General features: G+C 36.9%; 3 protein-coding genes across 3 annotated transcripts; 1 reads left to right on the top strand and 2 right to left on the bottom strand.

Moving 5' to 3' along the window:
• Nucleotides 1–9,333: 9,333 nt before the first annotated feature.
• Nucleotides 9,334–16,901, bottom strand: LOC115982010. Its single transcript, XM_031104480.1, has 4 exons — nucleotides 15,314–16,901; nucleotides 13,812–14,383; nucleotides 13,491–13,710; nucleotides 9,334–10,863 (listed from the first exon to the last, which is right to left on the bottom strand). Exons 1-4 carry the CDS (start codon nucleotides 16,568–16,570, stop codon nucleotides 9,514–9,516), a joined length of 3,399 nt encoding a protein of 1,132 aa, XP_030960340.1. The 5' UTR covers nucleotides 16,571–16,901; the 3' UTR covers nucleotides 9,334–9,513.
• Nucleotides 16,902–28,375: 11,474 nt separating this feature from the next.
• Nucleotides 28,376–44,174, top strand: LOC115980991. The gene is made up of 20 exons (XM_031103180.1): nucleotides 28,376–28,514; nucleotides 28,776–28,932; nucleotides 30,685–30,796; nucleotides 30,920–31,683; nucleotides 31,780–31,870; nucleotides 32,042–32,440; nucleotides 32,689–33,540; nucleotides 33,649–33,741; nucleotides 33,833–34,034; nucleotides 34,168–34,318; nucleotides 34,418–34,523; nucleotides 34,952–35,038; nucleotides 35,739–35,852; nucleotides 37,028–37,213; nucleotides 38,045–38,164; nucleotides 38,400–38,905; nucleotides 39,498–39,597; nucleotides 39,736–39,795; nucleotides 43,236–43,355; nucleotides 43,791–44,174. The coding sequence occupies exons 10-20, from the start codon at nucleotides 34,281–34,283 to the stop codon at nucleotides 43,848–43,850; spliced, it is 1,497 nt and encodes a 498-aa protein (XP_030959040.1). The 5' UTR covers nucleotides 28,376–28,514; nucleotides 28,776–28,932; nucleotides 30,685–30,796; nucleotides 30,920–31,683; nucleotides 31,780–31,870; nucleotides 32,042–32,440; nucleotides 32,689–33,540; nucleotides 33,649–33,741; nucleotides 33,833–34,034; nucleotides 34,168–34,280; the 3' UTR covers nucleotides 43,851–44,174.
• Nucleotides 44,175–46,971: 2,797 nt separating this feature from the next.
• On the bottom strand, nucleotides 46,972–48,432 carry LOC115980990. The gene has a single exon (XM_031103179.1). The coding sequence runs from the start codon at nucleotides 48,430–48,432 to the stop codon at nucleotides 46,972–46,974; it is 1,461 nt and encodes a 486-aa protein (XP_030959039.1).
• Nucleotides 48,433–67,142: the final 18,710 nt, after the last annotated feature.

The following is a 67,142-nucleotide window of genomic DNA, read 5'->3' as shown; positions in this document are numbered from 1 at the left end:
TCCCTCAGGGAGGCATTTTCCATCAGGGGCTCCCCATGAAGCATTGGGGCTAGAAGCCAAGCCTCGAGCGAGGATTAAGCATCGACCTCCTTACCCTAGCCTTGATGCCCAATATTTAGCTGCTTTTGAGCTCATGGGGCTTCGCTCTCCTCTTGAGACGTGCGAGACTTCCCCTCATCCATGGGCTCTTTGCCCCTAGAACTCATCTTCCTCTTTGAGTCAGTGGGCTCAGGTCGAGGAGGTAGAGTCGATTGGGGAGGAGCAGGAAGTTGGGATCGGGGAGATGGTGGCCGTGATCAGGCGGGGCAAAACCTAGTCTGAACAGGTTAAGGCTGTGGTGGAGGAGGGGGAGGCTTAGGTTGCGACTTCTCTAGTGCCTCCTTCCCTGGCTGGCCCTCAATCAGGTTGAACAGGCTTATCTGGGGCTTCCTCTTAAGACTCATCTCCGCCTGAGAAGATGTCCCCGCTGACAAGAGATCCGCCTCGGAAAGGTCGGGGTCACCAAAGTCACCAGCGGGATCCGCGGACAGGCTAGCCTAGTCAAACACACCGAATCCTTCTTCGGGCAAACCCGAATCACTCTCGGCTTCCGCTGCTTGGTGGGACGAAGAAAAGCCTGCCAACAAGATGCCCTCTAGAACAGGAGATCCTTCGGGAATCAGAAACCCGTGCACTACTACAATAATTTTCTGAAGCCGAGGATCGTTTGCTGTTATCACGTGCTTCAGGGTGGCGAATTACCTCTGGATAAGGTCGTACCCTAAGATCTTGTGAGCAGCTCTAACTTGGTTGTCAGCCTCGTTTACAAAAACCGCCGCCCTGAGAATAGTCTCCAAATCTTTCCTGTTGGTCAGATGGAAGTGCCGTTGAAAGGCGTGTGGATCTGCAAAGGAAGACATGTTCATATTAGTAACCGAACTGTGCAAATCATGATGGCAAAAAAGATCATCCCTCTCCTGCTCTCGACACCCCACTTGGCTCCCCGTCCACTGTTGGGCAAGGAAGGTCATCGTACCACTCCCCAGACACAATGAAAAAGTTCTTGTTTAACCCTTTACTGGACTCGGGGAGGCACTGAATAAGCCGAACCTTATTGTCCCTCGTCTTCATATAGTAGGATTTGCCCTTCAGGAGTTGAAAGTTGTAGCACCAGTTTACATCGTGGTGGGTTAATTGTAACCCCATTTTCTTCTTTAATACATCCACACAACCCAGGATCCTAAACACATTAATAGCGCACTAGGTGGGAGCTAATCGAAAGTGCCTAAGGTAATCTCTCATTACCGGCCCCATGGGGATTCTCACACCCCCTTCTATAAAGGCGAGAAAGGGAATCACCACCTCGCCCGCTTTTCTCCTAAAGTGTCATTCCCCTTCCCCACAGTACCTCAAACCTACATTGGGGGGTATCCTATAATCGGCAATGAATTTTTCCATCGCCTCTTCAGTCTCAACCAACTTTTTTAATTTACCCATCTCCAGAAACCGCTAAAGAGACTTAGGGGATGACAAAAGACGGAGAGGAACAAGAGAAAGATAAACTTAGAAGAGAGAAAACGCAAGTTGGAGAGAGAAGAAAACTTACAGAAATGAGGAAAAGCTCCTCGGACAGGCTTTTTATGCTGGAAAGAGACTTGAGTTTGGCTGGAAGTTTAACTGAACTCAGGATATATGCGCAAGAACTCTTAAGTGTAAAGGTAAAGAGACAAGTCCATTTAAATGGGTATTTATACCTCCCATTAAAAATAACTGTGCGGGTTTTACCACCCATAAAGGTAAGGAAATCTCCACCGTTAGATCACCATCGCACCATTGAACGTGAGGAGCACAGAGCCGCCAGCATTTAATGAAGACACGCTTCATATACCAAGGCACCAGGAACGTGTCTTGGGCAAACGAAGAGACTCTAGCATTGATGAAGGACAGGACTTGACAAGCCATGACAGAGGCCTGATGTCACCAAAACCCTCCTCTCTGTCTGAGGAGCCGGACAGCAAGATTTTGAGGGGCTATTGTGGGGCCAAAGAACTTAGCGACCCTGGCCCACTTTGTACTGGGCCCAAGGCCCGTGTCGAGGAAAGGAAAATTCCCGAGGATATATAATGAAAGTCCAAATGGCCTAGAGATGTTGCCGAGAATGATCTCGAAATCGGCATTCCAAAATCCAGAAGGACAGAACGGCACGCCATCAAAGGCAGCCTCCCAGAGTGCTCCCCGAAAAAAGGACGAGTACAGTAGGACACACACGGGGGTATGGTGTAGGAGCAGTTCAAGGAAAAACTGTCACCTCCACATTGAATGTGCCAAACTAACGTTCTGACCGCATTAATGAAGAAAAGACCCCTGGACAGTGCGGCCTTGGTTGCCGCAACTCACAGAGGGTTTGGGAAGGTGGCTAATAGGACGAGCACTCGAGTAATGACCTGCACAATCAACAAGTAGAGGGTCAAGATCAACTGGAAATAAGTATATAATGTGAGAGACCCTCCAAGAATGGGGAATCACAAAAAAAGAGCAGGAAGAGAGAAAAAGGAGAAAACTGTAGCAGTCTACATGGCCTTGAAAACTACTGTAACCTAATACTGAAAGTAGAAGAAGAAGAATACTAAGTTTCTCGGACGAAACGCCCGGGGACAACATCCCATACTTGAACCCATTTCCTTATTGGTCAGTTCGCACCTAACTGTGTCTAGTGATTGTGGTTCAGACTAAGACCTAGTTCCTAAACCCATTCTCTAAAAATTCATTGTATTGGGTCAGTTGGGCTTGAGACCTTTCGTCCAATAGAAGGAGTGCTCAAACCCACTCCCTACAACAACCAATAAAAAAAATCCACACCACTGCCACAATCAACAACAACCACCCACAGCAATGCCAAGTCAAACCAGGCTTCAACCCAACCAATCCCGACCACCAACACAAACCGACGAACACAAACATATTCTGATCTCAATCCTGACCCCAACCACAAACACAGACCCACGAACACAACCCAATCAACAACCTACCACCACCACCACCACCACAAACCCACATCAACAACCACCACCAACAACTTTGATTTATTAAAATAAATAAATAAATAAATAAAACCAACACTAGCAAGCTTAGGTTGTTAGCGGCTTGGCAGGCAGGGGCTGATGTGTGGAGAGGAGTTGGAGGAAGAAAGAAATAAAAAATGAAGGGGAGAATAGAAGGGCTGGGTTTGGTGAAGTAGAAAGAAAAAAATAGAGAAAAAATGGTTGGAGGAAAAAAAAAAAAAAAAAAAAGAGGAAGAAGAAGAAGAGGAGAAGTGCTGGGTTTGGGTTTGGGTTTGGTGAAGAAGAAAGAGAAAATAGAGAAAGAGAGAGAAAAGATTAATTTAATAAGAGAAGAGAAAGAAACCAATTAATATATATATATATATATATATTTGCCTTTAACATCTCTGGCTGTGCACTATAGCTGAGAAGCCAAATCTTTTGGCTATAGTTTCACCATTGTAGCCCCACTTTTGTGATTGGTGTTGCTAAAAATAGCAATATGATTTTTTTAGTACCACCAATACTAAAGCTCTTATACATGTTAAAATGTGATAGCCCAAAGGTAAAAAGTCAAGATATAGATAAATAAGATTAAAAAAAAAAATTTAAAAAAAAAAAACTAAAGATTAGATAAATGAGAAAGAAAAAAAGGATAAATCTAAACTGATAAGTAAGAATAAATGTCTTGCCTACTCACTTCTTTTATTCTTTCTTTGTTTCGTTATCTTTTAAGATAGAAAATTTATTTTTTTTGTAATAGGATAGATAGTAATTTTATATATACTAAAAGTTATAGATAGGTCCCACATGAACTTAGTTTTAACAAATTGAAACTAAGACTAACTTGGAAGTTTCCTTATTAGGTATGTTTTGAAACTAAAATTATATTCTTCTTGTTATAAATATTTAACTAACAATTAGCACCTGATCTAATAATTTGAGAAGTGTCTTGAACATATGAAATGTCAGTCCAACTAGTGGTTTCCAAATTACGTTACCTCTCAATGTGATAAGATTTTGACTTCAAAATTTCAATATTGGGTTGGATGCAAAAATTTCTTATTCATTATACAGTTGAATCCTCCATTACCAATGTACGTCAGAGAATTATCATACATTTTTTTTTTTTGGGTGATAAAGTAAGAATGATTATACATTTACTCAGTACAGTAGTAGATCATATAATGCAATTTCTCTAAATAAATGCACACATTCGTGAATAACTATAAAAATATCGTGATGCAGAGCATATAGGGTGAAAATAGCAACTAAGTTTTTTGAATATATTGACGTCTTTTCGTTCTTTGTGGTATTAATTTGATTTTAAGTTTCTTTTTTCTTTTTCTTTTTTTAAATTTGTATTTAGGTATCTAGTAAGGTGTGGAGTATGCGAGTTTTTGACTTTGAAACATGTGTCTAGGTAATTTCTCAAGCAACTTTATAAGTTGTCTTAGAAACTAGAAGGTATCTAGCATTTATTGTGTTTGTTACAAGTCAAGTCAGATTATATAGAATTTACATGATTCGTCAACTAATACTCGCATTGAGGGAAGAAAAGGCTAAAAAGTAATACAGGTTTTATCACATAAAAATTATAAATTAATGTGGCTATAAGAATTTGATTAAAAAGTTTCAAGTTTCAACTACTTATTTATTTGGATAAGTAATTTCACCACCTAATAAATGAATATTTAAATTATTTAATTATGATTAGTAACGCGTTAGATTGTAATATGATTAAATCTGTAGTACCTCTAGTGCTGCTCTTCAAGGAAATGGCAACCTCCTCCGATAAATCTGGTGATAGCTTAAGATTTCTCAGCAGCCCATTTTGTACATATTCTAATGCTCAACACAAAAGGGCCCATTTTGTACATATTCTGATGATCAGCACAAAAGTCAACCAACACAGACAACCCACCACCAACCCAAAAAAGTTCAACGTTTGGGTGCATTTGGGCTTGGGATTTGTGTTAATATGAATAGATCCAGCCCGAAAAGGAAAACCAGTAAAAATGAGACATTAAATTTAGTGCGATACTGGCCCACAATCAGGCCATCATGTCATCGACGACACGATAAAATAAGCATAATCAGTCTTCAGCTAAATAATTTTGAACCCCTCTTGAGGGCTATAATGTTGAACACATTGGCTGAAGTTTTACATATTAGAAAGTTAAAATGTCCTAAGCATAGTGGTGAATTGGTTGGTGGTATGACAAAAGTAACGTGGGTAGAATTTATTAATGATGCACTCCTTTGAAAAATAAAAATGAACGTCAAATTTTGATGTTTCAAAGCTAAAGTCTAAATTCTATAGAATTTTTAAAATTCCTTTCTTGTTAACCAATATAAAACAAAAATTTAGTATGGACAATTTAGAAGAAAAATAGGACAAGAAAATGGTAGTATGAAGTTAGGAGGCATGGATAAATAAGATTAAATAAAAGAGACAGAGAAGCGAATAAATCTAAGTTGGCAAGCAAAAATAAATGTCTTGCCTATTTGTTTATTTTGTTCTTCTTTGTTTCACTTTCTTTTGAGATGGAAAAGTTATATCTTCTTTGGTTTGATAGATAATAATCTTATATATAGTAGAAGTTATAGATGAATTTCACATGAATTTAGCTTTAACAAAACTGAAACTAAAACTAACTTGGAATCTTCCCTAAATGTGTTTTGAAACCAAAATTTGATTTTTCTTTATTGTTTTTTCTTTGTTTCACTTTCTTTTGAGATGAAAAAGTTATATCTTCTTTGGTTTGAAAGATAATAATCTTATATAGAGTAGAAGTTATAGATGAGTTTCACATGAATTTAGCTTTAACAAAACTGAAACTAAGGCTAACTTGGAAGCTTCCCTAAATGTGTTTTGAAACCAAAATTTGATTCTTCTTTATTGTTCTTTCTTTGTTTCACTTTCTTTTGAGATGAAAAAATTATATCTTCTTTGGTTTGATAGATAATAATCTTATATATAGTAGAAGTTATAGATGAGTTCCAAATAAATTTAACTTTAACAAAACTGAAACTAAAGTTAATTTGGAAGCTTCCCTAAATGTGTTTTGAAACCAAAATTTGATTCTTCTTTATGTAAGTATTGATAATTGCTACTACAATCGATATATAACTAACAATTATGAATTAACACTTGATCTAATAATTTGAGAAAGTGTCATGAATATATGAAAATGTTAGTCTAAACTGGTGGTTTCCAGTTTCCACATTACTCACCTTCCCACAAGACAAGATTTTGACTTCAAAATTTGAAGCACAATGAAATAAGCAAAATGAGTCTTCGACTAAATAATTTAGAACCCGTCTTGTGAGCTATATCATGTTCAACACATGGGATATCTGCACTCAAATTTAACCACTGAACCAAATCCTCCATCCACATTTGCGATCAAAACTTGAAAATGAAAGAAATAAAAGTTCTCATCCATTGTAAATATAAATACGTGATGATACAAAAACAAAATTTTATCCATCCATGAAAATAAAAGGAATATAAGTTTGACATTTTAAAAAGTTAAAACTTAAAATGCCCTTCGGCTGGTGGTATGACAAAAGTAACGTGGGTAGAATTTATAAATGATGCATTCCTTAAAAAATACTATTGAACTTCAAATTTGGATGTTTCAAAAGCTAAAGTCTTAGTTCTATAAAAATTTTAAATTACCTTTCTTGTGAACATAAACAATAGAAATCAATATTAGAAATTTCCAAAGTACAATTTTGGAGAAAATCTCACCTTAAAATTTATCATACACAAGAGATGAATAGAATTTCATGTGTGCAATCTAGTTAGAGATACATAACAAAATCTCAAATGAATGAGAAAACAACATTTTAGTATGGACAATTTAGAAAAAATAAAACTAGAAAAAGGAAATATTAGTATAAAGTCAAGACATGGATATATAAGATTAAAAAATACAAAAGATTAGATAAAAGAAAAAGAGAAGCAGATAAATCTAAGTTGGCAAGCAGAAATAAATATTTTGCCTAGTTGGTTTTTTTTTTTTTTTTTTGATGTAAAAGGTGTGCCTTTTTTTATACAATGGATAATAATCTTATATATAGTAGAAGTTATAGATGAGTTCCATATGAACTTAGCTTTAACAAAATTGAAATTGAGCCTTCCTTAGAAGCTTCCCTAGGCGTGTTTTGAAGCCAATACTGGCACATGCAAAATTTCAAAACAATTAATTTCTATTTACTATTAAGGGTAAACTTGAATATAGTATCTTAGATGTGATACATTAAATTCATTAATTACCTTGATATTCAAAAAGACTAGTGAGTTTTTAATGCCTAATCATCTTGATATTCAAAAAGACTAAGAGATCACCTTAATACTTAATGATGCTTGTTGGAAAGAAGTTTATTTCTTCCAAAAGTGGATTTTGCAAACCATGATCATCATGCCCCTCCCCTCACAATAAAAAAAGGAGGTATTGAGCAATACAACGTCTAATCCCTATTAAATATTCATTTTGTCCCATATCAATAATGAGATAGTTTCTTATAAAAAAAAAAATAATAATAATAATAAGATCGTTTACAAATGTTATATTTTCCTACTGATCACAAACGTTTTGTATCAAAACTATTATGGGCTAATCACGTACAAAATTTCATAACAATTGATTGCTATTTATTGTTAAATCTGTAAGTTATTCATTAAGTATATTTTAGAATACCAAAAAAACAAAAAAAACAAAAAACAAAACAAAAACAAAAACAAAAACATATGAGCACTCCATAAATTAGTGATTTTTTAATGCCCAACCACCTCGATATCCAGCAAGAATTATAGATCTTCTAAATATTTGGTTAATATTCAGCAGGAATGACAGGTCATCTAAATATTTGGTAAGCATGGCAAGAGTGATAGATCATCTTAATGACTTAGCCCACAGGATTTCTAGTGTGAAATTCGTCAAATAAAATTGCAGTGTCTCCTTTTACGGCTCTTTCCTGGCGTCATTGCGCTCATATAGGGCATAGATTTGCAGTATTTTTATTTTATACGTTTGTAGTTTGTATCAAATATTCAGTAAATGTGATTATCCACAATATACCATAACAATTTAAATTTCAAAGACAAACAAAGACTTTCATGTGCCTTGAAAAAGAACTAAAATCAAGTCAAAACTGTGTAACATTTTTGAGTAACAAAAACAGCAGCAAAATCATAATTTCAGATTCGCAAAATCTAAAACTAAAAATAACAAAAATCAGCAATGCACAACCTAGCCAGTCATATTGCTCATAAATTAACCAGTCAATTCACTCATAGGTCACAACAAAGCAGGTGAGTGGTTTGAGAGCTGTAAATGAGTCAAGTTTTGCCGGGTAGTGTCGTGTTTGAGCTTGGCTCATCAAAAAAAATTAAATGCTCAAACTTGGCTCGAGCTTGAGACATACCTAAAAATAATGTTTGAACTTAAGCTCATGAGAATGTCAAAAAGCCTGAGTTTGGCTTGGCTTGGTTTGATTAATTAGTCAAGCCAAGCTCAAGCTTAATGTCAAATTCAAACTCAAGCTCAAGTTAAGCTTTTTAGCTTAGGATCCAAAAAATTGCATTATCAAATGCTTACATCACCAAAAATCAAGTAAACAAAAAAAAAATATATATATATATATATATATACTCATTTTATCATGCTTCTAATTCCACCTGTGATTAGAAATTGTTCAAATTACAACTTTACATAATTAAATCCATCAATTCATCATTCATTCTCTATAGCTTGAGTATAATTGTTTAAAATACAAATTTTACATCTATATTTGTTATCCGGGCAACTATAATCTTCACAAATCTAAATAAATTAACATTCCAAAACATATATGAATAAAACAAGTTATAAATTAACATTCCAAAACATATGTGTGATGTCATAATAATGAGTTTATTTAGTAAATATATATCAAGCTATAAATGAGCCTAAGCTCGACATGTTTTGTATCGAGTCTTATTGTTCACGAACAATTTTTTTTTGCTTAAGCTCAGCTTGTTTATCAAACAATCCTAAAACTAAAGCTCAGGCTCGGCTTATTTATAAACAAATGAACATGAACGGGCTTTTTATTGAGCTGAGCCTAAGTTGTTCATGAACGGCTTGGTTTGTTTACAGCCCTAGTGGTTTCACACTAGTAATTGGTTCTGACTCGGTCATGCCAGAAGGAAGGAATTCAATGTACAGTGTACAACCCGCTATGCTCAATAAAAATGGTACACTAAAAGGCCAAACAACAAGAAACCAAGACCATTTATTTGTTTGGAAGGTTAGCTTATATCTTCAGCAGTCTGTATAAGGGCTAAACTAAGATAACTCAAATGAAAGTGCATAGTTCAGGAATTTTGGGAAGACAAAAGCCCAATTAATAAAAGGACCAGTAAAAGAAGTGCAAGACAAACCTGAACTGTAATTCTTCACTTGAAAATTGCCAATACATATTGTACAGAGTTTGTATTAGTCTAAATATACTTCAATCCAGAGATAAATTGTTGTCTAGAGATTAGAGTCTGGGCCAGGGAATAAATAATTCCTAAAAGTCCCAAAATCCTAATCTTAAGCACATCTGTAATTATAACAGATGGCAGATTAAGGGGCAACGTGATCAATGCCATCCAATCTGACTGCTTCTTATAACTCCACACAAATCTGTTGAAAAGGATATGGCTGGGGAACGTAAGAACAAGGAGGGCCAAATTCTTTACCGCAAACAACCAATCTGGCCCACCAATTTGGAGGCCCCACCCTGCATTCCCATGCCAGACATCTTCCCATATGCTGTACAGAGCTGTCACAACCAGGTAAGCTGATATGACTACCGTAACAGGGAAATACCTTTGCTTGTCCCCAAATCCAGCAACAAAATCGGAGTCCTGGTTGAGAAGAAGCAAAATAGGTGCCAGAAAGAATATTGCACGATTGGATCCACCTGTGAGGTTGACATTCAAGATAAGGCATATGGCAAAGCACATCACAGTAGCTACATTACCAACAGCCGGCATCCAGGCTCCCTCAGCTGCCATCCTCTTGATTGTGAAGGTTGCTACAGTAGAAGACCGACGCTGTTGCATGAATCTCATTCTTGGGGGAAAAGTAGAGGAGCTGCTATGACCAGATTGATTATGTCTAATTCCACCCCTTTCAAGAGCCTTTTCTCGTATAAGTGAGGCAAGTTCGAACTTTATCTCCAAAGCTATAAGCATAAAGATAGCTGCATATAGACCAAGAAGAGACGTCCTTGCCCCCTCAACAGCCAGCAGAGTTGTGAGCTTCTTCTCTTCCTCTCCCATGTCTCCAAATCCACCATCTCCTAGGATGTTTTTGATCCTCACTTGTCCCTCCAAAAGATATGTCACAGGAAAGAGAGCCACAAGAAGAGCAAATACCCATGGTAGAACCTTCGTGCTTGAGGCAGATGGGAAATGAGTGAAGACCACAAACACAGAAGCACATACCATAGTTACAACAATGAGGGCATGCAGGACAGCAGCCTGAAGAAAGTACTCAGCTGATATGAAGACACCCAGAGCAATCCCCATGGCTATGGAGTAAAATGCTCTCAACTCAACCATGTACTTAATTGGGATGATGGATGTCACAGCCGCTAGAGTAAGCAGAATTGCCAAAATAAGCAGCCAAGATGGCCATGTAGGCTTTGTGGCCATGAATCCATAGATAGAGATGTCATCAGCGGATTGGCGAGCAGCTTTGATGAGGTCAGACCGGTAAGTCAATGACAATGGGATTGGTGGTTGCATTAGGATAAACAAAAGACCCGTTGCCACCACCAAAACTAGGCATCTCTTAGCAGACTGCACAGGGAAGGAGAAAGAGTGGTTAGTTTTTTCTTTTAAAACATTGCATCATTAGGACTCAAATAAAATGAACATCATGTGATTGTTTTCTGCTCACAACGTCAAACCTTCAAAGATTTCCAAAGTAACTACTAATTTAGTTTCTTTGACGAATAACTATTAATTAGTTTCTTTTGACGAATAACTATTAATTTAGTTTCTGAATGGTAATAATTTCACTCTCCAAGAAAATAAATGGTCCAAGGTAAAAAAAGAACTAACCTAAGGAATTTTTCTGAAAAAACAGGTTAAGCGATCTCATAAGATAGATTGAGGATATTGTTTCACCAAGTAATGTTTGATATCTTCTATTCCTAAGAGGTGAGGACACAAATCAGATGAGTTGGAGGGTGAAGAGCAACGGTAACTTCAATGTTTGTTCCTATTAAGTGCTCTCAGAGGCTCCAATGGAGTGTCTTTCCAATGGAGGAGCATATTGCATGTGAAGGCTCTTAAAAAGGTGACATTTTTTGTCTAGACAGCTGACAGGGGGCACAATCCTTACATGTGATAATCTTATGTGGAGAGCTATAACTATGAAAATAGGTGTTGTATGTGCAAATTGTAGTGAAACAGTGGACCACTTATTAATTAGTTGTGTTGTCACCAAAGAATTGTGGTCTATCATATTTTCAACATTTGGGGTTCACTAGGTGCTGCCTGAGAGAGTTACTTTCTGGATGGAAGAGTTGTGTTGGTAATCATGGCATCATTCGCTTGAAAAATAGCTACATTGTCTAATGTAGACTCTATGGAGGGAGAGAAATAATTGAACTTTTAAGGGTGTGAAGATTTCAGTTATGGTGTTGAAATATTCTTTTTTGAGAGTTTTGTTTGAGTGGTCCCATACTCTTGATACTAGTGATGAGCATTCATTTGTAAATGTTATAGGCTCTCTTTTTTTTAAGAACCTGCTTTTTTCGCTTTGTAATTCTTTAGGAACATTTGTGTATACATCATGTCTTTTCAATAAAAATACTACTAATTAAAAAAAAAAAAAAATTCTCCATGTAATACTTGTGTCCAAATTAATGTTCCAGATATCTGCACATAATTCTAAAACCTTATCAATAGAAATTTATCAAATGCCCTCAGTAATATGGAAGACTTTCAAGCTTACCAACTTATTACCTCTCTCTTTTCACTATTCCCATGTTTGTGGCTAATAGGCTAGAGACTTTAGAGAAATTTTCTGTGGGATGCCTCAGTGGAGGAGTTCAAATATTCTATGGTGGGGTGGGATATGGTTTGTTCACCTATTGAGTTAGGAAGTTTGGGAATCAAGCGGATAGGGCTCTTTAATCAAGCTTTACTTGGGAAATGGTTATTGCATTTTAGGCATGAAGATACTCAATCTGTGGCGTTGAGTGTTTGCTTTGAAGTTTGAAGTGGAAGGTAGAGGATAGTCCTTGCAATCAAGTAGAGGGACCCATGGATGTAGTCTTTGGCGTATTAGAGCGGGTTGGAATAACTTCTCTCAGCATGTATCCTTTGAGTTTGGGGAGGGTACACATCTAAGGTTTTGGTATGATCATTGGAGTGGCTCTCACAATGTAAATACCCTGACCTATATGCTTGTTCATCCAACAAAGATGCTTTAGTCTCAGATTGTTTAGATAGCAATATGAATAGAGGGAGTAAGAGTTGGCATGTGCAATTTCATAGGGATTTTCATGATTGGGAGTTAAGAGTTGGTGAATTCATTCCTAGGCCACATTTACCCTCAAATGCCTAGAGGAAAGGGGTGCGATAATGGAGTTTGAAGGGGAGTGGGAAGTTTGATTTTGGGTCCTATTGCAACGCATTCCGTAGCACCAATCCAATTCCTTGGATAAGTGTGTGGTGTATTGAGGCACCTAAGCGAGTGTCCTTCATATGGACAGCAGTTTGGGGTAGGATCCTAGTGAGATTCTCATCAAGAGTTGGTGTTGCATGTGTCAGTGCAGTGCGGAAACAGTTGACCATTTGCTGCTACTTTGCAAAATTGCTTTTAATACGTGGAGTGTCATCTTTAAGATGATTGGGATTCATTGGGTCTTGCCTTGGACGGTAATAGCTTTATTGTTTGGCTGGAGGAATTGGTTAAGGGAACACTCATCAGACATTTGGAACCTTGTTCCGTCGTGTTTAATGTGGATCATGTGGAAGGAAGGTAATAAACACACTTTTGAGAATTTTGAGAGCTCTCAAGAGCAACTGCAATCTGTGCTAATACGTACTTTGTCTGATTGGTCTGGAGTGTGGGGTTTTACTCATTGTAATTCTTTTGTAGAGTTCCAAGACTCTCTTTTTTATAATATTTTAAGACATTCTGTGTTCGTCATTGTGAGCATGAAGTGATCTTCCTCGTTAAAAAACTTTATTCCTTATCCAAAAACAAAAACAAAGAATATGGAAGATGAATTTGAAGAATCATAACATAAATACTATGAATCTGAATGGGAAGTGGAAAATGTTTAGCTGCACAAATTATTTTGCTTCAGCAACAGATTGTTAATATTTTCCCCCACTCTGGCTGTAAACAATATTTTATAGAATAAGAATAAACAAAAACCACACAACTGCAAAAGAAAAAATATGCTTACCTGTACATGAGGGAAGTGGAGTGCTACTATGGGTATACAAGCCATTCCCATAGAGAGAATACAAAATCCAAGAAGTAAACCATCAGATGGAGATCTCCCGTTCCACCATTGGAGGGCTTCAAAAATTGTTTCTCGGCAAAACCATACAGATAAAGCAACCACAGCAGCATGAACATAACCTTGCCAAGGTTTCATCTTTGAGCCTGTTCTTGATTTATCCCTACAAAGTCCAAAGAGTGAAGAATTAACAAGGTTGATTTCCTAAGACTACGAGGTTTTGAGAAAAATTGAAATCATTGAAGTATGCAACAGAATAAATACTTGTAAAGAAGCACTGGGGGAGAAATGGCCAATAAAAGAACAGCTGCCATCCATACTACGGATTTTGACGTAATCAACAGCATTGCCAGCTTCGAAGAATAGAGGCAAGTCAAAATCCAAGCTGCCTTTGGTCCAATTCGATGATCCACAGATAGTCTTCTCACCAAAGCCAAACCCACAAAAGTAGTTACAATAACCATGTAGCTTGGATACATCACATCATCCTCAAATCCATAATAGTAAATGCTAGAGTAATTGAAAAATCGATCCTCAATGTAACATAGTAGCAATGCATGGCTGATTAAAGAACCCTCAATCAAAAAATGAAATTTTGAGGGTAGAATAGCTAGACCAGGAACAGCCATGGCCAGGACAACGTTTGCAATTATGAATTTACAGAAGGATTTCAGGGACATGCCTGCCATCCAAATATTAAGGTCCCAGAAATTATGCATCACAAACCATGTAACCATCAAGCTACCAAGCACAACAAAGCCGAAATATGATGGCAGGCTCCTATTAGTTAAAAATCGAGCCAAATAGAATCCAGCAACAGAAGGCAGCGGGAGGAACTGCAAAATTAAAGAAAGAAATATATAACCATGTATGCTTCAAGTCCCATATTCACTCAGTGGGATATAAGCAAGCAGTAGACAGTGCCCAACCATGGGCTTGATCCCAAACAGCTCTAATGCTCATGAACAAAGTAAAATATATATATAATCTGAAATTGAATTTTCTTCCAGCATTACTTACACTTCTGATCCAAAAAAACAAAAGGAAATAAATCTTTTTGGCCCCACCCCAAGTAGCAAAAGTCGTTGGGTACTAGTGGGCCAGTGGCTATTGGATAACACTAAAGCCTTGACGGTGCTAAAAGTCGAAAGGATGAGTTTTAGCTAGTTAAAAATCACTGGCTCACAGTCAGTTTTGTACCCACATGTTTATTACATACAACATAGGCAGTTATTTATTTAGAAAACAGACTTTCCATGTTTCTCAAAACATTTTAGTTGATAGTGTCAGCATTGGTCCATCAGCGAGACACAACCAACACTAGGCCACCTTGATTTTCAAAGAAAACTGGAAAAGGTTAATTGCACCTAATCAGGCATGCTTCATTGATGGGCATCCATTATGTCTACAAAGATGAATGTAACTGATTGAAAACCAACAATAACTTTAGATGCATCAAACGTTTTCAAATATTCTCTGCATTCAAATAATATTTAACTAACAATTAGCATCAGTAACACACCAGGCAGATTGTGAACATCACACCTTTTTTTTTTCTTACAAGACATAAAACATCATAATGCTACCAAAAACTTTAAAATAGCCTAATCCTGATAAAGCACGTAATAATGGCAAGTTTGATTTTGAAGTGTATCGTGTAATCTTTTCATGTACCTTTCAAATCAGCTAAAGATATCTCTAAAGAGTAAATTGCAATTCTATTAATTTTTAACTTGAAACAACAATGTTAAGAGTGAATCGCATACCAATATAGGAAATCCAATAACAATTGCACCAGCAGCACTGACTATCACAGCCAATGTGGTGAAAGCGACAGAGCTAAAAGCATCGGAAATCATTCCCACAGCATAAGCAGCAGCTCCGGAAGCACCTCCAAGCATGGCAACAGTCACAAGAAGGTAACTCAACGGGGCAGGCACGTGAATGTACCTCCCAAACGAATGGAAAACAACCCTAAACTCCAAACAAATCACCACAACAACCAAAGCAACGGCGCCATTGACGACGCGGATACTATGCAGCTGGTTAGGATTCTTGGTGATCCACCAAAGCGCGCCCCTGGTGGACGCATAGAGCTGGAACAAGAAGGGAATAAAGAAGAGGAGAAACAAGTCCGCGATGGCCGCGGCGGAGGAGAAAATGACAGAGTAGTGAGAGGCAATGTGGAAGACGAGAGGAAAGAAGAGGAGATTTAGGGTGTGGAAGCAGCTTTCGAGGGGGCCGAGGATTAAGTTATCGTCGGGAACCTCGCCGCCGTGGTATTTGGCGTCGTTCTTGGAGGCGAAGGATGAGATCCGAGGAATGGAGTAGAGCCAATAGAAGATGCAATTGAAGGCCATGAGATAGTAAGCGGCATTGGGCATGCCGACGGCGGAGACGGTGGCCCAGGTGAAGAGAGAGGAGGCGGCGAAGGGGACGGAAGCGAATAAGAGGCGTTCGAGGGCGAGAACGATGGAAGGGTTTTCGATTTGGATCCATTTGAATTGGAGAGAAGACCAGACCCCGATCAAGAAGTTGGACTGGGCGCAGAGGAAGGCGGAGAGGAGAGTGAGAGGGAGAGAGTTGAAGGACTGGCGGAGAGAAGTGGTGGCGGAGAAGAAGAAGGCGAATTGAGAGAAGAGGAGAGAGAGCCAGACGGAGAAGAAGGCGGCGGGTTTGAAGTTGAGGGAATCGAGGATGTAGGAGACCATGAGGCCGACGGTTAGGGTGGCGAGCACGGCGGTTCCGCCGAGGTCGAGGAGGAAGGCGGCGCAGGGGATGAGGGCGATGGCGATTCGAGCGTTGTAGGCGAAGGATGTTGCTGAGAATCGAGAGTTTTTGAGCGATCTGGAAGAGGAGGTGGTGGTGGTGGGGAATCTTTGATTAGGGTTAGAGTCGGGAGAGGAGAACGGAGAAGGGGAGCCATTGTTGAAGGAGGAGGAGGAGGAGGAGAAAGAAGGAGCGCTAATGGAGGAAGAGATGTAAGGGCGGAAGGACCGGGGTTGGAGCTCCGGCGGCATCATTTTGGCTCGCCGGAATCAGATTGAGATTGAAGAAAAGGATCTGAGATTTATTTTTAAGTCCGGAGAGGAGAGGAGTCACGGCTGGCTGCTTCGTTAAGCTTTGGCTCCGGAGTATAGAGTATTTTGGAGTGGGAGATTTGGGAGATTTTTGGGAGTAGGGGTTTGGAAATGGGTGACGTGTTTGAGCGAATTGGAGCCGTTGGATTGTTGATCTAGCCAATGGTATTGCTGCAGCATATTGCGAAGAGAATTAGAACTAGGAAGGAGGCCACTGCTACAATAGGAGTAGGTGGAACTTGAACAAATTTTTTTTTTTAATTGGCTGTAAATGCTTGTATGGCTCAACCACAGACTTGGAGTTGGGCTAAATTTGCTATTTCTATTGCAGTTGCAGAGCCCTAAAACAATTTTCTTTTTCTTTTTCTTTTTTTTTTTTTAAACTCTCTTGAACTAATATTATTATGTGATTATGTTTTTCTCAAATAAATAATATATATGAGAGATTATGTGAATAGTATAGTATTCATAAAAAATTATTTAGATGATAAATTATTAATAATAATAAATAATGTTATACTAATCATAACTTATATGATCTAAAAAGATTATGAAATATGATATTTGGGTTTACCCAAAAAAAAAACATTTAATAATTGGGTTTACCAAAGAAAACATTTAAAAATTGGATTATGAGCAAGATTTGACGGGCACTATGGCTTAAGCATAGTGAGAAGGTAAGCATAAAAAATTCACATTCACTAGAGCCCTTGGGTAATCTATAATATATATATCTCCTATTCCGTATATGTCCCACTTTCCATTTTTATTATAAAAAAAGAATGCATATATATATAAATATATATATATATATATATTATTTTTTTTAAAGAAAGAATGCATATATGGGATGTATAGTTGTATACATATATGGGTTGTATATATATAAAGTCTATCCTATTGTTTGGATAAACTTTATTAGTTGCTTATATATATATATATATATCCTATCAAAAAAAAAATATATATATATATATATATATTGAGAAAAATTTAGTTGCTTATATAGTTAGTTACATGGTTCTTTCTCTAAAATAAAATAAAAAATAAAAAAAAATTACATGGTTAAGTGAAAAAATAATTGCTTAAAAGTTAAAACCATTTTCAAACCCAGTTTAAGCAAATAATTGCTTGGGCCGATCTACTTTATTTTTAAATGTGGCCTTGTTGGCTTACTGTTGGGACACCAAAGTGGATTCTCTTTGCTAAAAATTAAATGTGTACAAAAAGAATGCTTTGTCTACTCAAACTTGAACATTTCCAGCAGATTCTCCAAATTTTTGTACTATTTGGAGAATGAACAATGACTTTTATCTTTTAACTCCACTTTTTCAAAAACATTTTCCAACAGATTCTCTATCTCATTCTTTGTTTCATTTAAATATTATTTCTTCATTCATTTATTATTTATTATTTATTCTTTTTTTAACAATTATACATCTTCCAATATTTTTTTATTTAATACCTGATTATTATAATAGAAAAAAAAAAAAAAAAAACATTTGATGGATGAATAGTAAAAGCTACAGTATTTTCTACTTATAGAGAAGCCATTGGAGTGGGTTTTTGGGATATTGATGCTCTAAAATTGGCCTTAAAGAAGCTATTGGAGATGCTCAACTATCTATATTTGCTGAAGTTCATTAGGAATAAGGTCATATGCATATTTTAGTATTAGATACTTTTACTATTATTGATTTTATTCAAATGATTTTATAGAGAAATCAGAAAAATCTCTTCCTTTCCTTGTTTTTTTAGCCGGATGAGTTAAACTTATACGAAAGAAGGTCTATCAAATAAGGCCCAGGAGAGTTAACTGGTCAAGTGCAGTTATACAAAAGGCCCTGTCCCAGTTCAACAGATTGCCAAACACCTTGTGAGGCCCCCATTAGTCTCACTTAAAATTACAAAATTTTAGAAAATAGAGGAATATAAAAAGAGTGAGGTTGAAATTTTTCTTTACATATTGATTTTTATTCTCAAATAATCATTATCCTTTTCTTTTTTTTTGAGAAACTCAAATAATCATTATCTCAATGTACACAATTTGTCTTTAGTTTTATGTAGTGTCATTAAAGAATGACAAAATTTAGGTACAGTATCTTAAGTGCTGTTCCTTGGGTTCATCTCTTAAGATTTAGCCATGTAACTACTTTACTAAAAAATATACTTTCATCTTATAAGAAAAAATCCACGTGGCAGAATTTTAAAAGGAGAATTTAAGGAATAACACTTAAGTATTGTATCTTAGTCCTACCCATTGAAGAATATTGTTTCATTTAATTTATATACAAATCTTAATTAAGCCATGTATCATACAAGCATAATACTAGTTCTTAATTCTTGGCACATTTTATGCACACACCATACGCACCTGCCACTTAAGTTCATAAGCATCACTTCTCAAAAAAAGAAAAAAGAAAAAAAAAGTTCATAAGCATCATCCCTTGCATCAAGCATCTTCGAAGGTAAGTGAAGACCCGTGCATGGCATCACTTCGAAGGTAAGCATCCTTCTAGAAAATTTGGTCACTACTGCATCCTTCTAGAAAATTAGTAATGGGTTGAGATGTCAACCAATCCATGATCAATTGCATTGTTGGAGTGAAGAGATAGCCAAGATCCACCTCATGGTAATCAACCAATCATAATTCATATTTTGAGTGCAGGTAGTACTCTCTTCATTTAGATTTAGGATTTATGGATTTCACAAAATGATATAGTTTTTACATTTTTAGATCTACTACCATATGTTCAATTATATGTTTATACATTTACGTGCTCACCTATATTTAGTCATGTAGATCTAGACTTTTGAAATCTCATCATAGACAGATCTATGAATTTAATGATGTAGATCCAGGGTTTTATGCATCTCATCATATGTCCATTCAATATATTATTATTTTTATTGGTACATTGCATTAAGTCAAAATTTAGATATTTTTGTTTCTAACGCTCCATTTATTTTGATATAAAATATTTTCAAGAAAATATTTTCCCATTTTATAGTGATTGTTTTGTAGTAAAATATTTTAGTCAACAAAATCAACTAGGAAAATTTATGTAAAATAGTTTACACTTAAAATTTTGGTAAAACAATTTCTACATTTGCTTTCTTGCTCTCACCCCGATGCTTTCGCTCATTTAAACCAAAGTCCTTCTCATGCTCTCTCTCCCTTAGCACCTCTCACGCTATTTCCCACGACTCTCTCCCTCCTCACTCTCAAGTTCTCCCTTCCCACAAACGAAAGCCACCAAACCACTCTTAGGTTCGCGATGCCACTCATCTCCACGACTCTTATTATCAGCTCCACCTCTGCCATCGTCGACTCCAACTCTACCACCACAAACCAGAGCCACCAAACCACTCTCAGGTTTGTGGTGCCACTCATCTCCGACAGCTCTCATCATCGGCTACACACGGAATCCTACCAATTCTTGGTTCGACCACTCAAATTCACCGATTCTTTTTTTAGTTCGACCATACACTGACTCTGACTCCATCGATTCATTTATCCTCCATCACACCAACCCTACCTCCATCGTTGTCAACTCACCCACTAGTTCTCAAATCTGGGTTTTTTAACCATTGTATGGGTTTATTGGTTTAGGCTTTTTGGCTGGTTTATGGGTTGTGGTGGGTGGTTGGGTTTTTGAGTTGCAGTGGGTGGCTGGGATGGTTTGTGGGTCACGGTGATGGCTAAGTATGTGGGTGGTTAGAATGGTTTATGGGCCAAGGTTTGTGGGTTATGGTGGGTGGTTGGCTGACTTTGGCCTTTTTTTTTTCCTTCTCCAATTTGTGGATTTGAGTTGTCAGTGGAGTGTTAAGGTGGTGGTGGGGGGGTTCATGTAGAAATGTGGTGGTTTAGGTGGTTAGGGGAGTGGTGGTGGGTTGGTTTTTGCCGAATTAGGTGGTTATGAGATTCTTAAATTTTTTTTTTTCATTTTGCTAAAACATACATTTTTTTTTTTTTGTATTTTCAGGAATGCAAACCAAACATTGTAAAATGAATATATTTTCAGTAAAATATTTTGCATGTAAAATATTTTATGTCGAAACAAATGGAGCATAAATTTTTCATTTTGAATTAGTTGATTTGTTAGGTTCTTTTTTTGTTTTGTTATCAGAGTAATAAGAAGGAAGAAATGATGGAATTGGGGAAAATGTCAACTTCTTGTAAATTCTGTAAATTTGTACATATTATTTTATTTTTTTAACAACACTTAGGCAGGGATTAAAATGTAGCAATTGTAGTGAACTAAATTGTGATATATTTAAATTGTAATTTAAAGGTTCTAAAGGTTTTTTTATCATTTTAAGGTCTTGAGTGGTATTTTGGAAGTTTTGAAAGTATTTTGGCCATTTGGAGATTTTAGAGGTATTTCAACCTTTTTTGAAGGGTTAAAGAGTAGTTTTGATCATTTGAAAACTTTGCATTTGTTTATGCTTAGTATCATATATTTTTTTCATAGTTGTTCCAAAGGTAGGAAAAATGAGAAGGGTTATGATAGTTTAACAACTAGACTAAAATTTAATCACTTTATTTTGAATGGAAGACTAATGAGAAAATGTGAGTTGATTCAAACTAAGGGTAAAAAAGGGTAGAAGAAGACCAAACTAACATTAATAATGATGATGAACAAAAATTGCATTGAGTTGATTGTCCACAGGTGCTCCAATGAGGTGCCTGAGAAACAAGAAGACTAAAAACCAACAAAGAGTACTAGTGGAGTGCCGGCCAAAGACCCTCTAAAGGTTAAGTCGGTAAAAGAATAATCACCAAGAACTCCATAGTGTGAGTGCTAGGGATTTTCTGCGTACCTTGAAGAGGTGGAGGTCTGGTGCTTATATAGTGGTGTAGGGCCTAATCAAGATCCCTTATATGAAGGGTTTTTCCTTATGTGGAAAATCTTGGAGAAAATATGAACGTGTAGTAGGGTCTTTGGGCATGGTGTGCAAGTTATTTTCATGTAGAGACTCATGAGGGAGGAATAAGCAAAGATTGGTGGGACCCATCAGGCTCAATCGTTAGCATGGTCATTCATTCATCAGTATGGTCATTTGTCTGTCGGCATGGTTGTTCCATCTGCTAGTATGTGAGTGATCATTACGCAAGGGTTTCGTGGGGCCCAACATATTCCTCTGTCGTCACATGTAGTCCTTCGTTGAATGGTCTTTACACATGAGCCAACCATTAGTTTAACTAGGTGATGCCTAGCGAACCACTTAAGAAGCGGACAGTTACTGGCCAAAGATCCATGAGCGATGTTCGTTCGTCTTGACGGATGAGGAAGTCTTTATTGGATGAAAATGCCCTTATCAAACAGGATTAGTAAAAAATATATGTCAATTAAGTGTAACTAAGAGTATTACTTTAAATAAAATAGAATTATGTATGTAATTTAAAATATATATATATATATATATATATGGCCAATCTTGATTTGTCGGTTAGGGATTCGTAGTGACTCTAAAATTTTGAGAATAAACTTTGTTAGTGTATAAGTCAATCTAACCCACTGGGCTGGGCCTAATGTACTGTACTTGTAGTACACTCCTATTACTTTTATTTCACACATATCACTCCTACATAAGGCTTTCTATTGTACAATGTGTCAATGCCTCATGGCGGTTCAACCACCCATTGAGGCGATGCTCGGCATGCACCTAAAAGAATGTTGTTCAGGCTTGAGAGCTTGGAAGGGTGCTGTGGAGGACAGTTGTACCTTTGGTGTGTGACTAGAAAATGAGTCAATTTTAATGGATTTACTAAAGGTAAGTGAAGTCGCCACCAATCATTGGATTTTTCTAAGGTGTGATTGATCACCTGACTCTATTTGATTTTATTACTAATCCTAGGCTAAGAAAAATGTCGTTTTCCTAATCTAATATGGATGGATTAAAAATTTTGATTCTTGAATTCGAAAGTCTAGTTACATGTGGGGAAAGTGTTAGGCACCCCACAATGCCTGTCCAAGGACAGTCCCTTGTTTTGGTAAAATCTTAATTTTCGGACATTGGCAATTCAAAATTGAGCTATTGGCATTAGCTTTCGGGGCTTTAATCTAATTGGGCTTTGAGGTTTGGTCTCAGAAAGGGTGTGGTCTCGATCGATGCTTCCCTAGTGTGTTTTGGAATCGGTGCCAAATTTCCACCGCAAAAATTTGGTAGCATTTCGCCTTATTTTCGTGGTAGAAATCTGGCAGTGCTTCACCTCAAGTGCATCATAGCATACAAAACGCTATACTCACCAAACTTTGGCCATGAGAATACGGCAATGGGGATGCCCCATTCTCAAGACAAAAATCTTACAAAGTTTCACGTTTGGTGTGCTATGACGCACTAGTAGGGTTTCATGCCTGTGTATACGATGCGTACCAACATGCTCATGTTAGGATGAGTCGGAGCCCCTCAAAGCATCAAGCATATTGATGTGTGTCGCATACACAGGGAAACTAATGTCACTTGGTGACATGGATGATCACACCCCGATGATTATGCACACAATATAGTGTGAGCATGCACTTATAGCAAATGCCTTAGGCACATTCCCACACTACAAGGTCTTAGCACTCATGGCTATCAAGGCCTGAGGGTCACTTACATAGCCACGAGGGTCCATAATACAAAATGCACAAACCCCTATACAAACATATATAAATATACATACATCATACACAATGTGATCACACAGAGCAGGAAAGTAAAACAGACATTGCCAACATCCCAAGGGTATGGCCTAGCAAGGTACAAGAAATGTAAAACCGACATTGCCATACTCAGGGAATGCGGCCCAAGCAAGGAGCAAGAAAGAAAAAGGGTACATGGAAAAGGGAACCCTAATACAATATTCTAGGGAAAAGGCTAGAAGAGAGGGAGAGAGAAAACTGCTTGGGGAGGCTAGGCCTCCTAATCTACTAAACATTGTGCTTTGTGGGCTTGCATCCTCTTACTTGCATCCTTGCCCTTATTGCTTGCACCTAGGAAGTCGTGCCCTTGCTCCAAGTGTCCATGCTCCAAACATGTACATGCAGTGACAAAGGAAACAAGCCAGCAAACGAACAAAGAAACAGCTAGAAGGAAAGCATGCTAAGGGACAAACTATCAAAGAGAGCCAAATGAGGGAAAATAAACATGTTATCAAACAAAGAGGGTGTTTTAGGAGGACAAATGTAGGTTTGGATCAGGTGTTCATAGTTCCATGAGATTGGAGTATGGACAACACACGTGTCATCAAGCAAAATTCCTACAAGGGACTCGGGGTCTCATGTATCAAAGATGGGTGTGAACCAGCACGATATAGTAGGAATTAGGCTTGATGACACAAGCAAGCAAAGACTCATGCATGAATATGTAAGCAAGCATGCAAAAATGCAAAGAAGCAAAGAAAGGCAAACGAGTGGCATAAAGCAAACAAGGCAAGCATAAAATCATTGCATGCAGTGGAGAAAGGTGTGTGTCAAGCACACCAACATCACAGAGATGCGTCTCACAAGCGGCCACACCCAAACAAGCCATAAGAGGGACAGATGCAACCACACAAGCAAGTGGCCTCAAAGACCAACAAGCACAAGCCCACAAAGGGTACAAAGCATGGCAAAGCCTATATCTAGATAGACAAACACGAATATAAAGCATAGAAATAAGCAAGCATACACATGCATAAAGGAAATGACCCAAATCCTTTGATATAGGCCTAAGAGTATGGATGTAGGCCTAGACCACAAGATCTAGATATACACCCTATCTAAATAGCCAAACCATAAGAAAAATGCATAACAAGAGATAAAAAGGCTTTAGAAGCACATGGCATGGCAACCAACATGTATATTTAAACACATGAATATGGCATGGAGCACACAAAGATATAGATTTAAGCATAAGCATGCTAAAAGGCACTTAAGCACATGGATCTAAGCACAAACACAATATTTAGGCATATCCTAGCCCAAGAAGGCTAGGCCAACATCATCATAGCAATAAAACATGATAGAAAGCAAGGAGACATGCTATAAAAGCTATAAAACATGCTAGGAAGCAAGAAAACAAAGCAAAGATATACTATGGAAAGTAATAAATCATGTTATGGAGAAAGACAAGGCAAAATGTGTAGATTGTAGCTAAAAAGCTACATTTACACCCTTAGAACCTCAAATCTAAGGTCCTAAGACCAATGAGAGGAAAAAGAGTGCAAGAGCACTACCTCTTTATTGTTGAGAAAAGAGAGGAATCAAAGGTTTTTTGGATGTGTTTGTGAGGAATCGAAGCTACTATTCATGTTATGGATGTGTTTTTTGGAATTAAATGCTCCAAAACTAACCATAATTTTTTTTGGAATTAAATGCTCCAAGCAAAGACTTGGACTTGGGCTAAATTTGCTATTTCTATTGCAGTTGCAGAGCCCTAAAACAATTTTTTTTTTTTTTTTTTAAACTCTCTTGAACCAATATTATTTTGTGATTATGTTTTTCTCAAATAAATAATATATATGAGGGATTATGTGAATAGTATAGAACCAATATTACAAATAAATAATATATATGAGGGATTATGTGAATAGTATAGTATACATAAAAAAATTATTTAGATGATGAATTAATAATAATAATAAAAAATAATGTTATACTAATCATAACTTATATGATCTAAAAAGATTATGAAATATGATATTAACATTTAATAATTAGGTTTACCAAAATAAACATTTAAAAATTGGATTATGAGCAAGATTTGACGGGCACTCTGGCTTAAGCATAAAAACTTCACATTCACTAGAGCCCTTGGGTAATCTATGATATATAAATATATATATATATATATATATATATATATCTCCTATTCCGTATATGTCCCACTTTCCATTTTTATTATAAAAAAAGAATGTATATATATATATATATATTTTTTTTTTTCAAGAAAGAATGCATATATGGGATGTATAGTTGTATACATATATGTGTTGTATATATATAAAGTCTATCCTATTGTTTGGATAAACTTTATTAGTTGCTTTTCTTTATATATATATATATATATATATATTGAGAAAAATTTAGTTGCTTATATACTTAGTTACATGGTTCTTTCTCTAAAATAAATAAATAAAAATTACATGGTAAAGTGAAAAAATAATTGCTTAAAAGTTAAAACCATTTTCAAACCCAGTTTAAGCAAATAATTGCTTGGGCCGATCTATTTTATTTTTAAATGTGGCCTTGTTGGCTCACTGTTGGGACACCAAAGTGGATTCTCTTTGCTAATAATTAAAAGGAAAATTACACTTTACCACCTTAAACTATGCACTAGATTACACTTTGCACCCTAAATTATCCGATTGCATACTTTGTACCTTAAACTATCACACTTATCACACTTTGCACCCTGTTGTTATTTTTGCCGTTATATTTAACAGAATTTTACTATATGTGACAAGCACATACTTCTTACTTAGATGAAACAAAGTTAAAAGACTGAAACACCATTCTTCAAAATCAATTAAAACAAAACCCAAATTTTTCCACATCTCCATCTGTCTCACACGTCTGCCATCCTCTTCCTCAAATTCATAAAATACAATCTAATACTATTTAATTCCATCACTGACGAAATGGTATAAAAGAAGTTAAAATAGTAAATCCCAATGGCAGGGCAGATAGGAATTATGCCTCACTAGCCGTGCTCACCTTCTTTTTTTTTTTCTTTTTTTTTTTTGGTAAACGCTGTGCTCACCTTCAATTCATAGAGCTTTCCATCGCGAGATGCATCACCACCAGCTAGAGTTGCGGAAAAACTGATGTATTTGTGGCCAATTTACCAGTTGTTGTACAGACTAGTCTCCCCTTACCAGCGATTTTTAATTATTTTAATAACTAGAAAGCTATAGATAGTATAAGAAATATCAGGAAGGTGGATGGGGTACTGTGAATGAATTCTGCTATGGAATTAGAGAGGTCAATTTAAATATTTTGAAACTGAATCTGGGAAAGAGGATGGCAGAAACGTGAGACAAAGGGAGATGTGAAAAAATTTAGGTTTTGTTTAAATTGATTTTGAAGAAGGGTGTTTTTGTCTTTTATCTTTGTTCCACCTAAGCAAAAAGCATGTATTTGTCACATGCAGTAAAATTCTGTTAAATATAATGGCAAAAATAACAACAGGGTGCAAAGTGTGATAAGCGTGATAGTTTATGGTGCAAAGTGTGCAGTCGGATAGTTTAGGGTGCAAAGTGTAATCTAGTGCATAGTTTAGGGTGGTAAAATGTAATTTTCCCAATAATTAAATGTATAGAAAAAGAATGCTTTGTTTGCTCGAATTATGAGTATCTCCAGCAGGTTTTTCAAATTTTTGTACTGTTTGGAGAATGAACAGTGATTTTTACCTTTTAACTACCCACTTTTTCAAATACATTTTCCAACAGATTATCTATCTTATTTAAATATTATTTCTTCATTCATTCTTTAATCATTATTTATTCTTTTTTTAATAACTATACATCTTTCAACATTTTTTTATTCAATACCTGATTATTATAATAGAAGAAAAAAAACATTTGATAGATGAATAGTAAAAACTACAGTGTTCTCTACTTATAGAGAAGCTGTTAGAGTAGATTTTTGGGGTATTGATGCTCTAAAAGTGGCTTTAAAGAAGCCATTGGAGATACTCAACTATCTATATTTGCTGAAGTTCATTAGGAATAAAGTCATATGCATATTTTAGTATTAGATACTTTTACTATTATTGATTTTATTCAAATGATTTTATAGAGAAATCAGAAAAATCTCTTCCTTTCCTTGGTTTTTTAGCCAGATGAGTTAAACTTAAACGAAGGAAGGTCTATCAAATAAGGCCCAAGAGGAACACCCTTGCTAAATAAACGGCAACAATTTTGTTAGTTGGCCGGATTCGGAACAATATGTAATAATAGCATCTCGAGTTTCTGAAACTCGAGATCTAATTAGAACTCGAGCTTCAGAAACTCGAGTTCGTTGTTTCCATTCTTCCTTACGTGGACAAAAATTCCACGTGGAGCCACGGGAAATCGAGTCTATAAGACTCGATTTCTGGCAACCACCAACACAAAAATCAGAAGCACTTTCAAATGGCACATTTGAAAGTGACAGAACCCTTTCAACCTCACAACCTCACTCACTCAAACTCAGAATTTTTTTTCTAAATAACAATAAATATTAAAAAATTTAGTTAATTGTCACGTTTCAAAACAATGTTGAAAACTAGCATCTCGAGTGTCTAAAACTCGAGTTCCAAGATAAAATTCGAGTTTTTAAGTCTCGATTTATAAGTGGATTAGTTTAAAGTGGGAAAAAATCAAGCTGAAAATCGAGTTTTAAAGACTCGATTTCCATAAATTGAATAAAAACGCCGCTTTAGGTCTATAAAACGTCACTATTAGGTTTAAAAACGCCGCTATAGGACTCCTTAAACCTGTACTTATAAAAATTTTTTTTGTAGAAAAACGCTGTTATAGGGCTTTAAAACGTCACTGTAAGACTTAAAAACGCCACTATAGGTTAAATTTTTTTTTTTTTTTGCATAAAACTCGAGTTTTAAAGACTCGAGATCTATGTGACATCTTCACACTCACAAAGCGAGTCTTTTAGACTCAAGTTCTAATATGGATCTCGAGTTTCTAAAACTCGATATGCTACTTTTCTTTATTGTTTTAAACATTGCCTAACTAACTGTATACAATTATTTTGCACTGCTATTTTGCACGTTACCTCCTCAAACTCACTCTAAAACTCCGCCCTCTCTCACTCTCAAACTCACTCTCAAGCCGTTCGTAGCCTGCCGTTCGTCTGCCGTTCGTAGCCCACCGTTCGTCTGCCGTTCGTAGCCCGCCGTTCGTGCTCTCTCTTTTCAGGTTCTGGGTTCTCTTCTTCTTATTTTTCTTTATGCGATTTTTTGATCTGTGTGATGGGTATTGTAAATTTGAGTTGTTTTCTGTTTTGGGTTCTTGAAATTTTGGGTTTTTGTAGCTCAGTGTTAGTTGTAGCACATCTCATGAAAGAAATAGAGATTCACTGCACCTAATAATCTTTTCTCACTTTCTCCTCTAATTTCTTCTTCTGTTTCTTTTTCTACCATTTGTATCTGATTTGGGTTTTCGTTTTTGGTTATGCAGAAAGGTTGTGAGGCTGTCTATTGCGCCGGTTTTGACTGTGATTTCACAGAAGCAAAAGGGGGCTTTGAGAGAAGCTTACAAGAAGAAGAAGTACCTGCCACTCGATCTGCGTCCCAAGAAGACAAGGGCCATTCAGAGAAAGCTTACCAAGCGCCAGGTATGTCTATCTGCAAGCTTGATTCATATATGCATTTTTTTATGCTTGTTTCTTTTTACTTTATTGGGTATGCTATTTCCAATTTTGGTTCAGCTATTGTGATAGTTTTTAAAGTTTTTTGTGTGTTTGTTTATCTTATTAAATATGGGGTAATTGAAAAATGTTTAATTGGAAATGCTAAAAAGTTTTGGAACATTATGGGTGAGTTATTGTAGGACTAATGTTGTATAGGTTTTTTCACCTTTTAGTTGCTCATAGCTTGTTGAGAGAATAAGAAGGGTTAACATTTTGGGAATTGGAATGAAAAATTTTATGTTTAGCTTAGCTGAAATCATCACCCTTAGATGGAGCAGGCCCATACATCAAAAAGAGTTGCTTACTAATAAGAAAAATGTTTTCCATTTTGACCAATGGGTTGTCTGGAATTCCTATAGTTTTTTACTGACTCTGTGCATTTGGTAATTCGTTGAGCAGGATATATGTGAATTAGGGACCATTTTTGCTCCTGCTTGTATCGGTCATTATTGGTATTTGTTGGTCGGTTTAAATGAATGAGAAAAAGTCATTATTAGATGGTATCTGAGCATATGAAAGTTCCAACACACCATTTTAGGATATAACGATCAAATCACTTAATGTGCTCATTGACCATGAGATTTCCATAGTGCAAAGTGGGTTCTTGTTAGCTTTGATTATTACTGTTGTGTTGTTGGTTTGCTTAGATTATAAGTTGTGTGATGGCTCTGCGTTGTGTACTTGTATAGTCTTGTCCGAAGGTACTCTCTCTTTCTTCTGAGTGCTTTCTCGTTTTTGCTTCTTAGACTCCTCTCTCTCTCTCTCCAATTTTAGATTTATGAATTTCATGATTTGACCTAGGGTTTGGATCTTTTTGGGTTTTTTTTTATTTTTTATTTTTTATTTTTTTTTTATTAATTGTGTTTTTTAAAAAATGATTGAATTTGATGTAATTGGTTTTGCATCATGTTTGAATTTGTTGGTTTGTTCTACAAGATGATTTAGTGGTTTTGCATGATTTGCTATAGCTATTGTCTAAGTTTAGGTTTTGGGTTTCTGGGTTCTTTTCTCTCGGCCAAATTGTTGAACATATTAGAACATAATAAACTAACCAAAAGTAAAAGTAAGTTCACAAACTCAAATTCTTGAGAAATTACATGAGGTTACCCTCTGTTGGGGCGAATTGTAAGTGGTTCACATACCCTCTGTTTAAGCCTTACAGTGACATTTTAAAGCCCTATAGTGGCGTTTTCTTGCAAATTTTTTTTTATAAGTATCAGGTTTAGGGAGCCCTATAGTGGCGTTTTTAAGTCCTATAGTGACGTTTTAAAACCCTATAGCGGCGTTTTTCTGCAATTTATGGAAATCGAGTCTTTAAAACTCGATTTTTACGTCAATTTTTTCTCACTTTAAACCCATCCTCTTATAAATCGAGACTTAAAAACTCGACTTTTATCTTGGAACTCGAGTGGAGGAACACTCGAGATGCTAGTTTTCAACATTGTTTTGAAACGTGACAACTAACTAAATTTTTTAATATTTATTGTTATTTAGAAAAAAAATTCTGTTCTTATCTAGTTTGTATGCACTTGTAATGTTTAACTGTCATTTGAATCTTCTATATATATATATATAATTTTGAAGGTAATGGAATGAAAATATATGAAATCTTATCAAACATTGGCACAGAGAAATTGGGGTTTTCATAACCTTTTTAATTGTCTATACTCTTTGCAGTATGGAGCCTCAGATCGATGAGGAGCTAGAGATCTTGCACCCCGGTCCACTTCAGCGTTCAGTGTTGACGCGACAACCATATCATCGATCAGAGGCCATTTGGAATGGCGAGGTGAAATTTCTAGTTCTAACAACCGCTTTAATTTTTACGTTGACTTTGACTTTTAGTTAGCAAGTTATTTCAAAGTTGTATTTCTAGTTCTAACAACCGCTAAAATTTTTATTGAATTTGTAGGACCCGAGCCCACTTGTATGCCGTGGTCGCACTAAGGAGATGGCAAACGTTCAGATGGAAGATAATCAGGTGATTGACATTATCAAATTGCTAAGGTTGGAAGGATTGTTTAGAGCCCCTTCCAAAGAGATCGATCATTGCCTAATATCGGCCCTAGTTAAGCGATGGCGGCCGGAGACTCATACGTTTCATCTTCCACATGGTGAGATGTCAATCACCCTACAAGATGTGGAGGTGATTTTCGGACTTCCTATAGACGGTGAGGTCTTGGTTGGGCCGACTGCTGTGGAGGATGGGACTTGGAGGCAAGTGTGCGGGGAGTTGCTTGGATTTACTCCGCCGGATGACAATAAAACTTTGGTGGGCCAAAGAATTCTCATCAGCCGACTTGTTGAGGCCGTTGCAGCACCACTGCCTCAGGACGCAACAGAGATTCAGATACACCAGTATGCCCGGTGCTATATTTTAGCGCTAGTAGGGGATAAACTTTTCATGGACAAGTCAGGAGATAGGGTGCATATGATGTTCTTGGAGTTCATGCGCAACCTTCGTGATCCGCGGCAGTATAGTTGGGGTAGTGGTTGCTTGGCTTGGTTGTACAGGGACTTGTGTCGGGCAAGTGAGAAAGGCGCATCGCAGATTGGTGGGGCGTACACTTTGGTCCAGTATTGGGCATGGGCAAGGTTGCCATTCTTGTGCCCGAGGATAGAGTCCCCACCTGGATGTGATTATGGCCCATGGCCATATGCTCCACTTGCATTTAAGTAAGTGTTTTCCTAATATTTAGTGTGTTATGCAATGTACTCTTCTTAATAACTAAATTGTATTATCATTCTTATGTTATTTGCTCGTAATTGTAGGTGGGTGAGGGTGCCAAGCTCGAAGAGTAGGCCATCCGGCACGGCCTTGGTCCGCTATCGCGAGAAATTAGTGACAATGCAGCCAGACTAGGTAATAATATTCAAAAATTCGGTTTGGTTATAATAATTTCCCTTAAGAATATGATTGCTTCATCCTTTAACATATCTTTTGTTAAAATTTTTGTTTTTCCCTTTATCTATGTATTCTCCCTTGTTTCACCTTTTAAGATGCTATGATAATTATTTTTTGTTTCTATTGTAGATTGTGTGGCAGCCATACGAGGCAGACTTCGGCCATCTTCCTGAGTTCTGTGTTGCAGGGAGGGATACGTGGACAGCCAGGGTGCCGCTTGTGTGTTTTTGCATAGTAGAGAGACACTACCCGGACCGTGTCCTTCGACAGTTTGGGTTGGCGTAGCAGCAGCCTGACGATGTTGTCTACGATGATAGACTGCATAAAATTGACTTACGTGGGAAGGTGGAAAAGAATTGGAGGGAGGAGCATGGACCGTATATCATTTCATGGGAAATGTGACGACAACAACTTTGTCATGCACCTCCTCAGATTGGTGAGATGTCCCGCGATCATGCCTATTACGTCTGGTACCGTCCGGTCACTCGAAAGTATGTCGACCGCAACAGCGCTAAATTAGATATAATGGTAATGTGTTCTAATTAGATTTTATTGCCTATTTCGTTTTACTTGAGTACATGTATGAATGTAGAATCAGTTTCTATGAATTATAAAAACATATCTGATTAAAAAGTTTCTGTTACATATAGTATTCTAATAAAACTGTTAGTTTCTAGTTGAGTATTTGAGTAGATTAGTAAGTACTATATTATCCATTCATTAATTTATACATAACTGTCTCAAATATGATTGTACTGGTTCTTTCTCCGTTTCAGATTCAAAGCCATTTAGCGCTGTTGGAGATGCTTCCTGAAGGCAACGAAGCTCACAACCATGTTCGGCGTGTCCTAAATAATGTGGCTGGCCTTGGTCGTGATCCTGTAGCAAATGAGGAGGTAGACAATGGGCATGAGACTGAACTAACAGCTACTGAAATCCCAAGCACAAGCGCAGCACTCGTAAGTACATGGACCCGTGCTCAGCGTGCTATTGCAAGCCCAAGCACAAGCGCAGCTAGGGGCCTTGGTCAGCCTGCTACAGCAAGCCCAAGCACAAGTGCAACCAGGGGCCGTGGTCGGCTTGCTACAGCAAGCCCAGGTACAAGTGCAACCAGGGGCCGTGGTATGCCTGCTACAGCAAGCCCAAGTACAAGTGCAGCCAGGGGCCGTGGACGGCGTGCAACAACCCCTTGGGTTGTAACTAGTCCTGAGATGCCTGCACCCATCCCGCACTCATCTCCTCAGCCTAAGGTCCCTCCACACATCCCAGATGCATCTCCTCAGCCCGAGGTCCGTTCACCCAGCCCACCTTCGCAGCCCGATTTTGATCTCAGTATTGATGACAATGTGACCCCTCCTATACTCCCCGAGACACCCTCTTACCCACCTACCAGCTCTACTGCACCCACTCTTGGCCTCTACTTAGAGCATCATTACCCACCTACCGCATCCTCATCTGACCCTCTGGGACCTTCGATTGGGATTGACACTGTACAGCCACATATTGATGTACCAAACGAGCATCCCTCTCATCAGCCCTCACCTCAACGAGGTAGATCACAGCGCACTAGAAGAGCACCCACTTGTGGGACAGGTGGACACAAAATAAGACACCGAGGTAGCTCTATGGTATGATAACATTAATTAGAATTCAAATGCACATATTTTGATTATCACTTTATTCTAATGATAACATTAATTAGAATCTTGATTGCATGCATCTAATGGAATTTGCAGCATGATGATGAGCCTAAGGATGATGCCCTGCAGCGTCCTTCCCCGCCCAAACATTACACAAGGGTTAAAAAACGCAAAATTGGCGAACCTTGAGTAAGTGCTAAAGTCATAATATTTTAGCATTTTTCTTCTTCTTCTTCTTCTTCTGTTATTCTTCTCATAGTTTTTTAATTTTTTTTCTCAGAATTGTTTATTATCAATTTATCACTAGAGAGTAGAGAGCTTGGGTTGTGTTGTGTTGGAGCAGAATTTGAAAGAGTGGGTGAGCTAAATGATGCAGAGGTTTAAGGCAGCCTTGTTGCAGAGGCGCAACAATCTTCACATTCACAGTCTTTGTTTCCTCAACCAATACCACACAAGGAATCTCTGTTCTCTTCCGGTCACAGGTGTCACAGTGTTTTCCATCTAGTTCTAAATCTCATTCTGCCCTATCTTTCAAGTTGATTGTTTTTTATTTTTATCTTCCCCATTAATAATGCAAACAAAGCCCGAAATTTGATATTTGAAGTGCATTTATAGGGTTTATGATGCTTGTTTGCACATGGGCATTATAGTTTCTGGTAGAAGCCAAGCTATCTGGGGAGTTTCAGGTTGTGCTTTATGTGATAAACGCCAAATCTTCTACTCACAAGATGCGTAGCTCACCGGTTGTGCATTCTGTCTTAACCCAGTAAGGATGTAGCATTTTTTGTTCTTTGTTTTAAATATGGAGCTCTAGCCTATTGCCCTTCTAATGGCTTTCTACTTCTTTCTGATTGCACTTTTCCAGAAGTGATTCTTTCTCTAAGCCATCACACTCTGGCAGGAATTCTTGCGACTCAGAAATACAGTTGGATACAGTGGATGAACTTCAGAGTGATAAATCATCCTTTAAGGTAAGCTTTGGTGGGGTTTGTCTTCTTACAGATTTTTATCTCTTGAATTTGTTCTTCAATTTTACAACTTCAAAATTAGGCTGTGGTTTTTGAAGGAAGTTTTTACCATATATGTTGCCTACTAGCATAGATTGCTGAATGGGATTGTGAACAAGGTTTTATCCTTTTACTTCTTGCCGAACCGTACCTTCAACAAATTGGCATGTATGCTTAATGGAACGGGCAAAAAGATTTTAATTTTTCTCTTCCCTTTAGGTTGTAAATCCATTTCAACTCTTTCTCCGTGATCTGAAAGATTGGACTGGTTCTGCAGCAGAATACTAGCTAGTAGCATCAGCAGCCATCTGTTACCTCATCTTCATATGATTGTTTCTCAAAATCAAATTGTATTGTAAGTGAAAATGGTGTTTTTTCTTTTAATCTTTTAGGAGTGCAATCTTGGAGATGAGACTGGAAATTTTGGATTGTGCACTGAAAGCAATACTTATTCTTCCAGGTTCCAGCTTGAACAGGATGTAAGCTTCCTTTCCCTTTTTGTTGATGCGCCATTATGAAACTGTGCAATTGTGCTTTACTGTGTAATTTGCATGTGAATGGGGTAGTGCAGTAAGCTTCTATAAGCAAGACACCCTATATTGATTTTGCAGTGGCATTCATGTTTGGGCCTTTAATAGTAAAGTGGTTGTGCTTTTTGCAGTGAGTTTACTATCATAAACTCATTGTACTTTTCTTATCAATTTTGTGTTTTTATTACCTTCCCCCCTACCAAACCCCAAAAAAAAAAAAAAAAAAAATAGTAAAGTGATTGTGGTAGGATCATATTGGTGATAGACATGGTAGGGGTTTCAAGATTATTATAATATAGTGTAGAATATATTTGTCTTTGTCTTTAATAATGCAGATTTACATTTTTATAACCTAGCTTATGAAGGCACTATGTAATAAAGGAAGTATTATGTTGGAACCATTTATATTAGATATCTTTCACATAATAACTTATCCAGACACCTTTAACAGTAGTTTTGATGCCTTCCTGTGTATTATAGTTATCTCTTATAAATAAAGATTTTTTTACTTATAAAAAAAGTTGTAATATTTTACCAGCATTGCTGCTAGCAGTCATCTTTATGTTCAGATCTCTTTGATAGTCTCGCAGACCTTAGTAGCTTTACCTTAGTAGCTTACCCTATCCTAATGTATGGGCCTTTTGGATAGGTAAACAGATTGCAACAGCAGTTGCAAGAAGAGATGGAATTGCATGCTGTTCTGGAAAAGGCTATTGAGAAAAATGCTATGAAATTGTCAAGTCCATCACATCTCCCTCACCAGGTTTGTTTATCTATATATATGTGTGTGTGTGTATATATTTTGCATTTTGTAATATGCGTATGCAATTTGCATCAGCGATTTCGGTGAAGCCATCCTAAAATTCAAGTTTTTGAAGAATTCACCTTGTCTAAGCAAATTTTGAGTGCCAGCTGCTTCAGATGCATGTTACATTTACCTTGTATACGTCTGCTATTGTTGTTTATTGTGTTTAATTTATGTTTTTATCAGAAGAAAAAGGGGATGTAGGTGCGTGGAATAACTTGTCATCATGGTTTAAATTCCCAGACTCCCCCTTCTTTAATGAAGATACAGTTGTTGAAGCCTTTTGGTCTTGTCATTAATATTGCTTGTCTTATCTTTTTACTGATAAACTTGGGCATGCTCAGTGTAAGTATCTGTTATATCTTTAGTTAAACTCTGTTGTTGCTCAAACTCTAGGCCAGTTTGATTGTTGTGCAAATTATTATCAATTTTTTTTTATAATAATTGGTCCACTCCATAGAATGCCTTTTGTAGCAGAACAGAGTCCTGGGGACTGCAGAAATTTCTAAGAGGCGTTTGTAAAAAAAATAAACAATTAACAGCTTGATAAAACTTTGGAGGAATTTACCTATACCATACATTTTCACTTTTTACATTCCAATGGACATCATAAACTGAGAATCAGATTTAAGTGCATCATTCTGTCCCTCGTTTCTTTCAAGTTGTACCAGGCTGAAACATTGAATCATGGGTTACGTGATTAACTAATCTTGCATATATTGTTGCACTAGCTTATAAGCTTGCCTTTTGCTTTTTAACTTTTATGTACAGTTTTTTAAAACGTTACTTTTTCTTACTTTTTCAAAGTACATGTATACTTTAGTATACTTTTAACAAAAAAAATTCAACAAAAAGCTAAATAAGTTGTTCCCAAACGAATAGACGTGTGTTTGGGTCTAGATTATAAGCTAGCTTTTTGCTTTTTAGATTTATGTACGGCTTTTTAAAATTTCACTTTTTCTTACTTTTTCGATGTACAAGTATATTTTAGCATACTTTCAACAAAAAGCTAAATAAGCTGTTCTCAAACAAACATACATACATCATTCTCTAATGGCTCAATTACCAGTTTTTCATTCTTGTACTTTAGTAGGGATTTAATACTGTGATGTCCTTTTTTCATATTAATACAGGCTCAAGAGCTCCTGTCTAATATTGCATTATTGGAGGTCACAGTTTCAAAACTCGAACAAGACATGGAGTCTTTGCATTTCCAACTTAGCCAAGAAAGAAATGAACGGAGGCTTGCAGAATATCGATTGAGGCATTCATCTTTTCCATCAATACCTCGTTGCTCCTCTGATATTCTTAATAAATTGGTATGCTCTTTGCTTTTATTCCCAACTAAATAGTAATTCCTTCCTGCATGTATCAACTTTCTTTTTTTTAAAAAAAAAATAAAGATTTAGACGACTTCAATCTTAGCCTTTTTTTAAAAATAAAAAATTCCTATTTGTTTCCTCCTACAAGATTTAGACAGTGGGTGGCATCTTGTCTAGCTGGTAAAGCCTGGTACCAATTTCCAGGATTAAATCTTGCTCACAACAGGCATAGGTGTTTAAGGAAGGGGGAAGGCTGCCCTCCTATTCTATAGCCCAGTGATACAACCAAAAAGAAATATAAATTGTCAGATAATATCCATGCACTGGCATGAAGAAACTGGGCCTTGGCCTAATTCTAAAAGCTACGCATGTTTTAATTTGGAAACAGATTCTAGAATTAAATATATTATTCATTTTCAGCCTCTCAGTTTTGTCTACACAAATATTGGATGATTATTTATTTAAAATAGATGAAAATTGTCAAAGCCATTAGAATCAAGAAATAATCTCAAAGGTCAAATCATTTTGCAGTTGAAAAGGGCTAGAAAGAAGCCTAAACTAGCATGTGTTGAAGCTGTGAAGAAGGATTTGATAAATCTAGAAGTGAGAAGAGTTTGGCCTTAGCTAGGGTAAAGTGGATTAGAAAGATAGTTGTAGCTGACCTCAATAATTTGGAAAAGGATTTATGTAGCCATCCTTAACTAGCTGTGTGAATAAGGATTTGATAACTCACATGGTTGTCTCCTATATGTCAAATTGAACACATATGGTCATCCTGTATGTGTTCAATTTTGTGCAATGTAATCAACTCATTCTTTCATTACCCAGATTTCACCATCTTTGAGGTGTTCAAAGCATTCCATTTCTATAGTGGGTGATGCCCGCGAAGATAACTCCAGCCAGGAGCTGCAAGGCCATTGGAATCTACTGACAAATATGCAGAGTCAATGATAGAGGTACCTGTCTAGAGTTCCTCTTACAGATAGCATTAACTTCTTTATAACTTGATGCCTTTGGTGAAATCCATGAGAATTATGTTTGTCCCAAACGCATATGTATTACATATTCCTTGTCGGAACTTGGTCCTTGTAATTTTTTCAATAAAAATATGGAAATATTGATTACAACTTTCAATTTGATAATCAATGATAGTAGGAACTTAACATGTGATACTTTGCATCAGAATGGAGTAGACGCTGTTGTACTTTACCACAACAAGAAAATGTCTATGAAAATAGATTCCAAATCTGTTCAAGCTGTAGAGTTCAGGAAGCTTCCTAAAGGGATGCCAACAAAGGGCCTTTGGGATCATCCTAATCAATTATCGGAAGAGATGATGACATGTATGAAAAATATATTCATTTCTTTGGCGGATTCTGCTATACCATCCAAATCATCTGTGTCAGAGAGCCACTGCTCACCTCTATCACCACGTGGGCATCTTTCCAATTTATCTTGGTGGTCATCATCTGAGAGGTCAATGATTTCATCATGGGTGCAGAGCCCACAAGTTGATGTAAAGAGTAACTCTGAAGTGTTGGCTTCAGAGAATGCATGTGATCCCTATAGGGTGCGTGGAAAACTAAGTTGGGCAGACGTTGGAAACTATGGATTAGCAACTGAAGTTTCTTGGATGTCAGTTGGGAAGAAGCAGTTAGAATATGCTGCAGGGGCACTGAGAAGGTTCAGGTAAAATTTCATTCAATCCTTGTGTTTTGGATTTTTCTTTTAGTCTCTTGGGTAGGGTAGACTATTCTTATATGAAGATTCAAAATACCAAGAAATTGCTATTATAAAAATTTAGAGAAACATTAAAAGTACTAATTTAGAATATGTATTGGAATTTGTGTTCACTATGTGGCTGTTTTACTTTTTGATCTACTTCTGATCTTATTTTCATGTACCTTCTTGTCATCTTTATGTTTGCATTGACTTCTGCATTGTTGGTATACCCACCACTTACATGCCTTCTTCCCCTTCACACATTCCAATTATGTGTTTCATCAGTTCAATCTTCTTTTCATGGTGAGAGAATGTGTATTAATATAGAAGGCATACCCAATGTGCTGCTGAAGCTGTTACCATCGAAAGTGGATCTTTACTTTAAAATGCCCCAGGTCCTGCATTTAATTCTTTCTGTGTCTTCTGATGTTGTGCAGGTTGAATAAATGTAATTAATTTGAATACTTAGATAAGCTTGAAGTCTTGCTTTTGAATGCTTGAATTTTTCTTTCGACCTAGAGTTGATCACTGCTGTTTTGTTTAATTGTTTTGAGAACAGAACGCTTGTTGAGCAACTGGCCAAAGTGAACCCCATCCATTTGAGCTGCGATGAGAAGCTTGCTTTCTGGATCAACTTATATAATGCTCTGATCATGCATGTGGGTTGCTTTATTCTATTACATTTACATGTGAATTATAAAAAATGATACACAAGGCACTGTAAAGCTATTTTAATAAAATGTGAAGTTTCATATACAAAGTTAAAATGCTGTTCTCTAAAAGCAATCTTTGGACAGGCTTATTTGGCATATGGAGTCCCAAGGAGTGATTTGAAGCTCTTCTCTTTGATGCAAAAGGTGTGAGTCTGACTTAAATACTCTCTTTTTCTGTTTATCTACATGCTTAAACTTTACTTCCCCTGATATTATCAATTGATTTCATTAAAATGACAATCATTGGCTTGCTGAGAGTCTGAGACCTAGCATTAACATGTCAGGTGCTTAGGCTCCATTTGGGAGGAGGGAATGGAATGGAATAAAAGGAATATTTTTAGAATATTCTTCTCTCCTCTTGTTTGAGAGTTTTAACGGAGGGAATGGAATGTCCATTCCCTCGTTTGGGAGTTTAAGTGGGAGGAAATTGAATGGTTAGGAGGGAATGCTCATTCCTCCCTTTTCCCTCAAAACCTCAAATTTTTGTTCCCCTCAAAATTAGGAGGAATGGGAGGGAATGAATTTAGGTTTAATGAAATTTTTGTTAAAATCCCTAAAATACCCCTTTAATATCAACCTTTTTTTTTCTCATTCAGCCGTAAGGAAAATAAAGCTATAATTCTTGCACAAAATTGTCCGTCCTCTACAAAGTGAAGCTGCTGCCGCTGGTCTTTTTTTTTTTTTTTTTTTTTTTTTTTTTGTCTGTTGCAATTTTCAGATATTGCTCAAACCAAGTATGTCTATCTTTTTCTTTTTCTTTTCGGTTGTTTGCTAGTCTTTTTTTTTTTATGAACTATTTGCTAGTGATTCATGAGAGTGATATATAGTGTTTTTGTACACCTAAAAACCAAAACAAACTGCATTCTGTACAACTAAAAACCTTGAAAGTGAAAAGAAACGAAAACTGCTGTTACTTGTACAGCTAAAAAAAAAAATTGTATTTAGAAATTTGAAAGTGAGAATTGCTGGAAAACTGTTGTAGAACTGCTGTGAATTTGAAATTGAGAACCGCTAGAGAACTCAAATTTGCTTTTTACTCTGTTTCCTCTTTGATTCTTCTGTTATTTATGAAGCAAGTGGTGTGTTACGTACACTTGCAGTTTTAAGTCAACCATCCAATTAGTTAATAGCTCCAAGGCTTCACCACATGTATGGTTAAGAGGAAATGTCTACAAAAGCTAGTGTACAAGTTTAGACAAAAGACAGGTGTGTGGTTAAGAAAAAAGCAAGAGTAAAAAAAAATTTAAATGAGAAGAAACTAGAAAGTAATGCACTGTTGTAGAAAATCATACACTGAGTTAGTATAGAAATTTATTTTTTTACTATTAATGCTGAACATGAAAATGATTCAGCCTAGGACCGAGTAACATGACTTTGCCCAAATTCAAATCAAGGCATTTCATTGAATATATTCTTAGCCAAAAATAATTCAAACAAATTTATTGCCCACTACTTATTCATGAAATCACAACAGAATTCTTGCAATGCAAATAACAAAACCAATATCAAACCAAGATAGTTCCCTTTTCTATCCATCAATTTATGTTATAATTTATCAACGTCAATTCCCTTTCTGTCTAAACAAAATATATATATAATATATTTTATGCATTTGTTTACAACTTATTAAGATGTTAAAGCTAGTGTACAAGGACAGGTGTGTGGTTAAGAAAAAAACAAGAGTAAAAAAAAATTTAAATGAGAAGAAAATAAAATGAAAAGTATTTTAATTAAAATAATAGTAGTTTAGAACTTTAATAAGTTGGAGTAGTTATTTTTAATATAAATTTTTTTATGCCTGAGGCCTACATATTTTTGATGGAAAATCCAACATATAAAGAGATGTTCTTTGGTTGCCCAGATCATGAGCGCAAATGTGTCTTATTGACACTGATGTCTAGGCCTAAAAATTAAAAAAGTGTGGGATTTTTTGGCCAACCTTAGTTTTGGAATGGATTATGTTATTTTGTTTTGTTTTGGCATGACTCATTACCGAAGTTTTTTTTTTAAAGATATTTGTTTGCATTGTTAGACAATATTTATTTTGTTGAGAATAAATATATGATGCGTGAATTGCTTTACAACATAAAAATATACATAACTTGTTTTTTAGCTACAATAATTTTTTTTTTTCCTTAATGAAATTGGGAGATGGAGATGTATTAAATTATCAAATCCATTGTAAAGCATACCAGCCAAAAAAGATCCAATCCAAAACTAGCAGCCCCTAAAAAAAATTTGCAAATTGAAATAAAGAAATTGTACTATTGTTAATTTTTCATGCCATTATCTTCAGCTGTTAAATTATTGATTAGCGTGATACAATCTATTCACCTTGACAAAACAATATTGTAATTCAATAATCTAACACAGACCCAATTGTGGCTAACTAGTTTCACATCATCCACTAAATACTAAGCATTTCAAAGCAATTATAAGTTCTCATTGATTATTTTTTATGTTCTTTAAAATGAGGGGTATAATAGTAATGTTATTATAAAATGATTCCATTCCATTCCTTCCAATGTCACTCCCAAACGGTGTTACTTACTTTCCATTCCATTCCATTCCTTTATTTTATAACATCCAAACAAGATTTTTAAATCACATTCCATTCCATTCCTTTTCCTACTAAATCCATTCCATTCCTTTAATGATCATTCCATTCCATTCCTTTATAAACTCCCAAACGGACCCTTAGTGTTTCCAGCAGAGACATCAAGGGTTCAAATCTCCCCTTCCCCATCTATGTAATTAAAAAAAAAAAAAAAATGGATAAGCAAGAGTAAGATAGCGTATTGGTAAATATAGCTTTATTAAATCAAAAATTAGAAATGAGGTGACAATATTAGTATTAAATGACCCATAGATACATTGATCTCAGAATTTGTTTCTTTACACTACCTTCGATTGATCTTTCCATAAGAATTAAGAGTTTGAAAATATTCCCAGTGTTTATGGTATAAGAGTGGGATCAATAAAGTATGGAGGTGCATCCAGAATGTGAAGTTGATGGTCAGTTATTGATAAAGCTAAAGAAAACTTCATACTCAGCAAGGATGAAAGTGAATATCGATGTTCAGGTCAATAAATCTAACTTTTTAATTGAATTAGTACAGTTTTTCCCATTTCATTTTGACAAGTGCTTGACATTCTTGTTGATGCTATAGCTATCCTGCTTATCATACCTTAGGTTCTGTATGATAATTTCCATATGCTGATTTAACATTTGCATATTGTATAAGAGTGCACTTGAGTTGTTATGCTATATTAATAAGTACACTTAGTTGCTGAATATCTGTAACTTTTGTGTGACATTGGATAATACTTAATGTAATTTTGAGAAAATGAGGGTAGCCATGTGCCTAGCTGAAGGCGATAGGTGCATGATTGTTTGCTCTAGTAAGCCAGTCAACTGACTTGGGCCTTCATAGCAATAATTCAAAATTATTTGCTTTCTCCTAGACGTGGTGCTTGGTACGTTATTGGTTTGAGGATTGAACTAACCAGTGCAGCATTGTGCTGTTGGTTCCCCCATGAGTTTAAGCTTATACATTCTGATTATTCATAATTTTCATCTGCAGGATATGGAAATCAAGGTGTTGTCCATTATTAAATACAAATACACCGCTTTTAATCTTGGTCATGAGGAGAACACGCCAGCAGGTTCAGTACACAGGGAAGGTTGGAGATGCCAGATATCCGTAAGTTATTTGAACTTATATTAAGTGTTCAATTTCAATGTGTTACTGGCTATACCTTCAACATAGCTGATATATTTGTTGAATGATATATGCTTGAGTTATTGTGCCAAACAATCTCCTTTTGATATTTATGCCTGGTTAGACTGAAATAGGCTGCTGGGAAGTTAATGGTATCATCAACATTCTTTCTAAATATATCCTGGTCCATTTCATTTGGCATTAAACATTCTTCTCCCTTTAAAGCAAAGTTAATATTTTAGTGGTGGCTTTGGTGCACAAGGTTTGCGTGTGCAATGTGTAGTGCTTGATGTAAATAGCTAGTTATGTCTCAAGATAAAAACTGACAATTTAAAAAAAATCAGATTAATGCTTGATATAAACAGCTAGTTATGAGTCAAGGTAAAAATTTCTGAATATGAATCTGTTTTCATGCAGAGGGACTCATATGTCAAAGGTACTCTGGATTTGGAAGTAGCATTATTTAGGTTCGGTTAGCTTCTCTGTCGTGGGTTTTGAAAGAGCAGGAGCTTTTGGTCAAAGACTTTGGCTTGGTTGATAATTAATGTGTGTAAAGGCGAAATGTTTCAGAAGTGTTCCAAGCTACGGGAAATTTGTATTTGTCACATGAGTAGTGTCATGGTTATGCTGTCAGCAGCAATGCAAGTGGTGAAACTCTAGTTGTTGCACCATTCTGTTAATGAATGCATCGGTGTATGGAACTAAGCTTTCAAATACACTTCATATTTACCCTGGAAAATTACTAACCCAGTTATGTGATGATCACTAATTCTTTAATTTATTTACCAATTTTTATGCGAATCTGGGTGAGCTTTATTTACAGCATGGAAGATGATTGTTGGCTTTATATTTGCTTCCTGACTCCTGTGCTTCACATGCTACTTGAAGAGATAGTGATCAAGGGTAAATTGGAAGATATATATATATATATATATATATATATATATTGCTCGAGTTGTTAGACCATTACTATATAAGTCCAATTTCAACATCAAACGTGGGTTTCCTGAAATTATGAAAGAAGGAAAAACTAATAATTTGGTTTTGATGGTGAATGAGATAGTATGTATCCTTTCATTCCTTTGCACATGGACATTCTTATGGGTTATGTGTGGAGAGTATTGCAGGACATAATCATCCGAACTCATCTATAGAGTGAAAGATTATTTTCTTATACATAGGCAGATAAAAAAAATAAAAAGTTTGGCCAGGTCATTTCAATTACGCAAACTTAGAAATGCTCACTTTATTTTTATTATGCAAATACCAAAACACAAAAAATTCTTTAATGTGTTTTCAATTGATAATTGTTTCTCAACCTCTTTCTTTCTCCTGCACTCTCACGCTCTCCCTCTTCTTCCTCATCACACTAACCACATTGCTCTCCCCAACCCTCGTTGTCACTTACTTTCACCCCAGCCCTGCCACTATCAAAGCATTGATCTGACAAACCATAAGTGGCTTCTATGTTGGCATTCACAACGGCTGCATCTCTTGGGGTGATGAAATGCTCGAAAACCCTCTCAACTTCAGCGGTGTGGCTAGGTCACTAGCCACACCCCTGATGCCCCCAACCACTTTCAAGAATGTTGCACTTTTCTCCAAGAAGTCGCGATTGCCACCCAAAAGATTTTTTAATAATACATGTTAAGATATTTGCTCTAATTAATATATCATTGACATACTTAGTTGATTTGAATCCACAATTTCACCCTTTATGTTAAAAAAAGAACAAAAAATGCCATTTCAAGTAGGGTTCATTAACAAAGTTTGTAATGACTTAGGAGTTATAAAACATTCATTTGATGCAAAATCTAAGAAAATTATAAAAAAGTGAAATTCGCGGCAAATAAAAAAATTACAAAATTCTTTGTAAGATTAACTTAGTGGTAAAAAGTTTTTGTGACTCATCATACTTGTAAGGTCGAGAGTTATAAATTCGACTAGTGACAAGCCTCATTGTTGTGCGGATGACCCAATACTATGATGAGTTGAGTTTAAGTAGGTTCGGTGCAATAAACACACTTGCGATTCCTTTTTTGGACCAATGAAATATTTTTTTTATAAATTACAAGAGTTGGGAAATGAAATTTAATATCTTGTTTTTGCCCGGAATACAAGCTTGTTTCTTTGCCCGACCCGAGAACCCGGAACCAAGCCACCTTCAAATAGAAACGTTATAGCAGATGAGGCGAGCTAGGGTTTTTGCTAGGGTTTAAAACTCGAGTTCCTACTGGGGAAATTTTTTTCCCCCAAATGCTCTGTGTAGGCCGATAATATAGGCCTAAACAGAGCATTTGGGGGAAAAAAAAATTTCCCAGTAGGAACCCAAGTCTTTTCCTAGTGGGAAATTTTTTTCCCCCCCAAATGCTTTGTTTACGCTGAGAGCCTACAAAAACAGAGTATTTGGGGGAGAAAAAAAATTTCCCAATAGGAACTTGAGTGTACTGGGGAAATTTTTTTTTTTACCCCAAATACTCTGTTTAGGCCGAGAGCCTACAAAAACAGAGGAATTGGGGGAAAAAAAATTTCCCAGCTGGAACTCGAGTCTTAAAGACTCGAGTTCCAACTGGGAAATTTTTTCCCCACAAATGCTCTGTTTAGGCCGAGAGCCTACAAAAACAGAGCATTTGGGGGAAAAAAAATTTCCCCAGTGGAACTTGAGTCTTTGAAACTCGAGTTCCTTTGGGGAAATTTTTTTCAGCCAAATACTCTGTTTAGGCCGAGAGCCTACAAAAACAGAGGAATTGGGGAAAAAAAAATTTCCCAGTCGAACTCGAGTCTTTAAGACTCGAGTTCGACTGGGAAATTTTTTTTTCCCCAATTCCTCTGTTTTTGTAGGCTCTCGGCCTAAACAGAGTATTTGTGGGAAAAAAATTTCCCAGCTGGAACTCGAGTCTTTAAGACTCGAGTTCCTGTTGGGAAATTTTTTTTCCCCAAATCCTCTGTTTTTGTAGGCTCTCAGCCTAAACAGAGTATTTTGGGGAAAAAGTTTCCCCAATGGAACTCAACTTTCAGAGACTCAAGTTTCACTGGGGAAATTTTTTTTTCACTCCCTTGGACATACAAAACTGCTGATAGGTAAAGCAGAAACGGGGAAATTGCTGAGAATGTGATCTATAAATAGTCATTGAGAGGCAGAGAAGCCGAGAATGTAAATGCACTTAAATTACATCAAAACGTGCTCTCAATAGGCACCAAACTATAGAAAATTTTACAGTCTCTGCATAAACAGGGTTTTATAATGGAAATGCACCTACATCGCAGCAAAAGGGCATTCTTAATATCAACATTCTAAACATGCCCAACCACGCTTAATTTGCAGTTCTAACCATACTACTTAAATCACAATCTTCATAAAGGTACATTGGATTAAGAATTACAAGTATATTCAACAAAAACCAAAAAGTTCACATAGCCAATACAACATAGTCACTTTTCCTAAGATCGTCGGTCCGCATGACAAAAACGTCATCCATGGAAGCATGCCTGAAAAACATAGAGTAATCACGTTAGGAGACAATATAGTAAACAATAGGTAAACATGGAATGAACAACAATTATTTAACCGATGCATAACTTTTTGCCATCTACCTACCTAGTCTGGAACATGACCACTGGTGGAAGCGCCACGGGACTGCGGACATTTTCTGCGGTTATGCCCAGAAACATGACACAGTCCACATGTCTGCTTGGGTTGACTCTCTATCAAATCTGCATCCTCCCTCCGCCATCCCGGTTCTCGATCCTTATTCCTCACCCCATTCATCTCATTCCTTATTCTCGACTTCACTGGTCGACCTTTAGCCCGCAACAATGCTGGATTAGGCAACCACTTTGGCCCCATGGGATCCCGCCACAACGACTGCGACTTTGGAATCACAAATGCATGCTCATAAGTGTTAAGGGCATTGTTCAAACCATAACATGGGTGAATATATGTGGTCGAATCAATATGTAAATAGTCACATACTCTAATTGCATGTGAACAGGGGATCCCTATGTTTTGCCATTTCCCACAACTGCATGTTTTTTCCTGTAACCGAACTTCATAACTGTGGTTTCCCCCTCCTGCGCTACATGTGTTGAGTTGGGTAACTACTTGAAATATCAGCTCTTCATTGCTAAATGGCTTGAGATAATGTTTCTCAGATTTACTCTTATTTCCATCCCACGTGGAGAAGGCATATTTACTCCATTTCTTACCCTCTGAGAACTCAAAATGGTATTCTTTGCCCCGGTCATGGAAATATTGAACAAGTTTGTTCCAAGTGAACTCAACTAATGCGGCAATAGGAAGACCTCGTGCACCTTTCAGTACACCATTGAAACACTCTGATATATTGGTTGTCATTGCCCCAAAACGTCTCCCACCATCATGTGATTGGCTCCACATATCCACAGACTCGCCCATTAGGTATGTGTATGGAAGATAATCTTGATTCTTTTCCTTGCCATCCTTCCCCGTCACCTTCTTCTTATTCCTAATGGCCTCAATTTCCACCTGCTTAATGGACTCCATTATGGCATCAAATTTCACCACCTGAGTAGCATATCCCGCTTTCAACGCCGTTGACTTTAGAGTTGAGTTTTGAAAATGGTTGTTGAAGTTGCTAACAACATGTCGAAGGCAATATCTGTGAAATACTGGTGTACTTCCATTTTCCCTTCTAGGCCAGTTTGCAATGGCGTTTTTGATACCGAGATTTCGGTCAGAAATTATGCAAATCCCTTCCTTAGGTATCACGTGGCCAATCGTATCTCGGAGGCACTGTAAAAACCACCTCCAACTGGACCCTGACTCACAATCCACAACAGCAAATGTGAGAGGGAATACTTTGTTGTTAGCGTCAGTTGCCATTGTGACCAACAACTTTCCCTGATATTTACCATACAAATGGGTCCCATCAATACTAATAACCGGCTTGCAGTATTTGAATCGTGATATGCATGGACCGAAAGACCAAAACACATAATGCAACAATACGGCGTCATCTTCATCGGTGGATGTGATACGATATAACACTTGGGTAGTCGGGTCCTGATCAATATATGCCATTAGCAATTTTTGCAACCTTTGGTAAGACTCTTCCTAATTTCTAAACATCTTCGCAATCGCCTTTTGTTTTGCATCCCATACCTTGTAGTAAGAAGGCTTCTGCCCACTATATTTCGTCTCTATCATAGATCTGAGATGCTTAATTAGGGTAGTGTGATCCTCACATAACTTCTTATAGATGTCTGATGCAATAAAATTACAACTCATCATTCTACCATCATTTCACACCCCAGTCGATATGCACGTGTGAGGACCCACATACACGGTGACCATCCATAGTTGGTGGAGATCGGGCTTCATAACTGCACAGACATACCACTTGCATGACTCATGCACGCATTTTGCACAAAATTTTTTCGTCGTCGACCTAATGATCGTAAAATGTTTGTTTTCCTTGAGGGCATAAATTGTTAATACGTGCTTCACCTCCTCTTTATTGGCAAAAGTCAACCCTTTGCACAAATTCATCCCCTCTCTCCAAGTAGACACAAATGGCATATCAATATGTGAAGGATCAACCATATTTTTCCAAGTATTTGCAGAGAATGACAATGCAGGAGGTGCGTAGGCAGGGATTGTATTCGTAATGTTTTGGATACTAATGACATTGTCTACATAAGGTTCACTACCATCCAATGTCTGATCGTCATCAATGTCCCTCTCAAAGTCCCCAAGGTCTCTGCCAATCGTGTTTTCATACTCATCTCTATCCACAAAATCTTCACCATTAATGGCAATATTCTCATCAACATAGTCGTCATCATCATCGTCATCATCATTGTTAATGGCAGTAGTCTCATCAACATAGTCATCATCATCATCATCATCATCGTCATCATCATCATCATCACCATCAACATGAACATCACCATCGGCATGAACATAATCATCCTCTACATGTGTAGAATACTCATATTGAGCATCTGGAACCGTAACCTGTAAGCTTGTAGTCGTTTGTTGGATATCCTCTTCCCAAACTGCACGTGGCTCCAATTGTATGTACAATTCAATGTTAGTTACTTCAGCTATTATTTCCAACTTGTCAAACATGATCTTTACATGTTTGTCTGTTTCTATCACCATATACTTGTAATTAATCCGATGCTTCAAGATTTCGTTTGGCATACGATAAGTAATTTGTATGTTATGTATAGCAGGATTCTCACACAACTCTTCCATGATAATCTTCTTCAATTCATCAAGAGCCTTCAACCTACGATCAATTTGGGTATAATAGGTCTTTATACCCGACCCTTCAAATGGCAATCCCTTGTTCGCATTGACATTCTTAAGCGGACCACCGTGGTATAGGATTATATCAATTTCAGGCATTGTGAACCTGTTCAAGTCAAGTTACTATGTTAGTTAGTTAAATCACATAGTCGTAAAGTGGGGGAAAAAAAGTAATGCGATCTTAAGGCTGAACATATTCAAGCCAGAATTTTCATAGGTAATTACTAGTTTTATAGCCATTATGTAACTTGTGGTATCCATGGTTCTAAGTTTGGCTTCAGAAGCAAATTTGAAACATATCTAATGGAACAACCCCAAAAAATAAAAGGTAAGGAATATATATATATATATTTAAAGAATACATAGAACGAGAGAAGACTTTACAAAGATGATGTAGCATTAACAAAACATATTAAATTAACAAGACCAGAGTACCTTTTGATAACAAGAACACAATTTAATCAACTAACACACACAGACAATTAAAGCTAACGAACCATCCAGTTATTTCACCAATACATGCCCACAGGTCCAGACAACAGCAATAACCACCCAACCTTAGTTGCAAAACATTGGAGTCGCCTATTGATACTCAACAAACTAATTAAGGTAGATCTTATGTAAACATATGGTTCTGATCCAGACTCTAGAATAGAAATATAAGTTACCACACTCAAAACCTTAGACCATCGCTTGGCAAGTAATATACCATAATACAAGTTAAAAACATGGTATGGGCATTACTCTAAACTGTTTATGATTATTCATAAGGCTCAGTCATGATAACAATTCCAATGTTAAGATTTTCATCAAAGGCAGAAAACAAATGATATCACCTAATTCCTTTACCATAGTCCGTACAATTCTAAATAAAACTTATATTTCTTAGCTTTCAAACAAGCCTTAGTTTTCCACTAACATGATCAACATAAAAAGATCAAATAATTCTCAAATGTCATTTCCAAATACCAAATCGTTTCCAAAATGACCAATTCTTATACTTTTTTTTATTTTAATAATGATCAATTCCTTATACAGTCATGATTATGATATGATACCCATTCATTCCATTCAATCACTACCCATTTCATACCCAAAATAATGATGAATAAAGTCAAAAAAACTTGTAACACACAAAATGGGCAAATAAATACTCAAAAAATTAACACTAACAAAACAAACTTCTATAACACACAATATTGGTAAATTAACTAAGTTATGTTAACTATGTACAAAATAATTAGTCAAACTCTTTAACCCACACCCATAGACAACTAATACCCAACTACAATGACAATCAAATTATGCAAACCCTTACCTGAGATATCAATTTGTTGAGAGGGAAAAGCAGTGAGAGAGGCAGTGTGATGAGTGAGAGTGAGAGGCAATGTGGTGTAGGAGTTATGGGTGAGTGAGAGTTAGTGAGGGTAAGAGTTAGTGAGGGTAAGAGTTAGTGAGGCTGAGAGACTCAGTGAGGATACTCTGTTTTTGGGTGAGAAGGCTGTGTAGAGTGTTAGAAAGTGTGTTATACGGGCTGAGTGTTAAGAGTGTTCTGTTTTAATAATTTTCCCCAGTAGAACTCGAGTCTGTAAGACTCGAGTTACTTGTATTTTTAACCCACTTATTTTGTGCACGTGAAGTGCTGTAGCTTTGGGTGGTAATTTGTTTTTTTAGGATCTCGAGTCTTAAAGACTCGAGATCCTTGTATTTTTAACCAAATTTATTTAGTACAGGTGAAGTTGTGTACTTTTATTTAGTGGATCTCAGGTGAAGTTGTGTAGTTTTATTTAGTGGATCTCGAGACTTTAAGACTCAAGATCCACCAAATAAAATTACACAACTTCACCTGCGCAAAATAAATTAAATAAATTTGGTTAAATAAAATTTGTTTAAAAATACAAGGATCTCGAGTCTCAAAGACTCGAGATCTAGGTGGCAACTTTGTCCACCTTAGTCAGAAGAAAATAATGAAAAGCGAGTATTTAAAGCTCGAGTTTTTAAGTGGATCTCGATTTTCTAAAACTCGAGATGCTATTTTCTAAAATTGTTTCAAATGTTGTCTAACTTACTACATAGAAAGGCTGAAGAAGGTTAGTCTGCTCAAAACCTCGCCCAAGAGAGTTAATTGGTCAAGTGCAGTTATACAAAAGGCCTTGTCCCAGTACAACAGATTGCCAAACACCTTGTGAGGCCCCCATTAGTCTCACTTAAAATTACAAAATTTTAGAAAATGGAGGAATATAAAAAGAGTGAGGTTGACATTTTTCTTTAACATATTGATTTTTATTCTCAAATAATCATTATCTTTTTTCTTTTTTTTTTTTCTTTTTGAGAAACTCAAATAATCATTATCTTAATGTACACAATTTGCCTTTAGTTTTATGTAGTGTTATTAAAGAAGGACAAAATTTAGGTACAATACCTTAGGTGCTGTTCCTTAGGTTCATTTCTTAAGATTTAGCCATGTAGTTATTTTACTAAAAAATATACTTTCATCCCATGAGAAAAAATCCATGTGGCAGAATTTTAAAATGGAAACTTAAGGAATAACACCTAAGTATTGTATCTTAGTTCTGCCCATTGAAGAATATTGTTTTATTTAATTTATATACAAATCTTAATTAAGCCATGTATCATACAAGCATAATACTAGTTCTTAATTCTTGGCACATTTTATGCACACACCATACGCACCTGCCACTTAAGTTCATAAGCATCACTTCTCAAAAAAATAAAAAAAAATAAAAAAAAAGTTCATAAGCATCATCCCTTGCATCAAGCATCTTCGAAGGTAAGTGAAGACCCATTGGTCACTACTGCATCCTAGAAAATTAGTAATGGGTTGAGATGTCAACCAATCCATGATCAATTGCATTATTGGAGTGAAGAGATAGCCAAGATCCACCTCATGGTAATCAACCAATCATAATTCATATTTTGAGTGCAGGTAGTACTCTCTTCATTTAGATTTAGGATTTATGGATTTCACATAATGATATAGTTTTTACATTTTTAGATCTACTACCATATGTTCAATTATATGTTTATACATTTACATGTTCACCTATATTTAGTCATGTAGATCTAGACTTTTGAAATCTCATCATAGACAGATCTAGGACTTTAATGATGTAGATCCAGGGTTTTATGCATCTCATCATATGTCCATGCAATATATTATTGTTTTTATTGGTACGTTGCATTAAGTCAAAATTTAGATATTTTTGTTTCTAACGCTCCATTTATTTTGATGTAAAATATTTTCAGGAAAATATTTTCCCATTTTATAGTGATTGTTTTGTAGTAAAATATTTTAGTCAACAAAATCAACTAGGAAAATTTATGTAAAACAATTTACACTTAAAATTTTGGTAAAACAATTTCTACATTTGCTTTCTCGCTCTCACCCCGATGCTTTCGCTCATTAAACCAAAGTCCTTCTCATGCTCTCTCTCCCTCAGCACCTCTCACGCTATTTCCCACGACTCTCTCCCTTCTCACTCTCAAGTTCTCCCTTCCCACAAACCAAAGCCACCAAACCACTCTTAGGTTCATGGTGCCACTCATCTCCACGGCTCTTATTATCGACTCCACCTCTGCCATTGTTGACTCCAACTCTACCACCACAAACCAGAGCCACCAAACCACTCTCAGGTTTGCAGTGACTCTCATCATCGGCTCCACACGGAAGCCCACTAATTCTTGGTTCGACCACTCAAATTCACCGATTCTTTTTTTAGTCCGACCATACACTGACTCTGACTCCATCGATTCATTTATCCTCCATCACACCAGCCCTACCTCCACCGTCATCAACTCACCCACTAGTTCTCAAATCTGGGTTTTTTAACCATTGTATGGGTTTATTGATTTAGGCTTTTTGGCTGGTTTATGGGTTGTGGTGGGTGGTTAGGTTTTTGAGTTGCAGTGGGTGGCTGGGATGGTTTGTGGGTCACGGTGATGGCTGAGTATGTGGGTGGCTAGAATGGTTTATGGGCCAAGCTTTGTGGGTTATGGTGGGTCATTGGCTGACTTTGGCCTCTTTTTTTTTCCTTCTCCAATTTATGGATTTGAGTTGTCAGTGGAGTGTTAGGGTGGTGGTGGGGGGGTTCATGCAGAAATGTGGTGGTTTGGGTGGTTGGGGGAGTGGTGGTGGATTGGTTTTTGCCGGATTAGGTGGTTATGAGATTCTTAAATTTTTTTCATTTTGCTAAAACATTTTTTTTTTTTTTTTTGTATTTTCAGGAATGCAAACCAAACATTGTAAAATGAATATATTTTCAATAAAATATTTTGCATGTAAAATGTTTTACTTTTGCAAATATTTTACGTCGAAACAAACGGAGCATAAATTTTTCTTTTTGAATTAGTTGATCTGTTAGGTTCTTTTTTTTGTTTTGTTTTGTTATTAGAGTAATAAGAAGGAAGAAATGATGGAATTGAGGAAAATATGTCCACTTCTTGTAAATTCTGTAAATTTGTACATATTATTTTATTTTTTTAACAACACTTAGGCAGGGATTAAAATGCAGCGATTGTAGTGAACTAAATTGTGATATATTTAAATTGTAATTTAAAGGTTCTAAAGGTTTTTCAATCATTTTAAGGTTTTGAGTGGTATTTTGGAAGTTTTGAAAGTATTTTGGCCATTTGGAGATTTTAAAGGTATTTCAATCTTTTTTGAAGGGTTAAAGAGTAGTTTTGATCATCTGGAAACTTTGCATTTGTTTATGCTTAGTATCATATATTTTGTTCATAGTTGTTCCAAAGGTAGGAAAAATGAGAAGGGTTATGATAGTTTAACAGCTAGACTAAAATTCAATCACTTTATTTTGAATGGAAGACTAATGAGAAAATGTGAGTTGATTCAAACTAAGGGTAAAAAAGGGTAGAAGAAGACCAAAATAACATTAATAATGATGATGAACAAAAATCGCATTAAGTTGATTGTCCACAGGCGCTCCAATGAGGTGCCTGAGAAACAAGAAAACTAAAACCCAACAAAGAGTACTGGTGGAGTGCCGACCAAAGACCCTCTAAAGGTTAAGTCAGTGAAAGAATAATCACCAAGAACTCAATAGTGTGAGTGCTAGGGATTTTCTATGTACCTTGAAGAGGTGGAGGTCTGGTGCTTATATAGTGGTGTAGGGCCTGATCAAGATCCCTTATATGAAGGGTTTTTCCTTATGGGGAAAATCTTGGAGAAGATATGAACATGTAGTAGGGTCTTTGGGCATGGTGTGCAAGTTATTTTCATGTAGAGACTCATGAGTGAAGAATAAGCAAAGATTGGTGGGACCCATCAGGCTCAATCGTTAGCATGGTCATTCATTCATCAGTGTGGTCATTTGTCCGTTGGCATGGTTGTTCCGTCCGCTAGTATGTGAGTGATCATTACGCAAGGGTTTCGTGGGGCTCAACATATTCCTCTTCGTCACATGTAGTCCTTCGTCGAATGGTCTTTACGCATGAGCCAACCATCGGTTTAACTAGGTGATGCCTGGCGGACCGCTTAGGGAGCGGATAGTTACTGGCCGAAGATCCATGAGCGATGTTCGTTCGTCTTGACGGATAAGGAAGTCTTTATTGGACGAAAATGCCCTTATCAAATAGAATTAGTAAAAAATATATGTCAATTAAGTGTAACTAAGAGTATTACTTTAAATAAAATAGAATTACGTATGTAATTAAAAAAAAAAACATATGGCCAATCTTGATTTGTCGATTAGGGATTCGTAGTGACTCTAAAATTTTGAGAATAAACTTTGTTAGTATATAAGTCAATCTAACCCACTAGGCTGGGCCCAATATACTGTACTTGTAGTACACTCATATTACTTGTATTTCACACATATCACTCCTACATAAGGCTTTCTATTGTACAATGTGTCAATGCCTCATGGCGGTTCAACCACCCATTGCAGCGATGCTCGACACGCACCTAAAAGAGTGTCGTTCAGGCTTGAGAGCTTGGAAGGGTGCTGTGGAGGAGGGTTGTACCTTTGGTGTGAGACTAGAAAATGAGTCAATTTTAATGGATTTACCAAAGGTAAGTGAAGTCGCCACCAATCATTGGATTTTTCTAAGGTGTGATTGGTCATCTGACTCTATTTGATTTTATTACTAATCCTAGGCTAAGAAAAATGTTTTTCCTAATCTAATATGGATGGATTAAAAATCTTGATTCTTGAATTCGGAAGTCTGGTTACATGTGGGGAAGGTGTTAGGCACCCTACAACGCTTGTCCAAGGACAGTCCTTTGTTTTGATAAAATCTTAATTTTCGGACATTGGCAATTAAAAATTGAGTTATTGGCATTAGCTTTCAGGGCTTTAATCGAATTGGGCTTTGAGGTTTGGTCTCAAAAAGGGTGTGGTCTCGATTGATGCTTCCTTAGTGTGTTTTGGAATCGGTGCCAAATTTCCACCGCAAAAATTTGGTAGCATTTTGCCTTATTTTCGTGGTAGAAATCTGGCAGTGCTTCACCTTAAGTGCATCATAGCATAAAAAAGGCTATCCTCACCAAACTTTCGCCATGAGAATATGGCAATGGGGATGCCCCATTTTCAAGGCAAAAATCCGACAAAGTTTCACATTTGGTGTGCTATGGCGCACCAGTAGGGTTTCATGCCTGTGTATACGACGCGTACCAACATGTTCATGCTAGGATGAGCCAGAGCCCCTCAAAGCATCAAGCATATTGATGTGTGTCACATACACAGGGAAACCAATGTCACTTGGTGACATGGATGATCACACCGCGATGATTGTGCACACAATATAGCGTGAGCATGCACTTATAGCAAATGCCTTAGGCACATTCCCACACTACAAGGTCTTAGCACTCATGGCTAGAGAGGGTCGCTCACATAGCCACGAGGGTCCATAATAAAAAGTGCACAAACCCCTATACAAACATATATAAATATACATACATCATGCACAATGTGATCACATAAAGTAGGAAAGTAAAACAGACACTGCCAACATCCCAAGGGTATGGCCTAGCAAGGTACAGGAAATGTAAAACAGACATTGCCATACTCAGGGAATGCAGCCCAAGAAAGGAGCAAGAAAGATAAAGGGTACATGGAAAGGGGAACCCTAATACAAGATTCTAGGGAAAAGGCTAGAAGAGAGGGAGAGAGAAAACTGCTCGGGAAGGCTAGGCCTCCTAATCTACTAAACATTGCGCTTTGTGGGCTTGCGTCCTCATACTTGCATCCTTGCCCTTGTTGCTTGCACCTAGGAAGTTGTGCCCTTACTCCAAGTGTTCATGCTCCAAACGTGTACATGCAATGACAAAGGAAACAAGCTAGCAAACGAGCAAAAAAACAGCTAGAAGGAAAGCATGCTAGGGGACAAACTATCAAAGAGAGCCAAATGAGGGAAAACAAACATGTTATTAAACAAAAGAGGGTGTTCTACGAGGACAAATGTAGGTTTGGATCGAGTGTTCATAGTTCCATGAGATTTTAGTATGGACAACACACGTGTCATCAAGCAAAATTCCTACAAGGGACTCAGGGTCTCACGTATCAAAGATGGGTGTGAACCAGCACGAGATAGTAGGAATTAGGCTTGATGACACAAGCAAGCAAAGACTCATGCATGAACATGTAAGCAAGCATGCAAAAATACAAAGAAGCAAAGAAAGCCAAACGAGTGGCATAAAGCAAACAAGGCAAGCATAAAATCATTGCATGCAACAGAGAAAGGTGTGTGTCAAACACACCAACATCACAGAGATGCGTCTCACAAGCGGTCACACCCAAACAAACCATAAGAGGGACAGATACAACCACACAGGCAAGTGGCCTCAAAGACCAACAAGCACAACCCACAAAGGGTACAAAGCATGGTAAAGCCTATATCTAGATAGACAAACACGGATATAAAGCATAGAAACAAGCAAGCATACACATGCATAAAGAAAATGACCCAAATCCTTGGATATAGGCCTAAGTGTATGGATGTAGGCCTAGACCACAAGATCTAGATATACACCCTACCTAAATGGCCAAAACACAAGAAAAAGGCATAATAAGAGGTAAAAAAAAAGCTTTAGAAGCACACGGCATAGCAACCAACATGTATATTTAAACACATGAACATGGCATGGAGCACACAAAGATATAGATTTAAGCATAAGCATGCTAAAAGGCACCTAAGCACAAACACAATATTTAGGCATATCCTAGCCCAAGAAGGCTAGGCCAACATCATCATAGTAATAAAACATGATAGAAAGCAAGGAGACATACTATAAAAGTTATAAAACATGCTAGGAAGCAAGAAGACAAAGCAAAGATATACTATGGAAAGTAATAAATCATGTTATGGAGAAAGACAAAGCAAAATGTGTAGATTGTAGCTAAAAAGCTACATTTACACCCTTAGAACCTCAAATCCAAGGTCCTAAGACCAATGAGAGGAAAAAGAGTGCAAGAACATTACCTCTTTATTGTTGAGAAAAGAGAGGAATCAAAGGTTTTTTGGATGTGTTTGTAAGGAATCAAAGCTACTATTCATGTTATGGATGTGTTTTTTGGAATTAAATGCTCCAAAACTGTCCATAATTTTTTTTTTTTTTTTTTGGTTCTGAGGGGGCTCTGGGGGTATTTATAATGAAAATCTGACCTTTTAGCTTCTGAAGGCCACTAAGAGGCCACTAGGTCCAATGTTGACATCAGCAATCCTGGCTTCTTCTCTAGTTTGACTTCAAATGTATATTTTAAGGCCTTTCCGAACTCTGATTGAGCTGATCTTGATGTCTTTGGAAAGATATGGATGTCTAGTTTCCAGAACAGTAAAGAAATTGAAATTTTGAAAGTCGGACCAAAAGTTATGACCTCGGGAAGTGAGCTAACGCGCTTTGCATGGTTTTTAGGATATCTCAACTGTTTTAACTCCGATTTTGACCCATGAATAGTTGTTGGAAAAGGAATTCAATAATATTTGCAATGACACCAGTCTTAACCCGTTCCGATGTTTGGATCAAAATTAGGGTTTTTGGTGCCCTCAAGAGTCAACCATGGGTCAAACTTGGTCAAAGTTGACAAAAATTACCAAGTAGCTCGAGTTTGATATAGAAACATGAAAAATGTTGTTTTAGGGTGATTTTTACCAACTTTAAATTTCAGTCAACCTAGGGTTGACAAGGGGTATTTTGGTCAATAATGCCCGAATGGATCAAAAGTTATGGCCTCGGGAAGTGAGCTAACGCGCTTTGCACAGTTTTTAGGATATCTCAACCGCTTTAACTTCGATTTTAACCCATGAATAGTCATTGGAATTGGAATTCAATAATATTTGCAATGACACCGGTCTTAACCCATTCCGATGGTTGGATCAAAATTAGAGTTTTTGGTGCCCTCAAGAGTCAACTATAGGTCAAACTTGGTCAAAGTTGACAAAAATTACCAAGTAGCTTGGGTTTGATATAGAAACATGAAAAATGTTGTTTTAGGGTGATTTTTACCGACTTTGACTTTCAGTCAACCTAGGATTGACTAGGGGTATTTTGGTCAATTTGACCTGAAACAACACTTTGAGTTCTCCGATGCCTGAATGGATTACGCCACGTTACACTAGATGTTTTCGCAGCCCCATGGAAGAAAGTTAATATTTTTAGAATTTTCGGGGTTTGGCACGCATATTGAAGGCGGAAAAAAATATGGTATCTACACAATGTTAATATACACTAAATATACACCATTATACAGACTATTCACTCTCTCTCACTCTCTCTCTCTCTCTCCCTCTTTATATTCTTAACATGGTTTAGAGCTATTTGCCAAATATTGAGACTGTCGTCAATTTATGCATTTAATGATGGGTTTACGTGAGAATTTAAAGCCTATTAAGTCTTCTTTGCTTAGCCGATCTTCTACTTATTCTCTTGATGTTGTAGTTAACGAGCTCATCTCCGAGGGAAATGGCAGACCTACTTATCACATGTCATCATCTGATCATGTATTGACTACACCCTCTCCTACTCTACAGCCTACCATTGCTATATTCACTGCTCCTCAACGGATAAACTCTAAGTGTCCCACCTCTCAGTCTTTAAAAGATACCTATTGTGAGTTTTGTTATGCCAAAGGCCATAATATCAATGTCTACTGCAAATTGTAGAAACTCATATAAGAGCAGAACAAATGTCCTCTTCCTTGGGTAGCCACTTTATGTCCCTTATATCCATCAGTTTCTACAGGTCCACATTTGACTTCCTCACTTACTACAACTGATATTTAGGCTATAGTTCAATAGGTTTTATCCCAAACTTCCACTACCCTTTTTGTCACCTCAAGTAAATATTCTTGACTTTTTGACATTGCATGTTGTAATCACATGTTCCCTGATGAATCACAATTCTTTGATAAGGCACCTTTAGCACATCCCATTTCTATTTATGCTTCCGATAGAACTCCTATGCTTGTTAGTCATAAAGGAAAAATATCCTCCCTCAATTTATCCCTTGGTGACACTTTTCATATTCCAAAGTTGTCCCTTAATTTACTTTCTATTGGTCAAATTTGTGAATTAGAAGTAGATGTTTTATTTACTAATCATGGTGTGGATGTGCAGGATCCTCAGACGAGTCAGGTGCTTGGGACAGGCCATAAGGTTAGAGATATGTTTGAGGCTCATGATTTAAAGAGTCCTTCACAAGTTGTTTTTGCTACCACCCTTTCGCCTGATTTATGGCAATTCTTGTCTTGGTCATATATTCTTATCTCGTCTTTAATTATTAGCTTCTCAAGATTATTTAGGTTCAATTCAGTTTCTAAAATTTGATTGTACTTCCTATCATTTTGGAAAACAAATAAAATTTCCCTTTAATAATAGTGGTTTTTTTTTTCTTTCTTCTACACCTTTTAATCTTATACATTCTGATATTTGGGATCCTACACCAATTCCCACTAAGGGGGGATCTCGACATTTTGTCATAATTGTGGATGATATATATATATATATATATATATACTTGGATTTATCTACTTCACCATAGGTCTAAACTTGTGTCCATTTATCAAAAATTTCACAAAATGATTGAAACACAGTTCAATCACTCCATTAAGATCTTTAGTTCAATTGCACCATTAAGATCTTTCGGTTAGATAATGCTCAAGAATATAATGATAAATCTTTTATCTCCTTTTTAGATAGCAATGGTACCCTCCCTTACTGGCATTGTCCCTACACCTCTCAACATAATGACCGCAAATAAAATTTCCCTTCAATAATAGTGGTTTTTTTTTCTTTCTTTCTTTTACACCTTTTAATCTTATACATTCTGATATTTGGGATCCTACACCAATTCCCACTAAGGGGGGATCTCGACATTTTGTTATAATTGTGGATGATTTTTATTTTATATATATATACTTGGATTTATCTACTTCACCATAGGTCTGAACTTGTGTCCATTTATCAAAAATTTCACAAAATGATTGAAACACAGTTCAATCACTCCATTAAGATCTTTAGTTCAATTGCACCATTAAGATCTTTCGGTTAGATAATGCTTAAGAATATAATGATAAATCTTTTATCTCCTTTTTAGATAGCAATGGTACCCTCCCTTACCGGCATTGTCCCTACACCTCTCAACATAATGACCGTGTAGAACAAAAATATCATCACATTCTTGATGTTGTCCACCCATCTCATTTCTACCTCTATTCCTAAGCGCTTTTAGGGTGAGGCTGCACTCATTGTTGTTTTTACCATTAATCGTATCTCTTCAATGTCCATACACAACAAATCATTCTTCGAGCTACTTTATGGTCAAACCCTAAGCACTTATCTCTTTGAGTTTTTGGTTGTGCTTATCTTGTCTCTCTTACTTGTCATGAACGGATGAAGCTCCAAACTCGTGCCCATCTTTGTTGCTTCCTTGGCTATGGTGTATCCTAAAAGGGATTTCCCTATTATGATCTCATAACCCATTACCTTTAAGTCTCCCATTTTCACTAATCTTTTCCTCCCTTTTTATCTTGAACTTGTGGAGGATTCTTTAACATTGGCTTCCTCTCCAAAAAACTCATCTCCAGATTTGTACTTGGTATATGGCTTGCCTGTCTTAGATTCTATGGCATCACCATCTCTTGAGCCTCCTACTGGTCCTAACCTTCATTACTCTACTAAGGTAAGCACTCATTCCCCTTATCTTATTGATTATCATTGCTCTTTTGCTTTTGTCACTCTCTTTAAGCCTCACACTCATCATGAGGCCCATATTGACCCTATTTGCCAAAAAGCTATGTATGATGAACTAGATGCCCTTCACAAAAATCACACATGGGATATAGTTGATTTGCCTTCTAGTCAGTCTATAGTAGATTGTAAGTGGGTGCACAAGATCAAGACCAAGGCTGATGGATTTGTTGAATGATACAAGGTTCACTTAGTTGTTAAACTCAAGAATATGGCATTCATTATGAGTAAACATTTGCTAATGTTATTTGCCTTATATCTGTCAGATGTCTCATTATTGTGGCCATTGTTCACCATTGGCCTCTTTATCAAATGGATGTGAAGAATGTTTTCCTCAATGTAGACCTTTAGGAAGAAGTGTACATGCAACCACCCTGGCCATGTTCACTCAGGCCGTCAAGTTTGTTGCCTTCACCTTGCTCTTTATGGCCTTAAGCAGGCTGCTTGAGGTTGATTTGAAAAGTTTAGCTTAGTTTTTACTTAGAAAGGTTTCACTTTGAGTCCTCACAACACTACTCTCTGCATTTGTAAATACTCTGCTAGTATCACCCTCATTTTCCTTTATGTTGATGACATGATTATTACTGGAGATGACTCTGCAGGTATCCACTTTCTTTAGCATTTCCTTAGTCGGCATTTTGAGATGAAAGATCTGGGCACTCTTAGCTTTGTTTCTTGAGCTTAAGGTTACCTCATCCTCCTATGGATACCATATTCTCCAAGTTAAATATACTTCTGATCTTCTCTCCAAAGCTGGTCTCATAGACAACAAGACCATCTCCACTCCCTTGAAATTCAATGCCAAGCTCACACCCTTGGATGGTGTATATTGGATGCTACTTGTTACCATATGTTGGTTGGCAGTTTGATCTATCTTATAGTCACTTGTACAAATATTTCACATGTCATGAGTATTAATAGTAAGTTTATTGACACCCTCACTTTGTCTACTATACTGTAGTTCTTCAAATTCTTTGATACATTAAGGACACACTTTATCATGGTCTTCACTATTCCTCTTAGTCTCCTCTTAAACTTCATGCTTATTTAGATGCAAATTAGGTAGGTGATCTTACTAACCGATGCTCCATCACATGTTTTTGCTTCTTGTTGGGTACTTCTCGTCTCATGGTGTAGCAAGAAGCAGGATGCTATCTCTCGTTCTAGTATCGAGGTTGAGTACATGCCCTTGATGCCACCATAACTATCAAGCTCATCTAACTTTGGTGGCTCTTGGCTAACATGGATGCTCCACAGCCCACTAGCACTCCTATTTATTGTGATAATGTGCTATCTACATTGCTCCTAACGATATCTTCCATGAACACACCAAGTGTGGGCACAATGGATGGAGTCGCTACCTAGTTATATGGTCTAGGAACCATGAATATAGTGTCCTTTCAAGGAAGGACATTTAATCTTACTACTAGAGTTTGGGTTCAAAGTTTAGGTACGTTCTCAGGAAGATGTTAGGCACCTAAAATTGCCAAACCCTAAGGTTGGCCTCCCATTATTGTGTCTTATACCTTAACCTCATTAAAAGCACTTTCAACACTTGCATCTATACTCACACACACACTAACATACTTCTATGCATACAATCATGATATTCTTCATCCCAAAACACACATACTTATCAATCTAAAACAAAAGGAAGCCAAGGCGCAAAAGAAAACCCTAGCATTCATCTAACAGGTGAAAACCCATCATGCATCTACAACAAGCAAACATATTACAAAACCCTATCTACATCTAAGCATGTTCTATCATATCATCAAAGTGAAACCCTAATACAATGCATGAACATTGCTAATGCATGGCTTATCCTTTACTTACCTCACAGCAACACAGCACCTATGGCATCAATGCATGAACATGTGAATGAATGGTACTAACATAACCCTAATCTACACATGTGATAACAAACAAACATGTTAAAGGGTAAACAAACAGTTATGGTGCATGAAAGATATGAAAAGGAGGCTACACAGAATACACATGTGAGTGTAGAAACAAAACAAACAAAAATTAGGGTTTTTGGTAATGGCATCACGCACGCTAGAACAAGCCTGCGTACGCATGAGTTTAGTCTACGTGCACAGGCTAGATCATGCGTACGCAGATGCTTACCCAAAAAACCTAATTTACACAAAAACAAAGCAGAAGCCAAACAAAACATGAAACATAAAATCTAACAAGCTAACATGCTTAAAGACATAAAGAAAACCTAAAACTAACCTAAACAAACATGTGTAAACATAAACTAAACAAAACATAGATAGACAAAAAAAAAAAAAGGAAAAGTTTAAAAGGATACCTTAAAGAAAAAACTCCTAAGCTTGATTTTTGACCGAACCCCTTAGTCAAATCTATCATAATTCAATAAAATAGTGATTAACAATCTTAAACTCAAAGGATTGGGGTCAGAAAAGGTCTCAATCAAATAAAAATGACTTGAGGGTGTTTTATGAAAAACTCTCTTTTGATTCACTATTTTCTAGTGAATCTTAGGTTTTTCCCATGGGATTTCTGTGTATTTTGAAAATGTACCATGTAAGACTTTTTATAGTTGAAAAATGGGGGTTTGGAAAGGCTCCCAAACGATGTGGGATTCATTTCAAACCTCAGCCATTATTGCAGAAAATTTGTCTTATGCTTCTAAAATCCTAGTTATGTACGCAAGAATGTGCTTGCGTACGCATGCTTTAGCTTCCGTACGTAGGCCGTGACTCACGTATATAGGTTAAGGGTCACTTTGGTCATTTAATTTTCCAAAAATAGATTTTTGCTCATTTAAAATGTTATATTTTCCATTTTAACACTTCTCAAGGCATTTTAATATTTGATTGGGCTCTAAATTGGCCTTAAGCCTTAGAGTTTGAGCATTATTAGGGAACGGGGACCCAAGTCATGAGGGGTACAAAATGCGGTGTCTACAGATGCCCCTCTTTTGATTCGTGAGCTTTGCTAACAGAATCAAAAGAATAAGAGACAAAACATTTTGTTTCGATGTACAGCTCAGGCCCAACCTACACACACAACACACATCACGCATTCATGGGGTGGGGTACAACACCGAAGAGCTGCATGGGATTCGTATGTCCAAAATCCCACCTTTGTTACTCAGGAAACGAGCAATGACAAGTTCACTATCCCAGAATCTGTTTTGCCACTTGCAAGCAAATGGCAAGTGATCACTATCCTAAAGCCACTAAAAGAAAAAAAAAGAAAAAAAGAAAACAAGCAAAGGTGCTCTTACGAGCTAACCTATCACACAACAAAAGGATATAGTCTCTATGATGTCCATCCGAGGCTCTTGCCTCAAACTTCTTCGGGTGACTTGTTTCTCTTGTCTTCTTCGCTTCTTTCTCTACCTTTTCAGGTGAGGCTCTTGCCTTAGGTTGGTCTTGGCCTCTTTCTCTATCACTATCTCTGCCTTTTTCTATCGTGCCTACATGTTCAATTCCCAAAGGATATGTGCATGAGTAGGATCCACTAAGGATGGTGAAGAACTCTCTGAGGAGTAGATATGTATAGGGAGGAATCTTCTGCCTCTCACGACTTGTTTGGAGATGAGAAACTCACTGAGGAGTAATATGGATGGGCTCACTAAGGAGTAGTGTAGATGTGTGATCCACAAGGGAAGAATTTTCTACTTCTCATATGGTTTACTAAGGATTTTGAGGGAAAATCTTCTACTTCTTCGCTGGGGATTTTTTTTTTTTTTTAATTTTTTTTTATGGAACTTACTAGGGAAGAATCTTCTACTTCCTTACTGGGATATTTTAGGGAAGAATCTTCTGCTTCCTTACTGGGGATTTGCTTTAATGTGCTTGGGTCCATTAGGGATGACTCTTCTACCTCCTCCATGGGAATGATGCTCAATATGCTTGAACTATTGAAGAAGAGTCTTCTACTTCCTCCATGGGGATGACATTTGATAGGTTTGATCCTTTTGAGGAAGAATCTTCTGCTTCCTTATTAGGTACGATGCTTGATATGCTTGAAATATTGAGGAAGAGTCTTCTACTTCCTTTCTGAGAATGATGTTTGACCCACTAGGGAAGGTCCTTGAGGCTCTTGAACCACTAGGAATGGTTCTTAATGTGCTTGATTCTCTGGGGAATTTTTTGATGTGCTTGATCCACTGGGAAATTCTTTTTGATAATTCATGTCTAATTGTGGAAGCCTTTGAGATGTCCTTCCCTTTTTTGAAAGAAAGAAAAGATTTTTTTATTACTATTCATGACTAAACTGCACGTATTTCAGTGTTGAGGTCTAAACTACATGTAGTTTAGCCATCAAGTGTGTTCTCGCCTTTTCATTTTCTCCAACGGTTGCCAACCGTTTCTTTTTTTCTTCTTCATTCTTTTCATCTTCCTCACCTCTTCACATTCTTCATAATTTCTTTCTCTTTTCTCTCTACAAAAACCTCCCTCCCCTCTTTCTTTTCCTCACACTTTTCCTCACACCTTTTAAGGTTAGTTTTCTTTTCATCTTTTGCACTATTATTTGTAGCTTGTAGTCTTGCAAACTGTACTGTCTTGAAAACTATTATCTTGCAAACTGTCATCTTGCAATCTATTATCTTACATCTAACTTGTGGCTTGTGCTTCTTTCTTGCAGTGGTGGGTTGTTAGGTACAACCTCATAACTCCGGGCATCAACCTAGTTTTGAAGGATTTTCACCAAGTGAAGGCACATCTTGTGGGATTGACTTCAGATGAGGTAAATTTTAAGAGTTCTAGTTGTTTGTGCTTCTTCTTGTATTACCCTTAAGAATACCCTTCTCCTAACCTTGTGCCTTTATAGGTAAACTGGGCCCTATGGGTCGGCCAACCCTTTCCTGCTACTCGAGACTTGGAGCCTACCGCTCTCATTACTTCAAAGATTACTTGACCTCTTGAAGGAGCGGGTTTGAAGGCTCTATATTTGACGGATAGGGTGCAGTGCCAGTTGGTGGGTATGGATGACCCATAGATTCCAAGGGACCCTTTTGAGTTCATGCTTGCCTCACATTCCATGACTGATGCTGAGTACAACTCGTGAGGGAGTGGTATTTCCTATGTCGAGTAGCTCCTTGAGGGGTTGGACTACGAGGAGTTCAACCTTACTTGCCTCATGCCTTCTCTCACTGTCCAGGTATATTGTTGTGACTACTAATACGGGGAATTGTAATAGGGGGGACCTATTGCCGGTGAGCCCATCGATCCTCCACATTTCTCTTAGACGGTTTATGCCTATGGCCCAAATGG

The sequence above is a fragment of the Quercus lobata genome, chromosome 3 (genome assembly GCF_001633185.2).
Source record: "Quercus lobata isolate SW786 chromosome 3, ValleyOak3.0 Primary Assembly, whole genome shotgun sequence".
NCBI lineage: Eukaryota > Viridiplantae > Streptophyta > Magnoliopsida > Fagales > Fagaceae > Quercus > Quercus lobata.
Note: the sequence above shows the minus strand (reverse complement) of the source record. Positions and strands in the feature narration are given on the sequence as shown.

Coding starts and splice junctions, on each gene's coding strand:
- LOC115982010 (XM_031104480.1), bottom strand. CDS start 16,570: ATGATGCCGCCGGAGCTCCAACCCCGGTCCTTCCGCCCTTACATCTCT. Junction 13,711..13,811: donor CCCCCAGTGCTTCTTTACAA/GTATTTATTCTG, acceptor TGGACTTTGTAG/GGATAAATCAAGAACAGGCT. Junction 10,864..13,490: donor TCCACTTCCCTCATGTACAG/GTAAGCATATTT, acceptor TTCCCTGTGCAG/TCTGCTAAGAGATGCCTAGT.
- LOC115980991 (XM_031103180.1), top strand. CDS start 34,281: ATGCGTAGCTCACCGGTTGTGCATTCTGTCTTAACCCA. Junction 34,319..34,417: donor GTGCATTCTGTCTTAACCCA/GTAAGGATGTAG, acceptor GCACTTTTCCAG/AAGTGATTCTTTCTCTAAGC. Junction 35,853..37,027: donor CATCACATCTCCCTCACCAG/GTTTGTTTATCT, acceptor ATATTAATACAG/GCTCAAGAGCTCCTGTCTAA.
- LOC115980990 (XM_031103179.1), bottom strand. CDS start 48,432: ATGGCATATATTGATCAGGACCCGACTACCCAAGTGTTATATCGTATC.